Consider the following 65,738-nt stretch of genomic DNA (forward strand, 5'->3'; position numbering starts at 1 on the left):
CCTAAGAAACACCCTTTTTTCCAGACAGCAGCTGCAGATCTTGGGTTGCTTCTCACCAAACTGCGATCTGGTGATAATCAGCTGTGCTCTTTCAGCTGGTGGAAAAATGTTACCAAGAGGTTGACTGGTGTGCAGGTTGTTCAGGTTGCTCTGATCCTCTTTGAGGGAAAAGACAGACTAAGCAGGAATGCTACAACCTCTCAGTCTTTTGACTCTGTCACTAGGCTGTTGCCTGAGCTGCAAGCAGATTGTTAGGTTTTGTTGGGGTTTTTGTGTTTGGTTGGTTTGTGCTTTTTAATAAATGGTTTCCCTATCACTACCTCAGAAGCAGCATGGTTCTGAGGTGCAGTTGTCACCTACGTACATGTCCTCATCCAATATGACATGTAGACACAAGCCCAGACTAGCCCCAGTCTTGTACCATTCTGTTAAATCAGCTTCACCTCCTTCCCACAGCAGCTTCAACAAAGTAAACACTCAAGGTACTTTGGAACCCATTAAAAGCTAATCAGTACTGTTAGCACCATAATAACTATTAGTCATTAAGCACTACTCAGCACAGTGGGAAGTATTCTGTAATGCATATCCTTTGAAAATTTTACAACCCTGGATAAGTAGAAAAGACACCAAAACAACGAACAGCTCTTAAAAATAGCTTGCATTAGAGGCTGGGTTAAACCAAGGTAAATCTGCATTCTCCTTTCTCACTTTGATTTATAAATTCCATATTTTTTTTTAATTAGTGATCAGGGTTTCCCAATAAAGCATTTGATAATGTTGTACTTTTTGCCTTTCTTAACTGCTTCTGGGCTGATTTTGTTAAGGACCTCATCAAAAGATCCTCTGTGTACCTACATTGTAAAGCCTAATCAGGAAAGACTGAGGACCGAGCTGAGGAAAACACCTCCCTTCTCCCTTTAGGAACAACAACTGAAGGCCAGCCCAAATTTAGGGCTCCAAAAAAAGGGTTGATTGCCAGATGAAAATATTTAAGGTGTTCGTGGCACCAAAGAGCAGCACGTCAGAAAAACAGATTTTACTACATCTTCAGTACATGCCATGGTATTTTGAACACACCTTTCAGCAAATCTGTCTTGATCAGTCTTGCCCTTGCGTTCCTTTGGGGATCAGAGTTGCAACATCCAAGCGAATGCAGCTTGGGGCAGGGTTCTTGCTAGAAACATCCCAATAAAATAGCACAGGAGTGTTGTACACAGAATTTTAGTGCAAAGGTATCGTGGTGAAAAGCACAAATGTACAAACATGAATCGAAAACAGCCCATTTACTTCACCAGCACCTTCCAAACAGAGCAGCAGAGATGAGGAGGCACAAAAGTAATTAAGAACCAAAAGTAATTAAAATACCAACACTCTTGAACTCTTTGCAACATTAGGGGTGATGTCAAGACAAATATACTTTTGCCTTCCTGAAATTTTTAATATGATAAAATATTTGACTTGCCAAGTGTCCAAGTTTTTTGAGACTAGTATATGTTTTGTCTTATAACAACTCACACATAGCCAAGCTGAATTATGCCTGTATATCTTGATATTACTCTGATGCCATTGCTTTGTTCTTAACCCTTTCACAAGCCTTCCTAACATATCCTGTCTCTGCTCCAGTCCTCCTTACATTTTCAATCCAAACACATTCCTCCCAGAAAACAAGAACATAACCATGAATTCAAGAAAAGCTCAGGGATCTGAGCACTTCCCTAGACTCATAATAAAAATTAGCTCACCAGACTACTCAGGACACAAATGAAATACAACATGCAGAAAATCTCCTGCTTTTTGCCTCCCAAAGCTGTAAAACAACAACAGCAAATATGGATTTTCTGGCTGTAGAGAAGGCCAGCTTTAGGAGGCTATTCATAGAAGAGCAATTTCCAAAATTTGAGTCATCCATACTGCATGACAATCAGCCACCATTTATTGCCCAGAACAATGTTGCATAGTGTTATTCAGTACAGCCTTCTGCAGTCACATCCAGTTTCTCAGACTTACAGTTGTTATATTTGTTTCTGCCCTTCTCTATGGCACAAGCTATAGAAACATCCTTTTCTTTCTCCCCCTACCTCATCCTGTCCCTTCAGATGTTTTTCTTAATTTCATTTAGTCTTGTGGTCTTCATGTAATATTTCTGGGTTTTCAGAGCTCTTCTAGTCTATGTACATGGTTTACAGAATATCCCTTTAGCCTTTTTATGCAGAGCTGTGTTTGCAAATGGATGAATCACAAACCTCATGCTTCTTTTTTTTTCCTCTTTAGAAGTAATTTCTACTGGAAATCCAGAGTTGCAGTTTAGCCACAGAGTTTATGGATATCTTGTGTCTGGGGGTGTCCTGGGTTCAGCAGTAGCAGTCGTTTTTCCCCTTCTTGGTAGCTGGTGCAGTGCAATGTTTTGACTTTCAGCTCGGGAACGGAGCTGATAACAAGCGATGTTTTGGTTTGGCCAAGGACTTTGTGAGCCTCATGCTCTGCCAGGGAGGAGGGGAGGCCAGGAGGAAGCAGAGACAGGACACCTGACCCAAACTGACCAAAGAGGTATTCCATACCACAGCACGTCATGCCCAGGAGGTAACTGGGAGTGAGCCGGAAGGGCTGGGAGTCTGCAGGGTTGGAGGAGGTATCGGTCAGAGCTTGGTTGTGCCTGGGGGGCGAGTTATCGGTCGGCTGGTGGTGAGATGATGTATTCTCTTCCCTTGTTATTTCCTTTATCATTATTATCATTGGTGGTAGCAGTAGTGATTTGTGTTATACCTTAGTTACTAAACTGTTCTTATCTCAACCCGTGGGAGTTGCATTCTTTTCGATTTTCCTCTCCGTCCCTCCGAGAGCAGGGGGAGGGCAAGAAAAAGGGGGGGAAAGTGAGCGAACGAATTACCTGGCTGGGTTTAAACCACGACAGTTCTTTTTGGCGCCCAACGTGGGGCACGAAGGGTTGAGATAACGACAGATTTGACTGGATTAATAGTCACTCGTCACAATGCTGATTTATTTGCTCTCAGAGTTGTTTCGCTTGATCTCACAGTTTCAGAATGTTGTAACTTACGTAGAGCCGGTATTTGCTGTGATAGTGTTTATCAAGTATGGGGCCTGGGCTAAGGTTCTTGTCTCACTGTGCTTTATGGCAATGGCTTGTAATACGGGCGGGCTCCAGCAGCAGGGCGGGACGGACGTGGCCGTGGACTTGTACCTGGCCGTCCGGCTGCTCTTCACCGCCCTGGCCCTCGCCCTACTCTCCATCTTCGTGAGGCTGCGGGGAGCTGAGGGGGAGCGGCCCCGGGAGCCGGCGGCAGCCGAACCGGCCCGGGAGAGCGGCCCCGGGGACCGAGCGGCGGCGGGAGCGGGGCCGGAGGCCGCGAGGGGACGGCTGCCGGTGGAGGAGGTCGGGGCGGTCAAGGAGCAGAAGGAGGCGGCTGCCAAGCAGCGGGAGAAGGCGGCGGAGGAGCCGAGCCCCGCGGCCGAGCCCAGCCCCGCGACGGCCGAGAGCATTCCACGGAAGCCGCCCGCCGAGCCCCAGGAGGATGCAGGAGACCACGCAGCATTTCCCAGCAAGGCAGAGGAGGAAGAGCTGGACTCAGGAAAAGAGAAGCTGGCGGTGGGAGAGCCGGCAAGCACAGCAGCTACACCAGCCCCAGTGACAAGTACAGCAGCTACACCAGCCCCAGTGACAAGTACAGCAGCATCAACTGAGAGTTCTGAAGGTTTTGAATGGCCTTTGGGTGTCCTTGGGACCTGCCTGCTGATTGTGATGGGGATCAGCATGTTGGCACACACACAGACTGTGTTCTACCCACAACCATTTTGTCTGATCTCAAAAGTTAAGCAGAGTCAGGTTTGGGTCTTGTCTGGGGTTAGACAACAATATAGGGGGACCAAGAGGTTTTCTCCAAGGCTGGACAGTCATGAGTGGCAGGGTGTGTGGGACAGTATGGGCAACTATGTAGTCCACTGGGCCCCTCCAGTGCTTTGGAAGCGTCGGAGATGGAAGGCAGCTGTATGGAGTCCCCAGCAACAAGCTGCAGAAACTGCTTAAGGGGACAGTGAATTATTTTAAGCCTGGTGGGCCCATGGCACTTCAGGCCATCAGAGCAAAGATGCAACATAGATATGGACTCATGATCGAGGGGTGGACTTAGCAATGGACACTATTGCCCAGGTTATTCACGAGTGTGAACACTGCACACAGTCTCTCCTGCTCTGGAAGACTGTTACAAGAGATGGAGCCTGACATCATGGACCAGATGGACTCAGCAGCTTTATAGGGACTGGTCCATGCACTAAGATAAGAGTGCACTGAGATAAGAGTGATGGTATATTGAAAATGTGGGATCTGAGCATGACGTGAATGGTATGGAATAAGGGGTGGATAATGTCCTGGGTTCAGCAGTAGCAGTCGTTTTTCCCCTTCTTGGTAGCTGGTGCAGTGCAATGTTTTGACTTTCAGCTCGGGAACGGAGCTGATAACAAGCGATGTTTTGGTTTGGCCAAGGACTTTGTGAGCCTCATGCTCTGCCAGGGAGGAGGGGAGGCCAGGAGGAAGCAGAGACAGGACACCTGACCCAAACTGACCAAAGAGGTATTCCATACCACAGCACGTCATGCCCAGGAGGTAACTGGGAGTGAGCCGGAAGGGCTGGGAGTCTGCAGGGTTGGAGGAGGTATCGGTCAGAGCTTGGTCGGGCTGGGGGGGCGAGTTATCGGTCGGCTGGTGGTGAGATGATGTATTCTCTTCCCTTGTTATTTCCTTTATCATTATTATCATTGGTGGTAGCAGTAGTGATTTGTGTTATACCTTAGTTACTAAACTGTTCTTATCTCAACCCGTGGGAGTTGCATTCTTTTCGATTTTCCTCTCCGTCCCTCCGAGAGCAGGGGGAGGGCAAGAAAAAGGGGGGGAAAGTGAGCGAACGAATTACCTGGCTGGGTTTAAACCACGACAGGGGGAAATGAGAAACTTGAGGTCGAACTTCCACTGTCCTGGCAAATGCTTGGCTCACAGCGCACTTGCCTGTTTCCAGGTGCCATTCCATCGTAAAATTAGAATTGTAGGGATTCAAAATAAAAATAATCTCACTCCAGTGTCTGCCAGAAGAAAAAAACTGGATTTTCCACTTTACTGGGAAGAGCCACACTGAGATCAAGGCTACAACTGGTTGAGAAGTTCATGGAAGTTACTGAATTGATGATGTTAAATTGCTCCATCACAGAATGCCTTTGACACCAAGTGAATAAAATGTTTGTTCGCAGCCTAGAACTACTGACTTGCATAGCAATCATGTAGCCAACCTAAATGACCTTATTTGCAGAATGAAAGCCGACACAATGGGGTAGGCAGAACTTAAAGCAGAGCTGGTTCTGCCCGTACGGACTGCCAGTGAGGGCTGGAGCAGGGGAAAAGGTGCCAGTAGGAAAAGCAAGACCTGAATAAATTGTGCAAAGAGCTGCTTTGAAAAACCCTGCCTCCTGTCTGGGTGAGTTCATGTGGGGAGGCCAGGGAAGATGCTGAAGTGGGCAAACCCGAGTCCTAGAAAGGGACCTGGGTTTCTTTGCCACACCAAGGGTGGCAATGCCTGAGAGGTGGATTGTGGTGCTGGTTGCCTTCTCTGTGCTGGTTTGTGCACTTCCCACACCTGTGGATCAGATACGCACCCCCTTGCAAAAACAGTGTTTGCCTCTCCTGTTAACTTTCTGCAAAGAAAAACTGTAAGCAGTGCTTTCCAGACACGGCATCAAAGGGACAGGGATACTACGTGGTTAAGCAGAACCACCCAGCAGCAGCTGACAGGGACTCAGTCTTTACAGACAGTCTACTCCAAACAAAGCTTATGGAAATCCTGTTGAAAGAGCTGATCTTTCCAGGTATCTCTCATTTTAGTTTAGGATAACGAGCAACCATGAAAATATCTTACACATCCTACAGAATCAGAATAATATTTTTCCTGAATAAATCCCAAACAGCATATAATTCACTGCCCTTGGTTCATACAGTACTGAAAGCAAATCCATCTATTTCAAAATATATTTTGTATTACAAATATTTTTAACAAAATCCATACTCCCTAAAGCAGGTTAGGAGAAGGTGTTTTCTACCCTTCATTGAAACATCCAGATACCAAAACTGTAGAAGCTTCCACAAAAGGCATGCCAAAGAAATTCTTCACTCATCTCAAGGTATCAAAGAATTTAATGAGAGCCAGTGCAACACTCATCTGCAAAACAGCTATGAAGAGATACCCAAATGGCTCTCTCCAATAATCCAGCTGCATTTTCTCAATGTAGTTTCAGATTGTTCAGGTGTTCACACACTTGACTCTATTCCTACTTCCAACCAGATGAGCTTAAAACAGCTACCACATCCCACCCCAGCATGCGATGGCTGACCAGGCTGCCAAAGAGCCCTTTCCCTGACTCTAAAACACAGGCATCAAAGAGTGAGGCAAGCAACAGATTGTATTTAAGAGTATAATCTTTTAACGCTTCTGCTATAAGACTTGAAAGTTAATGATGTCCTGTGCTTCTGTCTGCTCAGGTGCAGGGACTGCAGTAGAAGGAGAGTGGCTCATTGCTGCAGACCTCTTCCCCTACAGATTCAAGGCTTCCAGTTCCCTGCTTGGGAATTTACAAACTAGTTTATAAAGTAACCGAAACAATGTAGATCAGGGACAAATTCTTCATGTTGCTTCCTTATTTGAAGTCCTCTTTTTTATTATATTAAATAATGATTAGCTGAAGACATCAAAACTAAGGCTGACAGCGGGTAAGAAAGCCTCAACTTGGTTTTGTCATCTTACAAAAACATACTTTTTCATAAGCATTTATAATCCTCCAAGATTCTTCAGCCTAATTTTCCTTGACAACACAGTGGCTAGTCTCCAAGATTATATTTGGTCTTTTGTCTGGTTGAAGAAGAGCTGTCAGGAATAGGATGTCAGACAATGCTGCTTCTCCTTATTTCAGTGATACTCTCTGGCAAGGAGGTACTTGAAGAGCATGAGATATGAAGGTCTAACTCCTCCCTTGTGCTGAGCTATGAGAACCCAATTTTGGGTTTTCAGTTCTCTCTACAGAGAGAGTGTCTGGGCATTATGTGAGGGAGTTGAGGGTGGGTGGGATGGAGGAAACATGGAAAAGATGGCAGGGAATATTTTTATCTACCCTCCCTGCAAGTTTCTGGTTGATGTTCTTCTTTAGAGCAGAAAAGACACTCTCCCTGTTCCCACTTTACCTCCTTTAGATGAAGGTCCATCCAGTGGGCAGGGCTCGGGAGCAGCTGAAGCTCAGTCGCTATGGAACTTGCTGTGGGTCTTCAGCATAGTTGAGCCCTCCCTCCGAAGCTGCGAGCTTGGCCATTACTGTCATAGGTTCAGCAGCTATTTCCCTTTTTGAGTAAAGGTGGGAAGGTTTTATTACCATTTATACTGGATTTGTCTGGATTATGCACTGTGCCTGCTCCTCCCACCCTTACTACCTCTCCAGACTTCACTATGCACTGCCAAAGACCAAATATTTTCTGCATAAACAGTAAATAAAGAAAAAAAACCCGGCCATAACTCAGTCCAGGATGAATCTTGAAGAACTTGGCAGGGGGTGGCGAGTCATGAACAACTGTGCTGGCAACTTCCAATTTTTTATTTTTACTTCCCCCCCCCCCCCTTTGCAGTTTTAAAAAGTTATAATAAAATAAATACAATCTGATTAAATTTATTGTGCTAACAAGCCTTTTAATCTAGGTCATTTTTTGTCTTGTACCAGAAAAATCTATTTTATCAGCTGTAGCAAAGAAATGCTGTGGTCATGGACAGAAATATGATTATTAAAGGGCAGATACTTATTGTGAATATTTCTTCTTTAGACTATTCCTGCAAATATAAAATTATAGAATAGTTTGGGTTGGAAGGGCCTCTAAAGGTCATCCAGTCCAACCTCCCTGTAATGAGCAGGGACATCTTCAACTAGACCAGAGCCCTGTCCAACCTGACCTTGAATGTTTCCAGGGGCATCTACCACCTCTCCAGGCAACCTATCCCAGTGTTTCACCACCCTCACTGTACAAAATTTCTTCCTTATATCTGGTATAAATCTATCCTCTTTTAGTTTAAAACTATTGCCCCTTGTTCTGCCACAACAGGCCCTGCTAAAAAACTTGTCCCCATCTTTCCCATAGGCCCCCTTTAGGTAAGAGAAGGCTGCTCTAAGGTCTCACTGGAGCCTTCTCTTCAACAACTCCAACTCTCTCAGCCTGTCCCATAGAAGAGGTGCTCCAGCCCTTTTTCTTTGTGGCCCTCCTCTGGATGTGCTCCATATCAAGAAGTGTGATACATTCCCTTACCCCAAGTACCTTTTTGATATTTGGAATAGTTTCCGATATTTGGAATAGGAGCAAACCAGATCACTGCAGCTGTGTTCAAGCCTAGACTTTCAAAATAACCAACGGGAAAAGGAAAAAATAAGTAGTATAAACAACAAATTATTACACGTTTGGTGCTTTCGTGATGTGCTACTTGAGGGAATATAGCATGCCTTTTGAAAATGAATATTTTGTTATTTTTTCTGGTTATTTCTGAGTTTGTAGAGTTCCTTACTGCTGTGCAAAACACTTGGCTTCCTTTATCATTGAGTATGTTCAGGACTTACAAAGAACTAAATAAATGCCTTGTTATCTGCATTCTTAAGCTATAGAAACATCTGCAGATCCAGGGGCGTCATTGAAGACATGTACAAGGACAAAGATGTCTGAAAGCTGATTGCTTTCAGATATTTATTCTCACAATTCTTGTTGCAACAGCATACAGGTTGCAAAAGCATAACAGCTCTGCAGGTGGGCACCTCATCAGCGAGTAATTACTCCTCACTCCACAACAGCTTTGGGTGAGAGATTTGGACTTAATTGCAAATTGAAAAGGAAAGCTGCATGGTATGTACTTGAGCACCACTTTGATCCGTAGGTATCATAAGAAACAGAAAGTCATCAGCTGTTGATATCCCGCAGCAAAGAGATCCGTGTTATTTCCTGCCTCACTAACCTTCTGCTCCTGAAAGCATCAAATGGGTTCAACCAAAACTAAACAAAAGCAGAGCAAGTAATCTCTTCCAAACGTGATACCCAGCAACACAGTCATTGAAACATCCCAAACCAGTCATCAACTATAGTGGCAACTTGATCTTTCAAACTTTGCTAACAGATTATGGCATTATCTCCCTCCCCTCAGCTTTTGACCCCTTACTTCCCAAGATTAGTATTTTTTCATGGTTTCAAAATTCTTTTAATGCCCCAAATCTAGCCCATACCTCTGACATCAAACGTATTTGCTGACTATACGTGCACAAACTGCGTGTGACTTCAGGCAGCTCTTGGGTATGAGGTTAGTTTGGGGATATTGTACACCCTGCTGATTATCAAGAGCAAGTTCCAAAGAGGGGAGATGCAAGGAGGGGGAGGACGAGGGGAGACTTTAAAAAGCTGTCTGCCCCTGTGATTTTCAGCTCTTTGAAAAAGCAGGAAAGAATAGAAAAGCATCCCTGATGTGTAGATAACTACAAAGGAACTATTCTTACCAGGTTCCTTCAGTAAAATGAAGGGTGCTTTGACTGCATTTTTTGGCCTTGCTAATCTGACAGATATTGATGGATAATTTGGAACAGCCAAAATCTTTGTTCCAAAACCACTGACTCATACATGCTACATCCAGATGTTTTACTTGGTTCTTAATAGGTATCAAAGCTTTCTTTAAATACTTCAAAATTGCATTTTATATGTTCAAGAATGTATGCATGCAGGGGAGGGAAAAGATGGAGAGAAACTCCATAAAAACAGCTTAAAAAGAATTATTTATGCCTTCCAACATGGACACTTTAAATACTCCACCCACACCCCTACCCCCAAAACAATTTGTTTCTGCCTAATCAAGTTAGAACATTAGTAGCACCATGATTCTTAATAAGCAATTAGGGCATTGAAGTCTACAGGTACAGGAGCTTGTGTGTGTCAACACTGCTATGCTGACTGCCCTCACCCCTGCCTCATGGATGGGACAGGAGCAGCCTAACCTGCTGGACCCAGCCAGTCCCCCACTGGTTGCCCAAGAAGGGATATCCCCAGGACTTTAAGAGCTGGCCCATCATCTCTTCCAGAGGAAAAGGTCTCCAAAAATCCTCCCCTGGGATTCAAGAAAGGAAGAAATCTTTCATCTGAGAGCACACAGGGGAGGCACCCCTATGCCATAAGCAGTAGATCAGAAAGAAAGCGAGTAACGCATGCACCACGGCTCTTGGCAGTGCTCGTCTCCCCAGCAGTGCCTAAGCCACAACCATCAGAGAGCAGCTGAACAGGCACATGACTCTGAAAATAAAGAGCCCACTCATGTGGGAAGTAAAGACAAGCAGAGAAATCAGACACAGAAGAACAGAGGCAGCAGGTTTCATCAGGATTTGGGAAATGCAGTGCTGTGCAATTTGCAGAATTTCTGAGTTATTCAAAATGGTTGCCTCAGCCTCATTCTCACCAGCCAGATCATGATGGAAGCATCTTTATGTACTGGCTATACTGCTTTGCAGTCACTGCAGGATAAACCCCTCAAGGAGGGTATTCATCCCTTTTTAAGGTAAATAAGCAATCAGTAAATACACCATTTCATCCCAAGATGAGCAATATTCTTCAAATCGGTAAGCCTTTTAGTAGGGAACCCTCCCAGTAGAAAACCAACCAACCAGACAAATTGCAATGCATACAAAAGGTGACAAGTATCAAGCCTAGCCAGAATTTCTGATCTGCCAGGAGTCAAAGCTGAAGACCTGCTGTTGAAGTGCTGCTTTTCCTTCCCCAGCAGGTCAGTGTAATCAGTCACTAACAGAAGCAGGTATGAGATACTGCAACAGTTAAAAGCATCACCTGAGCAAATAGGATCAGGCCATTCCCTTGTGCCTGTTTACAATATTGTGAAGTTTGTTAAACATTAAAGTTTGGGAAACATCCAGAGACAGTTTTAGACAGTTCACTGGTGAGAAAGCTACTCAGCCAAAACACTGACTGCTCTTCTAGATTAGACTAGCGTAGTCTGGAAACAAAAAAAGTCATTAGCATCAGTAGTGCTAGCCTTACTATGGCTAGCAGTGGCCCAAAGCGTATCTTATGGTTATTCATCAAGTAAGGGTATACAGAGTCCCAGCCTCACTCTCAGCACAAAGGCAGACACAGGAACAGTAGTCACTGGGATCTCAACACACAAGAGTCCATACAGCAACTTCAATTCCCCTTTTAATCTCAGAGACTTTTTCCACATTACATAGAACATGATCATGCAGCTTCACAGGACTTATTTTCCTCCGTTTCTTTTGGAATCCAAATACAGCAGAGGCCTCCTTCCTGCACCATGGATTCCAATCCCTCAAAAGTTTCACGCTATGCCAAAGAAGAGCTAGAAACAATCTATACTCAGCACCCATGCAGAGCAGAGCAGTCTTTCCTCCTGACACTGGGCTCAGGTGAGAATGCAAGAACCAGGAGCATTTTCATTAATCATGAGAAGTGCAGCAGAGGGACAGAGGTCCCTCTGGGCTGATCAGCCAGCAGAACTGAAGTTTTCTGGAGTTGTTTGGAGAAGTTTCAGTCATTTACATAAAGGCAAAGACAACAGCTGTGCTTGTAAAGACAGAGTCAGAAAAAAAAAAAAAGGAACAACTAGAAAACATACTCTTTAAAAGACCTTTATTTTGGCTTCATGGTTACAATTCTGAAGTCCATTTATGCTTACAGTTAGATTGTTCCCAAATAATATTTCATATCTCACCATGTAAACAGTGCATTCGCTATCAGTCTGGTGTATAAGAACTTTATAAAATACAGATTAAGTAACTTTTTCTTCTGTACACTTTTCAGATTAGTTCATCAAGATCACTTAAAAAGGCAAATAGGTTAATTGGCAAAAAAGTGTTGTTACATTTTTTAATATCTTAGTATGAAATGGCACAAAAGGAAAAAGGTCATTTTAAAGGCTATACCCATCAAATGTCTTAAACAGTTTGAATCAGTTCAATTGATTTCGACTTCATTTCAAATACCACTCTTGAACTTGGAATTGAACTCGTAATCTTCTTTTCTTCAGCTGTATGAAAGACCTCACATACTACTTTGGATCTGTTCACAGAAACCGAATCACAGCAGTTTCAGAACAGTGACATTCAAGTGCAGTTAGGAAGTTGGGAACTTCTATTCTTCCCAGTAAGCCTAAGAATTCACAGAGCTTATTTTCATGTAGCCAAGCCACACTTCAGATGCAAAGATACCAAGTGTGTCCACATAAAACACAGTATTTCTTAATGCAAGAACTGAAACAAAAAATCCACATAACTACATCATCCACCCTACCTACCTTTGCAGGAGGCTTCCAGGCATAAACATGCTCAATGCCAGGTACAGAGATAAATGAAGCATCTAAAAGATTTCAGCAAACTGAATGCTTAATTCAAAGGCTTCAGTTATAAAACAGATCTATCACACCGACTTCAGCAACCTACATCTTATTTTTGAATGACCCATATCAAATGGGCAGATGAGCGGGATGAAAAGTGAGCTAGAAAGACATTTCTAACTTAAAAATAAATTATGAGATGTGAATTCGTTGCCTCAAGCAACAGTTCTGGAGTTTGTTTTGGCAGCAACATTTAGCAATATCCCAAAAGATAATTGCCTGCCCCATCAAAGCAACGTATCAGGATTTTGATTAGCCCCCTAAACCTTAAGAGGTTTTTACATTTAAGTTAAAGAGAACAGTGTATGACTTTGACAGCACTCACATCCAAGAGGGCAGGCAGTTATACTGATGGTAGTACTGAGAACGTTACTTCTCAGGTTAAAACAAAAAGTCATAAAAAAAGTAAGCATGATGAAGTACAGGACTATTATTTTATTCAGCTTCATGATGAACAAACCATGACTAGGAATTTCCTTTCATAATTTAAATACCAATTACAACACTTTCTCCAGAGGCTTATCCTATAGCTAACCATAGGATGATTCCAAGAAGCAATACTCCAACAGCAAGTACAATGATGAGGATGCACATCTTCTTTCGGGATCTTTGCTGCCAATAGAGAAAAAAAAAAACAAACAACAAATCCAAGTTGATTGAAAACTGCACCACCACATCAGAAGACTATTCAAATGCTTTTAAGGTCCTACTGCTTGTGCAACTTAACTAAATTGTGTCCTTACTAACGAGTCATATAAAGTTGCTGAAGAAAAAAAGAGCAAAGTTATCCACAACTTACTTTTATGGCTGTATCATTCAGGAGAATGATTTCAGTGGTATTTTCTGGCATACATCATAAACTAATGAAAGAGAATGTAAGTAACATAATAAATGAATATAACTAGAACACTGATGGAAAGAAAACATGAGAGAGCAGGTGACCACATATAGAGGAAAACAGACAATCTGCAGAGTAGAGGAGGCAGAAATGGTCTGTTCAAAAAATAAAAAAAAAAGACTATTAATGTATATGCAGAAGGGGACAACAGACTGCAATTTTAGACTTGTGGAAGACTGGCTTTGCATCTACTGACAGGGTTATTTTAAAGTTGTTTTTGTCAAGTTTAAGTGCAACATGCTCTTAAAAAAAAACCAACACACACACAAAAAAAAAAAAAGAGAGAGAGAGAAACCTGACTAGAGACTCAGAATTTTCACATCTTCCATACAGGTCTGTAAGTTGAGATACCAGAGCATCCAAGATTTGCAGCAGTCTGTCATCATTTATCTAAAGGTTATGGAATCGAAAGGTTTCTTTCACAGCAGGAAAGGAAATTACAAGTGGGTTTCACAAGCTTGTGCTGATAGCCAAATGGTAACAACACTCAGATCTTGCGATTCCAGGCCACAGCCGCAGAAGCAAAGCCAGGCTTTGCTCTACTTGGCCGAGGTTCTTCTGCCTGGGTGTTTTTTCCTGAACTTTGTTAGTATCGTGATAGGAGCCAACCACCATACTTAATGTGCCAGTTACTGCCACTTAGAATACAGTTCAAGGATGCATTCACTCCTTTCCCTCTCTCACTTCTGCAATCAGCAGGCAATCCTTCAGACATTTTGTCATTGATTTACTGTGCTGGCTTTACTAATACATTAGAGGATTAAAAAAAAAAAAAAAAAAAATTCCCAGGACTAACTGACTTAAGAGGGAAGATTTATTACTAATAAGATTATTTCTAATGAGTTTCAAAAATGTTCAACAGAAATGGCATTTAAGGGTATTTAAAAGGCTTTTTAAAAAAAAATTGGAGATTTTGAAATAGGTTTTTGCACCAGGGTAGCAATTAACAGAAGCTGGATATATACAGCTTTGAGAAGATTTCAGACAGCAAAAATCAGTGCTAACTGGCAGCATCTTCAGAAGACTTCCCTGCCCATCTTCCCTAGTCCTCCAGTTATCTTTAGAGGCTTGCTCTCCATATACAGGAACTTTTTACTTCTTGAGCTGTAAAAGGAGAGGTTGGTTTGTTTGGGGGTTCTGTTTGTTTAGGTGGTTTTGATTTGTTTTTTAAACAAAGCTCCAGGTGCTCTGAAACAGCCTGGCTAATTTTACAGGAAACCCACAGCTTTCAGAGGTCACTGACTTTTGTTTTAGAGTGACCCAGAAGTACCACGGTAGTCTAACATAATACCATGGTAGTCTAACACAAACCTTTAAGGAAGTCTCCAAGCCTTGAGGAAAGCTAAACTACAGAAGAAAGTGGAAGTCAAGACTACTGAGAAAGGACACACAACTGTAAGTCGACACTGACATTACCTGGTAGTCTGCTGCTCTTGACAGCTGCTGGTTTGCCTGCTGCACATGTACATCTGCATTCTCCACATTGGCTTCTATGCTGTCTTTATTTTAAATGGGAAGAGTTAAAAATTTTGGTCAGTCATAACCTAGCCAAAGGTTTGGAATGTTGAAATACACTTGAGAGCATACGTAACAGTTGCCCCCCAACTGCTTTGTCTTCTCTTCATCAGTACACAAAGTTTTGTACCTTGATTTATGGAAGTTTGGTCAACACTATACTTATGAGGTAGAAACTTTCAGTACTCCTACTTTTTTCTTTTGATTTTAACACCCCCCCACCCCATTTTTACTTGTCCTCCAAGTTCCTACTGACAACCCTCTGCTCAGATTAAAAAAGTCCTAACGTGTACGAAATCAGAGGAAATGGACACACAGAACAGCCCAAGAGCCATGACTAATTTGGTATGCTATCATGGTGACACGGATATTTTATCTTTTATTTTTTCCTGGAAAAATATGAACAGGTTATGGGCTAAAGTGATAGAAAAAGATTTGAAAATGTATGCTGGACATAGACAACAGCATGGCTTAGCAGCAGACTCAGAAAATATATTTTCCAATCACATTTCTTTAAAAGAATAAACCTGCCTGCATCAGGGGCAAAGCAGGAACCTTTGCTGAATCTGCACACTTATATCGTTAGTTAATACAGTAAAACTGCCCACATGAACCCCTATTTTAGGTACAAACAGTTCAAAAATCTGCTCTTAAGGACATTATATACATATTAAAAAAGACATAATTATTTATACAACATTTTAAACACACCTTCTTAGCATATTCCCAGTCACCTCAGTCTACCCATTATTAGGTTGCACCTGGTTTGCTTTAGCATTGATATTTTCATTAGAGGAAATTTTCCAGCAAAAGGGAGTTCTACACTGCTGCTCTCCAGAGAAACATAATAAAAGATTTTCAGAGAATGTTTCAATTGGACTTACCTATCACATCACCTTGCTCATGGATCATCATTCCTAGATCTTTAAAAATTTCATTGATGTCCATAATATCTGCCTGCATGGAAACAATCATTGCATTAATTGGCATAACATATTCTAATATCTCTGTACATTTAGATACAAATACAGCTCCTCCTCCTCCTGAGTATATATCCATGACTTTCTACACTAAAGGATAAAAAAAAGTTTACTTGGACATCTTTTGGTATTATGAGATCAAGTTTACCATAATCAAACTACCTGAGGGTAAGTATGCACACAAAGTACACTTCACATCTAAAATGGGACCTCTCATGGCTGAGGGCTTGGCTACGCTTGTATTAGTTTAACTGAAGGGAAAGGCTCATGACAGCTTTGCTTAAAAGCTACCCACTTAAACTAATAAAGGCATGCAGAAAGTATTTTGTGTTAGTTTTAGTGCACCTATTGAACTAAACACAAACAAATTTCATAAGCACCACAATTCACAGAAATCATATGGCCAGGCTCTTGCACCTTTATTACACTATATCCTATTACCATCTGGTTATAATGAAGTGATAGATGCCAAGTTACCATCCATATGATCTCTTCTTAACTAATGACTGATAGACATTTAGTTCAATTTACTGTAAATTAACATATGGGTGGCAAGGAAGAGATTACTGAAAAATTTATAGATAGAATAGATTTTGCTACATGCATGAGCAAGACTTCCTGACAAACTCTAGTTCCAGCATCTTTCTTGTTGATGGCAGAGATGTGTTTTATCCAGAATGGCTGGAAAAATTCATTTTGCTTTCAGAGAAGCCTCTTGCTGTCAGTATTTCATCACATGACAAGTTTTATGTGTAGCTTACATCTCATTTTTAAATGTTTTTTAACTTTTTCACAAGCCCTAAACTACAGAAGTTTGAATGAAACAGAGTATCTCTTTATTTCCAGGAATGTTCCGAAAAGCTGCTTACAAAATTAAGACGTTGAACAATACATTGGGAATGCCTGAGAGGAAAGGTATAATTTTGCTACATTTATATTCACTGTTTAAAAAGGTTATGTGAAAGCACCACTATCCTGAAAAAAAAAATTATGTGGTTTTTTTTGGGTTTGTTTTTTTTTTTGCAATCACATAACTGAACCACTGAAGTTAGAGTATTGAAACACAGCTTTCATATAGAAGAGCTCTAATGCATATTTCACATCTAAAGGCAATTATTTGTAGTTTTGAAGGAAAAACACACATCCACAAACAAATACTAACTCCACAAGATTTATGTCTGTAATTAATGTTCACGCCACTTTAAAATGTTCTTTTGCTTTGAAAACATTAAAAGCATATTCTGCTGTAAAAGGACTTGTACTTACCTCAAGCTGCCTAATGGAAGATTCCCTCTCCTGAATAAGACGGAGATCATCTTCTGTAATTTCCTCATCTTGCACTTGTTGTGCCTGTGGTTGACTATCAAACAAAAAAATCCCCACCCAGAACAGAACAGGCATGGTGAAAAACCACTCGGAAGAATAAAACAACAGGCACATACTTTACATTATCGGTTGACAAAATGTACATTTTTACTCTTGCCTGTCTAGCTAACAAGGGAAAAAAAAGGGTCTAAGTCACCTCTTCGGTATAGGAAGCTGCCGCTGCAGCAACAGCGTACATAGCATTCAGCTAGCTATCTGGAAATTCCAAGTATAAATACAAAGGCAAAGTTTACATCCATCTGAGGCAAAAACGAAACTAGCCAACAAAAAAGAATCTAAGATTGAGAAGCAGTTCTCAGAGACTATGAAAGCAATGAGAGTTCCCAGATGACACTGAACCCTTATCACAACAGTTTTGCTCTGTTTGCAGGGTGGACTCTGCTTACCTAAGCTTGGGTCTCAGAAAGCCCAAATACAGGCTTAGGGCAGCTTAAGCATAAGCAGATGACTAAAGCTGAAACATGGGGAAAAAAGGGGAGATGTGAACCATTCCTTTTCTTCCCACCTATCCCACAAAAGTCTCTTCTCTACCCTTGCCCTATGGAAGAAAGCCCAACTGAACAACCTATCCCAACTCCCTCTAGAAAAAGGCAACTGATCAGAAGAATTAAAAAAATAAATTGGCAGCTGGCTTCTCTGCAAGCCATTTATTATTCTGAACTAGGTTAAGACTTATTAACAAATTCAGCCTACCTGTCCCAAGAGACAAGTGTTCGTTCCTTGTAGGTATCTTCAGGAGCACCACCCTACATGATCGGTGTTTAAAAGTATAAATAAAACATTATGGCCCTGAAAAAAGCACTGTCAGCATTTCTATAATGAGTCAAGGTTTATATTGAGTCAGCTTCTTACTGAAACATGATCTAACATGTTCTCATCCTGATTTTGTTATATAGCATATATAGCATTTGCATAAAGCTGAAATACAAGCAAAACTATTCAGCTCGGTAACTGCCTGCTAAAATTTACAAGCATAGCAATGTGTATTTGGCACAGAGTGAAAAGGCAAAATAGATACGCTAACAAGGAAAAGCTCAACATCTCAAGCTCTTCAGCATTTCTCCACTGTTACTGCATAGAAATCTGGCAAGTGATCCTTCCCTGCAGGAAAAAACTATTGATATTAAAAGGTCTAGCAAAAGCATTTTAAAATCTAATAAAACCTGCTTTTTCAAGATTACAGCATGAACCTGGGGGCAGTTCATGCCTTTGTGTAACAAAGGCAAGGAGAAAATAACAATTATTGGGGAAGCTGGGAGTATTATTACAACTTATTTCAGCCTTTACTGTAAAGTCACATATAGCACACATTTTGCTGTATTTGGAGTCAGAGATGAGCTTTTGTATGTAGCGTTGTAGATACAAGTTTAATGTAGAACACCAACACCATTGCAAACAGAGAACAATGGTGCATTTCTTGATACTTACAGATACCCTTGAGCTGGCTCTTACTCTGGCTACAAAGTCTTTTTCTTTCTCAGCAGCTTGCCTTTGGAGTCTTTGGAAATTTGTTAGTGCTGTGGTGAACTCCCCAACAAGACGGTCTTTCTGTATTTTTCTTTGACGCTATAGGAGAAAAAGTTTTAGCAAGTCAAATAAGCTCAGGGTTTTCAAGGCTCTGCATTTAAAGGCTGCTCAATGCTAAGCCATATATTCTTGTTTGGTTGGTTGGTTTTCTAAATAGGTGTAAGGGAAAGCTGTCTACAAAACCATTTGTACCTGCATGGACAAACCTTTCCTCTGGGATCACAATCTGATTTAAAGAGGAAATCAACGTTTTTATTTTAACAGCTGGAAATGACAAATAGGCAGGAACAAGAAAGCTTCTACCTTCCTTATTATCTGCTGATTATAAAACCTACTGTTTCAGTATGAAATGTTTTGAACCTGTGGATGCTAAAATATGCAAAGGTGGGAGAAGGAGTGCAGAAAAGAAAGAACACGGCACTTCACATGTATTTTACATAAATACTGGAAATACATATTGAGCTGCATCCAGAAGTTGGTTCATATGCCCCCAAAGTGCTTAAGAACCGGTACAAAAATACCTGTTCTAATCTTTCAGGCTTTTCTATTATTATTATTATTTTCTAAGAATGTAGGGAAGGAAAGAGAAATACTGGGCACTGAGGAAAGCCTCCGCCATATTTCCCTAAAGACAAACATTACATCAACCCTTCCTTCCACATTTCTCAGAGGCTATAATTTGCCATTCAGCAATCTGTTATTTATGCATTTCATCAGGGGGTAGCTTTGATGAAGATGCTCATGATAAAAGAAGTAAATTAAGCAGTAAACATCTCACCACCGGTTTTCCAGCTCCAAGATAGAAAACCCATAAAACAAACAAATAAACAAAATTAAAAATTAACCAACCCAAACATGCTTTGCCTGAACTAGAGGTTATACACCAAGACTAAGTTTTAACACCTCTGTCTGAAGGTTACAGTTTGACAGGATGGGCACACATGGATCACGGCCTGCTATTTGAATCCAGCATTTCAAGACAATTCATTTTCTTAAAGGCTCCTTGCTAACCAGCCACTGACCAGGCAAATTGTCTGAATTGACAATAACCTGAACACATTTTCAGGGATGCTGTTGCTCTTCCCTTATAGAGACAGATTTTGCAAGGATATGAAACTGTACAGTGGCATATAGGAGGATGACAATGACAACAGCCATGTTAACTCCTGACAAGATTTTACACAGACCTGGGCAAGAAGCCATTTAAAGACTTTACACATTGTTTCAGCAACAACTCCTGCCCACCCCTCTTAAAAAAAGGAAAAGCCTGTGCACAAGACATAGCACATATGCTGAACAGAGTGACATATCTACTGTGCATAATCCCGTTATTTGGACAGTGGGTGAACAGGACTGGCTGCCTGCCCTGATTCCTTGACCCTGGAAGCAGTCAGAGTGCTTGCAGAGCCAGCATCACTGCAAGAGATTACAAAGTGCCCAATTACCTGAAATCACAGGCACGGTGACAGGCACAGGCACAGGCCTTGATTCCTACCATTTCAAGCAGACTACCTCATTCCTGATACATAAAAAAAACTCTGGGACAAGTACAGGCTGCAACAGTGTCCCTGTTGTGCAAATATGTTGACTAACTAAGCAGTGCTTTGAAAGCCTGGTGAGAAGCACAAAAATAGACATGCAAAATTGTAGTCACTCAAATACTCTACATGAGCCAACATGACAGTCAAACAAGGCATGCTCTTTGGTTTTATACCTGTTCACTTGTTGCAGGCAAAGATCCAAATTCTTTAATGTGTTTATCAGTTTCTTTGGCAAGCTGGTTGGTGTATTGCTGCTTCTGTTGCCTAAAAAACAAAAGCAAAGTTTCATTAGAGACCATTAGGTTATTATGTTTGAATTTCACTGATTCTCAGAAACGCAGCAGTAACAAACTCTTCTCTTAAAGTGAAGGAAGCCATCTTTACTCTGTTCTTTACTGTAAAGGTGTGACATCAGGGATTCCAGTTGGGACAGATGCTGAAGGTGTGTTCCTCAACGTGACAGCATCATTACTCAGTTTTCAAAACAAGCTTTCATGGTCCTTTTGAGGCTATCAATAGTTGGAAATACCTGGTCATTTCCAAATTAGACAAACTACAGGAAACACCATGAAAGCACCAAGAAAGAGAGATCTATATTCTCCCATGATACAATAGCTGTGAACTTAGCTGAAAACTTCACTATTTACTAATAGGTTTAACAGTGGTTAAAAAGAAGCCCTTCTTCAACAGCACTGCCTTTTTGTTTTGTTTGTTTTTTTTTGCCTCTGCTTTTGATGTTCCTGGAGCAACTCAAATTCTTTATCTGCTTTTGCATTCTCCTCCCCAGTGTATATAAAAAGGTTTTATCTGAAAAGCTACTAGCAAACAATCAGTATAAATATTAAAATAACCAAATAACTCTTCAGAGAAGTGCCAACATGAAAGGAAAGGCCAAATATTCAGGCAAGTGAAAAACGGACAGATAAAAACCTCAAGGAAGCTTACTATAAATGTTACTTCCATAAAGAGACAGGAGTATGTCCTTCACAATAGTTTGTCTTGTTCAGTTGTGAATTTATGCCTAGATTCTATCTGGTTATTGCATAAACTGCATGTTGACCTTCACCTATACACTGTCTTCAGTAGGACATCCATGGTGGACTGTACCTGACTAACTTTATGGGCCCTGAACTTAGGCTATTACAAAGCAATATGGCTGTTCACATAAAAATGAATGGATGCCTTTGGTCCATTACACACCTCCTACTACTATTCAATGGCCACAGTTCAACATTAACTATGCTGAAAACTGCCGACTGTCTCACCCACAGGGTTAGCACAATACATCGCTTACGTGCATTTATGATCCTGAGATTAATGTGGCAAAGGAGTTTAATGGAAAAAATTGTACCAGTTCATTAGACCATGAAAGGAAGGGGAGAGCTGTCTCTGTTAGTGGCATACTAACGAAAGTCCACCTTCAGGTGACTGAACTACAGCACAGCATCTGCCTTGGAGCCTTATTTCACTTCTGCTATTTTAGTATTTCTGGTACGTTTATTTTATAGTATTATCCCTTACTGTAGCTTTCATCACTAAAAAGACATTCCCTTTTCTCCCCAGCTATCAGATCTCACAAAAGCCCCCCAATATGTTAATTACCTTGCGAAACTTAGACAGATTTGAAGAGCTGACTGGAGTGAAGTGTATGGATGTTTATTTTTTAAACAGCGATATTGTCCTGCCACTTTCCCTTGGCTGACATACAGAATAGGTTTTACACATGTATTGATACTTCAGGCAATCTACATGGGCAAAACAGCTGACTCTAGTTTACAGACTATTCAAGATTAATTTTAAAAGGCCCACCTCCACATTTAAGTTTCAAGTATTTCTCTACCCTTGCCTTTCTCGGCGAGATCGAGCACTCTGCTTAACAAAACGCCCACCTCAACACCTACCAGGAGACTATTTACAATGCAATGAAATTAAACCTTTTCATGTGAAGTACTCACAGCTGTTGCCTCAACTCAGGCGTGTCTTGTGGTGTTCCAAGCTGATGTAGTATTCTCTGTATTTCAGCAGCTGTTTGTGAAGAGGAAGAGAAATCTTAATGGGGCATGGACAATTCCCCACTTAATTTTATGCATTTTTGCTTGACAAGTCTAAAGACAAAAAAGTTTTCAGAAACTGATACTCGAGAGTTTTTCAACCTACTACAAAGACTCCACTCAAGAAGTTCCAGAACAACTAGTGAATGATTTTTGACCAATCAAAAGCCCAGAGCTTCTTAGAAAGGACAGGAAGGTATTCAAGTGTCTAGGCAGAAACAAATAATTTAAAAATTGGTTAAAAATGTAATTATAATAAGTATAAAACCAGCCTTTTAATATTAATTGTTAAAATAAGCACAACAATTCTGATGCTGGTTTAATCACGTTTTGCACATGTAATTTTGAAAAGCCACATTAAAGACTGCCATGAGATTATCATACGCAAATTTTTCAGATCCAGTGCACTGATGAAGAGACAACGACAAAGGATTTAGGGGCTTACAGGACACTAAAAACATATAAATAATTGGGTGCCAAGGTTTAAACTGTAATTTTGAAATCCTTAGTTTTAAATGTGAGATACAAATCACCAATGATTTTTCAGTGTATTTCATAAAATATATTACTTTTTAACTGCAATAAGTAGCACATCATCTGAGCCTTATTTCCAGCTTAATATATTTAACTGACAAATGAGAAAGCAAGGAAAAAACACCAAGATGCTTCAAGGATATGCAGTTTATCACACTGCAAAACTAGTATCCTCTATGCGGTTTTCCTTTAACACCTTCACATGTTCTAAAACAAAATAATACCCGCATGCAAAATAATTTAGACCTCAGCTAGAAGTAGACTTGTCTTCCCTGTAGTTCTGTGGCCCTCTCCAGGTAGACTGGTATACCACGGTCAGTAGAAAATATGATGGTATGTTATTATGTGGGATCCTCAGTTGATATATTTTTTTCCTAAATACAGTTAAATTTCAGTAAAAGGCATCTCTAAGCAATGAAGAAAACCTTAAAACAATCAAACAAAAAACCCAGACAAAATAACTAAGTATTTTTCCATTCACTGTGGAAGAGATCTGTAACAGACAATTTCAGTTATAAGGAAGTTACCTGTGACCTGTGTTAAGCATGTAGATAGAACTGGAATGCCTTAGCAAGTTTTTAGTAATACTATTAATTCTAATTTTTGTTTCATAACAAGTTTCCAGTGAAGTAGATAATATTGGCTTTTCTACACTGCTTTACACAACATCCCAATGTTGACAACTGTTATAGCAAATTCCTTCTGAACACACCCAGGTAACGAAGATATCAAAAAAAGGGAAAAGTTTGTACCCAAGTTTTCCATGAAGTAAAAATCAAATACTTCAAATTTATTTGGGGGAATTGAATGGACACAAGCTACTAAAAAAATTACTGAAGGGAACAGCACTGTCAGAGGGGTTTCACACAGAGTGTATTTTAATTAAGTTGAAAAGCAGCAAATCATCAGTGAAAACTTTGGAATTTTGCTTACAGTTGCCCCCTTCCGCAAGCACCAGCCTTTTCCTGAGTGGTGGAGGCCTCCTGCCTGCTGGGACCTGGGAACTGTCCAGGCCAGCACACTTGCTGGCACTTGGTGCTGGTTACAAGTACTGATAAACACAGACACTGGGCAATTCAGCCTTCTTTTCATGCTCAGTGTAATGCATCGTTTTAACAAAAAAAAAGATAAATGGCTGGCATTATTTTTGGCAGAGATAGCTGGGTTTATGCAGCCTAGAGAAGTCTCAGGCTTCTTATCATCATGTTCCAGTATTTAAAGGGTGGCTAAAAAGAAGATACTCTCTTTTTTTACAAGGAGTCACACAGAAAAAGATGAGGGGTTTTGGGCACAAGTTACTCCCAAGAAGATTCCAACTGGACACAAGAAGAAAGTTTTTCACAATGAGAACAATCCACCACTGCAATAATCTTCCCGGGGAAGTGCTGGATTCCCCAGCACTAGACACTTTCAAGATTCAGCTGGACAGGGTGCTGGGACATCTAGTCTAGGTCATGCTTTGCCTCGAAAGGTTGAGCCAGATGATCCTTGAAGTGCTTCCAACCTGGTGTTCTATGAATCTAATATCTGTAAAATTGAACATAAAATATCCTTTGTTTGTTCCAGAGCACTGTCCCCTCTATTTCAAGAGCCAAAGAGCTGTGATTCTGTATGTACTTTTACAGGGAGAATTCAAAACAACCAACCAACAAACACCCCAAAACCAGCAACAACAACCAACACCCCACCCCCCTCACCCCCCAAAAAAACCACAAAAAACCCAACGCAAAACAAACTGCGAGCAGTCTGTTAACAGCCGCTTTCCAGGCAGAAAAAGTATCGGTGTGTCCTATCGCCACCTAGAGATGTATTAGTTAAGTGCAAATAAAGAAAATAACAGCGTTTTGCTTTAAACAAAGGCTCTCTACTCGAATAATTCTCTGAAACAAAGCCTATACCTACAATATTTGCATTCCCAGTTAGATATACATGCCTCATCTAAAACTGAACACAACCAGATAATTGAGGTAAATTTAAAAGCTAGCAGCACATAGCTGTTCAGCAACATGATTCCAAGCAGAGGGAAGTTCATCCCAGCTCAGGTCAGGATTCAAGAATGCAGAGCAAAATTCAAATACATTTTACCAAGAAGTCTATTAAGTCTGCGTCAACATCACAAAATGTTAACAGGATTTCAAATCTCAAAGTAAAAAAAAAAAAAAAAATCAATTAAAGGGGGAAAAAAACCTAAACAAGGCACTGATTTTTCTGGGCTCCCTGTAAAGTTAGCATTTTCCACCTTAACCTTTCACAATAAGGATATTATTAAGAAAAAAATAGCATTTCTCATTTTTTTTGTTCATACAAAGTACACTGCATTGAAAAGTGAAATACTGCTTATTCAAGTAAGCAAATGAAAAAAAGGTGGAGCAGTATAAGTAAATTTGGGCCAATAAGCTTCAGCAGCACTCCTGAGGCTGTCTTCATAAAAAGACAAAAGCAAGCTGAAAGGACCAGTATGACACAGAAAAATTAGAGAAGCTGACCTTCCCAAAATCTTGATTTACAGTACACACCTGCAGATTGATGAGTTAAAGAAATCCATCCTTTGTACTCCTTCATATAAACATGATGGAGTGTATACAGGATAGAAAAAAGTATACCTTTATAGTCTTCCAGTTTTTTTGGTTTGGCTTGTTTTTTTTTTTTTTTAAACAGATTTCTTACTGTAGCTACTACTTTTTCAGACATTTGATACAACACTAAACATATGATCAGAAAACCACCTAAACCACAGATATTTGTCCAGACTCATGGACTCATATATCTTTACTGATAAAAACAAAACTAGAAAGAGTCAATAAGACACTATCACCTGGATCACAGATGTAAGGTGTTTTGTTCCCTCATATGTATGCACAGCCATCTTGCAGAATTTGATTCAAAGCTTTGAAACTTCTTTGGTAAAAGTGAATATCGATTCCTTTCCTCAAGGGAAAAGCAGAGTAACTTTAGTCTCTTCTCCTGAAGGTTAAACTGTAGAAGCACCTCTGCTGGCTCCCTCTACAGACCCATCTGGGAAACAAGCAGGGAGAGAATCTTGGCACTGAAGAGCAGAACTGCAGGAAACCTGGGATTTTTTTTCATTAAGCAAAGACTCCTTATTTCCCAGCTTTACTGCTGATGGTGGTATTTATAAGGGTACTGCCTCCCTCGTTTAACCAGAGCTTTTTGCCCCTGCACAAGGAATTCATATTGGCATGTCAAGGCACCTGGCAGCTGCTTTGGTGCCTCTCAATCCATCAGTAATGTTCAAGTTTCCCAGAGAGCCAAAGGCCTAGGCCCAACTCAAAGTCCTAGTTCTGTGCTGTAAACATACTGGTAACAATAAGGGACCTAAGATCAGAGCACAGTTTTGATGTTTTCCTAGGTTACCTGACTCTTTAGGTATTCACCCTTCCCAATTCTTCTAACTTCCCAAGGAGCTTTAAAAGATAGGAGTAATATGACTACCAAAGGTCCCTCCTGAGCATTACCAATCCTGTAACAGTGTCTGACTAGATCTTGTGCATGATTGTAATCCATTTCAGTGCAAAGTCTGACAGGTTCCTTGGGTATGTACAGCTAGCTAGCTGCTGGACTTTGCTCAGGAGCTGCGGAAGGGCACATACCATGTGCGTGTAGGCGTTCTGCATCAGTCACCAGGATATCGCAACAGCCTTCATCAGAGGCATGCATGCTCCTGAAGCCACTTCTACACTGAAGATCACAGTAGATGTTTGCATATAATGAAGATCCGCAGCTCTTTCAGGGCTCATACTGAAAGTGGCAGTAGCTGTACCTTGCCAGCTTAGCCTGGCTATAAGCCACCACAGAAGACAAGTCCCCACTAGGAACTAGGCAGTGCAGTGACCAGGGTACATGATACCATGCAAGCAAAGTACATTTTCTCCAAGCAGTTGCTATCTCACATTCAAAAAAAAATAATCTCACTTTTTCCACCTGAAACTTAAGTCTTACATTATAAAGAACCAATACTACATTAGTAAAAATACTTTTCACTTATCTTTGTGGCATTCCTGGTCAAGATATCATAATACATACCTATTAGCTGATGAAAGCTCTTCAGCTACATTCAGGTCTGTCACATGCTCAGGAACTGGTCAGGCACGGTTAATGATGAGCCAGAGAAACAATTAAAACCTAACCTGAATTTCTACAGAGAAAACTATTTAAGACTCAGCTCATATTTGCTTTTACTTAGCCAAACAGTTGTTCCATTTCTAATCAGTGTTCCCTCTAGTCAGAGAAAAAAAAAAAGGGGGGGGGCACAGGAAAAAAAACCCTCATATATAAGGCTGCTTTTCTCAAAATGACTTACAGGAGTAGCAAGATTCACAGTGGAAATATTCACATTTTTTAACAGGTAGGAGTATTTGAGAAACATGTTCGTCCAGATCTGCAATATATACTGCTTTTTCCTTAGATAAAAATGTATTTCATATACTGGATCACACACTGTCCTTGCTTAAAAGCTGGCTTTTAGCTGGGTAGGAAGAAGAAAGTTTCATCTCCTTTTTCCTCATCTTTTCTTGTTTTTCAGCTGGCTCTGCAAGGCTGTTCCATTACCAGAAGTAAACCCATGTTCATGTAACTGCTCCTTGGACATGAAAGTGTTTAAGATCACACAGGAAGTTTCAAACTTAAAATAAAGAAACAAGTTAATTAATACAAAGAAGATCAAAACATAAAAAACTTCTTGCCTCTAAAAACATAGGAGCAGTCTTATCCCCAACTGAGAATCAATAATCACTGTATAGGCTGTTACACTACAGTACTGTTGCAGAATTAAAGGTGCAAAAGCCCCTTCAGTAAAATCCTATGTTTGAATGTTTGAAAGGTAAAGAACTAAAAGGAAGGAAATGAAGAAGAGACTGTAAGTCACCCACCTTCTCTGGCAGGACTGAGAAGGTCCAAGCACCACATTCACCCCTAGCATGAGACAAGGGAAACTGAGGATGGTCTTTGAACGCTTACAGATAACTCCAGCTACAGGAAAGAAGCTTTCCCAGGTTACCTACAATCAGCTATCTTCCTATCTCAACCTCAATTCTATTTAACATTTGGAAAACCAAACTTTAAACCCCCCAGTGGCCATGACCAAGTTTGTTGCAGCTTCACAGCTGGAGAGTGACGTAACACATAATCCAATCTAAAAAGAAGGGCACAACATAAAAGCATGAAACTGGGCAGGAAAGTATGTTTAATAAATACTACTTGTTATTCTGAAGCCTGGAAACTCACTTCTTACTGGGATCATCAAGACTCTGTTACAGCCACCCAGCTACAGTTTCCTTGAGTGCTACAGTCCAAGCCAGACCCACCACCTTGCGCAGTTTTGGGAAGCTACAGTCTAATGCTTTCACAGAAAATGTGGCACCCATTAGGTGTGTATGGAAAAAAAACCAGCATCAACATGAGTAACTAACACCAAGGCATTGTACTGCAAAGGACAAGAACCAGACAAGCAGGCAGGGCAAGTACAATGAAACCTGCCCTTCAGAACAGCAAGATTTGGGACCTGTCACAGGAAGGAGTAGCAAAGCAGTGTTTGAACCAGCAGCTACAGTTGCTCCTGAATATTAATTGTAGCCTCCATGTCTTTTCTTAAATATGGACAGATAGTTTTAGTCACTGCCTAAGGTTCACAGAACTAAAACAAACAATGGGGATTTAAAGTCATTGACTTCTAGTCATATTCCTAGTTCCTGAACCCAAACAGAGTAAACAGAATCAGCAAAGCATTCCTTTGTGGCTCCAAATGCAAAGTCTGCTCCACATGAGGCTCAGGCTTGGCTATGGCTTCATGAGGCAAATAAGCAGCGAATACACTACCAGCACAGTCACTAGAAATGCTCCGTCAAAGACCTTACATGCGCTGCCACTGGTTGGGTAACTATGAAGAAACTTCCTAGTTGTTTCCAGCTGAACAAGTGAGTCAACTGCACATCTAGTTGCAGATTAAGTTGTGTGGAATGTAATAAACTTCAGAGTCACTTCAGAGCAGGTTACTGGAATAGAAGAATTATTTGTAAAAATTACACCACATCAAACTGCTCTTGCCTGGGGACAGCAGACTTCCTCAATTTATTCAAATTCAATTCAATCTGTTTTCCTTCCGCGTATCAATAGATGGTACTTGACTAAAGATGAACAGAGACTGCAGAAAACATTCCTGGATCAATCTTTTAATAAAAGGTGTTGCACATAGCAACCTAAGGTAGTTGCAATAGATTCAGCAGATTTACACTTAAATGTATAAGCAGAAGATCCTCTTCAAAGCTACTAGTGTAGTTCACAGTACAATTTTAAATAAATCACAATGCCGTGCTAACCCTACTTCAACCAAGAGTAACAGTTTACTAGAGGAATCAAATCTAGGACACCAGCTTATTAAAAAGCTCACCTAATTGGAATCAAGTATCTAAAAACATCAATATTTTGGTTTTAAGTTATTTGCTTTATTCTGTCTTAACTCAGTGTATAATACTAAATATTCTAGAACAGGACAACACATTGGCACAGAGAAAAAGCATAACTGAAGTATGTGTGGGAAGGAGAAAATAAAATGAAGATGGAGATGAAAAATGTAGTCAGAGTTCTAAGGACTTAAGACTCATTAAGCATGAAAAAGTGGGAAAACACAAAGTCTTTTACCCTCTCCTGCTGGATTTTATTAGAGCTTCTAGCATTTCTGAATAGAATCGTGCCCCCAAGTGACCAGGAAAACCACTGACAATGCCTGGAGTTCAGGATCTGCCTTCAGTTTTTCAGTGCTGTTGTCATTATTCCATAATAGTGTTCTACCACCTGCAATGGCCTTTCAAGGACACTGTGAAGTGGGACTGAAGTAGTGCCTGTTCTTCTAATGTGGGTGTAGAGCACACTAAATACACATTGCATAAGTGTACAACAACTAATCATTTGATCAACTGCTACTGCTCAGCCAAGGGGAAGTCATTAAATCAAGTTACAATCACTTTTTATTTAATATCTTAAATTTTTTATGGTAACTTCGTGAAGCACTGAAGTCTGAACTTTTCTCTAAAGAATACCAGTAGCTTATTAAATTATGAAAATGACATATGATTCTGCAGTAAACAGTAACTTCACAAATATCATAAACCCAACCCACCTACATGAAGAAAGCCATATTTTTTAAGAGGTCAGATCACTAATACAGGAAGCTAACTCAGGAGCTCTTTAGTACCCACCTTGCCCAGACTAGTTAACTAAGGCATTGCAAAACTGTAGGATAAGGAAAAAAATCTTTACTGACGTAGACAGCATGCTGAGGTGTCCATGGAAGACCCACTTTTCACTCTATTCTGCTGCTAGCATCAATAAACCCCTGTCCCTCTTGTGCAGTGTCACCCACAGAAGACATTGTTTCATATGTCAATTTCCATAGAAACAAAATATTTTTAACAAACAAGACAAAACACCAAAAAATATTAACAGCATTCTCTAAATTCATTAAAAGAAAAAAAAATAAAAAATCTGTGAGGCATACTACCTTAAGAATATATGCTACTTAATGCAGTACAAAGCCCTTAGGAACAGCATGCAAATAATTTTCAGAAATAGTTTATTTCTGAAAGAACTGTGGGCTTCATGTCCTCACCTCATTTAGAAAGACGTGAAATACCTGGATTTCTCCTCCTATTATACTCCATACATAAATTATGACTTGCACATGTAGCACATTCAAGTTCAATTCCTCAGCCTTAAAAACCTAGAAAATGGAATATGAAGGACCATAAGCGGGTGCTTAGAACACCTAATTAACCAGCCTTTTCCAGGTCTTACTGAAATTTTATCCTAAATCCAAGAAACCCTCCTGACAACAGCTACAATAATAACAAAAGATTTGTTCCAACCAGTGTGTTCCCACAGTTAAATTCTAGTTAACTGCAGCTGGCAATATTATTGTTAAAAGTCTCAAACTCTACTTCAAGCCTATTTGCTTTAAAACCACACTTGTGCAAAACCGCGCTTTAAATATAGACAAAACAGAATTTTGCTTTCATATGGGTTCAGATTTCAACACCTCAGTGATTCAATTTACTTTTCACTTTCCCTTTTGTATCCTTCTCTAGTTAAAGAATTATCATGTGAATCTGTTGGTGTTACAAACACAGTGGCAGACATAGTTTTTCATCAATGTTTCAGCCTGTTGTAGCTGAATGTTTTAGCTACCTGTCAGGCTTAAACCACAATAAAAAGGCACATGTCAGAACTCTAATCTTCTTCAGAGCTTACTCTATGCTTCCAATTTTCGACAGTTACATAAAATGAAAGGGAAAGTTGTATGATTAATGTAATTCAACTCCCATTTTAACAACGTCCAGTGAAAATACTGGCTTACAGAAAACTTGGGATGCAACAGAAATTGGACTAACTCACTGTTACATGGCACAGTGATCTCTGCTGGCTGAAGCTGACCTTCAGGGAATGTGCTCTATATGAATTGATGTTTGTGATACCTCAATGAACAGAAAGTCAGCAGAAAGCATGAGTCCTTAGGAGAAAGAATCTTTCAAAGCCAGGCAGATTCCCCATAGTCATATGTGGATTGTGGCTACTGAGTTATATGTATTTATTTATTTAATCTTGCAGTATGCAAAGCATATGTTTCTCCTGCTGGGCTGATTTTCAGTGAGCTTGAACAAGACAAAATCTATCACTGACCTTGCCAATAGTGAGCAAGGGTAGATTATGCCATCCTTACTGACTTCACTACTATCACTGCACAAAATCCGGCCACAACCTTTATAAACTCGAGGAGCTGGGAAGGAAGAGGTTGGAAGGGAATATGGATGCCTCACTTCAGTTAGCATAGTTTCTATAACTTTGAGTACAATTAGAAAAGCAGAAATCTCTAAAACTTAAAGACTGGGTGTACTTTATCCAAGCCAGACTTTGTTCTGCGTTTCCAAGCAAAAAACGGCATTCTAAACCGTTTCTAAAGCAAAGCTCCCAAAGCTTGGCTTAAGACATCAGTGGAGGTATGATAGTTACCTTAGTTACCTATCTAGGTTGTAGTGTTCTTACTTTCTTCAGGGACTGTGCTGAATGACATATGCAGTAGCTACAAATATTACGAGCAAAGCAAAACAAAGGTATATAAGTCTGCTTCCTCAATGACCCATGCATGGGAGAAAGACTAGAGAAGTAATATGTGGGGGGAGGAAAAACCATGGCTGGTTACTTTTTCTTGCACTTTCTGTCAGAGGCACAAGTTAAATCTTTCCAGCTAGGCAGGAAGCCCCTACTCCTCTAACCATATCCTACAACTGCGGAGTTGTCCCTACAGATGAATGCAATTCCCATTTTGCTGCCTCTTCAGAACATCTTTTCAAACAAAATGCTTTCCTTTGTTTTGCTTAACACAGAGAATCTATTCTACAAAATGCAGAAAACTGTCAGATTTCGAAGAACTGCTCCCCTTCATCTTCACAGTTGTAAGAAGTCTGAAATTAGCATTTTAAAGCTTTTCAATTGGGCTTTTTCTTTGCTTTACTTATTCTACTTTCATCTTTTCCATTTGTTGAAAGATAGATATCCTATTGTACAATTTGTTACATGTGCTTGAAGAAGAGGAGGAAAACACCATAGGAAAAAAAAATATGGATTCATACTCTTATCCTACTAGACATATCGCTAGTATGACAAATTAACATGCCTGACAGAAATACAGATTTGTAAGCTTGCAGGACTTGTTTTGCTAAATTAAAAATATTAAAAATTATATATATTTATTGCTAGCTAGTCTTGTTTCTGTGCATCACGCTCATTCCCTCTCTATTCAGTTCCTGTAAACAAGTGACCAACAGGCAATATTTCAAGGAAATACTGAAGCAAGGCTTTGAGACTTCTCTCAAGTTAATTGCAACTGCCATTAAGCTGCCACATAAGTGAAAGCGCAACATATGAAACCCAGTTCTGGAACTACTCCTCCTTCAGTAAATTCTGATTAAAACACCTTGATAATAAGTTCTCCATCTGAAATCCCAGGCAGGTTGAAGTGCTCCATCCTGCGTCAGTCTCTGTATTTCTGTCCTTCATATTCAGAAAGTTAGGGACCAACCTCAGCCATCTTTAAATTCATATTTCAAAAGTGCAACAGGATGTGTGTGATCTTGTTTTATAATCAGATAAAAGATAAGCCTGGAATGAGAATTACACTTACTTTAGATCAGATTTCATACAGACTTTCAAACCTTAATCTTTTGTCCTAGTAAGACAGAAATTTAGCAGCTGCCTAAGTCTAAGAGGTGCCAAAGCTCATTATACACTTTTTTGGTTTTATTATTTAAATCTGAAGTTTCCCTAGCTGTTTGCAGATCTGCTTCTCATCACTATTAACCCAGACCCGAAACCAGACCAGTGAGACATAGCTTGCAGGCATCACTGACCTCACCAAGCTTCAGCATACAACACTGCAACTCATTCAAGCACATGTGATTCCAGCTCCCCAGGTTTTACAAAACTGCTCAAAGACAAGTCACATGGATTCTCTAAAAATGCTAGCAGTGAGTCTGAGAGTCTAACTGTCCTTCTCCTGCCTGAGGCCTGATGCTCTACACTGGATGTTAAGAATTGCCTTAAGTTTTGCAATTCCAGCTGCTCACTGGAACACTTTCAACAAAAGTCATGGAAAAATGCCCCACAGGCTAGTTCCCTAAATCTCAGCTCAGAGGTGTTGCTGATAAAACATGAGTTTCAGGCTGAGGAAAGTAGACTCCATTCCCTAGATGTTGCTAAGTGATGTTATGAGCACTTGTGCAGAAATGCTGGAAACCCAAGGGAAACCACTGATGCCTGTTTAAAGAACAGCTGAAAGAACCTTCTTTTCATAGAATGCTCTGGGGTTTGGGATGCCAAACATACATAGGTGCCCTCCTGGCTTAAATTTCCAAGAGAACTCAGAGTGCAGACAATAGTGTATGCTGCTTAGTTAGCTAGTATTTATATTGTCAAAGTCCTAAGAATGCCCGCCAACAGCTTCTCCTCCAAAGAAATTCTTAACAGCCCACTACAGCTAGCACTGTAGTAGTCCACCAGCACTTGAGGCAAGGCAGAAGCAATTTACAACTCTTAACACATCTTCAACATAACAATCAACTGCATGATTGGATCAACAAACATATCAATAAAATCTGCTCTTCAAAGTTAAAAGGGTGCTAAGCCACCCCAGCTGCTACAAGATACACATATATAGGTCCACTCCACTAACACAGAACAACCCAAAATAAAAACACTATCTTGCCACTGATTTAATTCTGGAAATGGTGTGCTAAACCAGCATAGAGACGAGCTTTGCTTGTCAATCAGTTACAGTGGGTACATAAACTAGGAAATAAAAGTATTAATACAACAGCAGTGTCACAGTATTAAATGTGAGATATTTAATCTTGTATGTGTATGGTGTATTCAAAACAGAATCAGAAAAAAAACCCAGATCAAATGTATTACTTGGAGGGTGTATGTGTATTAATTCAACCTTGAAGAAATGCTATGGTTGTTCCGACCAGTGCTACTTCCTATAAAACTGGTATATTATGAAACCTCAGCAGCACAGTGTTGTCTAATATAGGAAGTTGCTCTTTATTTCTCCCAAAAGTTAAAGGGCCAGCTTCTAGCTGGAAAAGCCAGCTTTCAACTAATCTGTATTTCATCTATATCTCTGTAGTGGTATTCACAGTTTGCTTGCATTTTAGAAGTGTGAATTAGATTTGAGGATCCCCCTGAAACGGTTTGGTCATTTGAAATGGAACTTTCTCACTCAATTAATCTCACTCTGAAAACAAGTGTATCTACACAATGCCAGATTGACCAAGAAAATTTCAAACGTGTTGAGGCATCTCACAGATCCTAAGCATTTCTGGACAGAAGTGCAAAATCAAATCAAATGCTTAAAAAGAAAAACATGGATTTTGGGTCAAGACACCTGTTTCTTTCCCTATTTCTTCCTAACCAAGATCATAAATTGCAGTCTAAGAGACACCTGCTCAGCAGCTGACAAGAACTATAGGTCCCCTAAGCTTGTAGGTTTGTCCTCATTTGACCTGGAAGCTCTCACAGCTCACACCTTCCACCAAGACGGTGGACAGGTACTACATATGGGAACAAAATAGCTAGAAAAGTGTACATGAGCCCTTAGAGAGCTCAGTCTAAGAAACATGTCCAACATATTGATAGGATTCAGATCCTCATAAAATCTACCAGAGGTGAATGGACTACAAGAATAGCTGAGTGGTTACAGTTCAGTAAGGTCTACAGAAAGGCAAGGGACGGAATCCAGCTGTGTACACCTAACTGTCCTAGAAAAGTGCTTGGCTGGAGCTTCTGAAGGCAAAGCTCCTGTTTCCAAAGCTATGCAGCAGTGAAGCCAACAGAGATTCAGACTTGGGTCTTGGAATAGTAGAAGCACCTGTCTATTGTTCAGACTTCTCAACTTTAAAAAGGAAAGGAGAACAGGACTGCAGGTAACTCCTGTGGCACATCTCCTGTCTAGGCCTGGGCAGCTTGCTGTCACAAGGGGATGGAGACAGAGAAGTGGGAGGTGAGATGGAAGAGGCAGGATGAGACTAAGGACTACCTGGTTAATTATGTTCAGCAACTCTCTTCACAGTGCTCCAGTTTTAACCTCTGATTTCATTTTATGTTTTCACCTGACAACTTAGATTTCTTTTTCACACTTTGGAGCCTCAATGTCTGTTATAGGTTGGCAGGTGCCTGGAACACAGAGTGAATTAACTCGTCAGATTCTATAAAATAAAGTGAAAGGGCTTTTATGGAGCCAGTTTGTCAATTTTTAGGTTGAAGAAATACAATCCTCATGTACAGAAGTGTTTCAATAAAGCAAAATTGCAATTTTGATTCCCATCTGTTGAGATCTAAATTCCTTCTGGAAGAAAATATGAAATGTAGCTGGAAAAACAGGCAAAACCCAACTATGCCATTTGTCTGTGCTACAAATACTAACTCCTAGAACTTGTCTGCAAAACAAAGACCTAAGTTTTTATTAATACTGACTTAACTGATCAGAAGTTTTAATAATAAAATACCCATTTCTGCATGCACACCACATCCTGCACAACATTAAAAATATGCATGTCAAAACCTAGCCATACGCTGTTCATGGCTAGCACCCTTCTGATGAAAAATATACTCTGTGTGATTTGAGACAAAATTGTATTTTCTTTACACACACATGAAAAACATAATGGAAAATGGAAGGAAAAGAAAAAGGACTGAAAACCCTAGCAGCCTAATTTAACTCTAACTTGAGCACCCCTATAAAGTATTGAAATTTACACAATCTGATTTACATATCTAATATGTACTTCCAAGGGTAAGCTGCAAGGTCACAGTTTCTATTCCTGCTAAACAGTTCAACCTACAGCAAATACTTGATGCAATCATTGCTCAGCAAACATCTCAACCTACCATCTTAAGGTGCCACATAACTGGCCAGAACAAGACTGGCTTATTACCAGCAGCCATCTTACTAATTATTTATTCATTTAGTAAATACAGAGTGATCTTATACTTCACCAGGATAGATCACGCTTAACCATACAGACAAAAGACTGGATCTGCTGCATGGGGTGACACAGAAATATCAAATGAGCAAGTGAGGTCAAAGAGTGAATTTCCATGAATGAATCTTAGAAACTAACCTTGAACAGGGCACACCACCATTATTAACTTTCATATAAAACATGCATAAATGCAACTTACAGCATTGTGTGATCTTCTGGATGTTAGAAGTTATGCGTTGGGCTAGTTGATTAGGATCCCCAAAACTCACACCGTATGACATGGCTGAGTAGATTTGCTCTCAAGATCATTCACGACAGGAACAAGTCAGACAGTCTCCACCTATTAAGGACACCTAACCCCCCCAGAAAACAGAATTATGTGTTGGTCATTGGTTAACAAATGTCTCCATCATCATAAGGAAGAATGCATAGGAAAAGATTACAGAAAATTCCAGATACTAAGGTTTACCCTCTCAAAAAAAACAGTACTTCAAAGGCAGAATTTAAGGGGGAAACTTCCTTAAAGTATTAAATATGATGTCCTTTTTGAACTTCATCTGCTGCCATTCCTGAAAAAGATGAATGTTTAATCTCTCAATGCCAAACCCTCTGATTAATTACGTCCCAAACCAATTATATGGTTATTTCCATACCACGTATCACTTATCCCATCAATATAACCTAGCATATATAAACTGCTGGGGGGAGGGGGGGGTGTGGTGTGTGGAACAAATAACAAAACCCAGGAAACCAGCAGGTATCACACAAGGTGTCAGAATGAAGGAGACACCCAGTTCCCTCTAAACGCCAATCATTTGTACCAACTTTGGTTTTAGCTGTAACCTGGTTTCATCTGAATTCTAGGAACTGCCACTTTATCCTGTTTCAGCTGCCATGTTTCTCAATATTAATTAATTTTTCAACAACCTGAATATATAAATGCATTTTTAGGGCTGTTTTTTGCACCCAGAACTATCACATCTTATCCAAAAAGATCAAAATCTGACCACACAAATACTCACAAATACACTTGCCCTAAAAGCACATGTATAAAATCAAGCAGCACATAACTACTAAAGATGTCCTAGCCTGGTTTTCATTCATGCAGATCAAATTTCAGCACAAACTAGATATTGTAAAGATACTGTAAATCCAAATTAACAAAACAGCTTAGGATGCACTTGCAAGTCAAAACTAGCAATTTACCTGTTCTGCAGTAAGAATGCAGACTAATTAAGCACACGTGTATGCAACAGAATCCCAAAATTTCATCCAGGCTGCGCTTAGTCTTAAATTTATCTTTTCCACCCCACTGCACATCACCTTAATGGGTTTAACGTTTTAACTTCACCGGCTCTCCACACTTGTACTGTTCAACCCAAACCACCTGCCTTTCAAGCAGTGTCCTCTTCTCCTGGCCTGTCAGCTTCTGGTTAACAGACACTGCTACAACTCCAGTTACAGGGAGAGAGAGAAAGTGCATCTAAATGTTTAAACAGAAAAGAAGGAAATGAAAAAAGGCCAACTGATTTGTCAAGTGTGATACCAGCTGTGCTACAGTTTGCAAACTCAAGCCCTTATGATTTAAAAAAAAAAAAAGAAAACCCAAAACACACCACAATTAACAGTCATTGTTGCCAAATAGTATTTTCTTTCACCTTCAGAAATGCCTGTATTAATACAGTACAGAAACATCTTGGTTGTTTAAAACATGACTGTTTTCATCTCTCCATGATATGAAATGATCTCCAGTGGAGGTGCCAAGACATTGCACTAGCTGGATACATCCCACCAGAGCTTCACGAGGGATGTCACTGCAGAGGTCAGGCTCATCCCTGCTGCCCTGCAGGTTCTGTGGTGGATGAACAAGCTGCTGCTACTATAAAGACAAACCCCAAAAGACTTTGACATGGCTGCTCCCAAACCCTGCCTAGAGTCTTCAGGTGCTGAAGTGTGTTCCCTAAAAATGAAAAACCTGACTGCAGATGATTGTTTAAATATATATATAAAAATACAGGGAGTGTATTTGCACTCTTACACATACTTGCTGCACAACTGCCTGTGAGTCATGCTATCTTTCTGCAGTATCGCTTCCTGTCTTTGTACCACATGCACATTCAAGTTATTTTGCATTACAGACTAAAGTCTGAAGTCAGCCAGCCAGCCTAAATCCCACTTATCTGGCCCAAGGCTGGCATAACAATCTTTATGAAGACTATAGGTAATACTGAGTTGAGTTTGTATTGTAAGATCAAACCCATGCAAACTTTAACAGCAAATAAAATCGCTCTATGCCTTAGTGTATTGGCTGAGTATGGAAATTCTATCGACTTAGTAGAAAACACATTCAGAGGCATAAAATAAAAATAAGAACAAACCTAAAAGAAGTTAGTTTGAAAAAGATTTCTCAGAACTGTTGACATTGTTTCTTTTAAAAGGTATGACTATCTCTTAACACCTTGGTATCAAGCTATCTACAAAGTCAGCACTGGCTAAAAATACTTCTTAGCTTAATATAATATTTAATGTTAAAAGTTAAACATTAAAATGCACCTGCTGGGAGAAAAGACAGCAAAAGACCAAATTACTTTGTGTGGAATGGCTACAGAACTAACTGAAATGTTCCTTCACAATTGTCTTTACTCCCTTCATGTTTGCATTCACTGTTCTCAGCAACAGCATTACAATCAAGAGAATTACAATCAACAGAATATTTCATCCAAGTCTTGACAAAAACAGTGACTTTTTGTTTTTAAAATTTCTACAGCTAACCACAAGAACCTTTAAGCAAGTTATACTGCACTATACTGACAAACGCACAGTTTGTACAATACCTGAGACTAAGCTTTTCAACTTTCTAGCTACACAGCTGGGCAGCCAAACACAACACATAAGGAGAGGATGTTCACATAATAGATTGCAAAGTCCATGGGGTTATAGTTTAGCTTTTTGTCTGCACATGTAGATCCCTCTAATTGCTGACACAATTCTTTGTATCAACACACATATTTCAGTTGAGGTTTATAGTAAATTTGTAGGATAGCAGTGTAAATTCAGGGCTGTTCTACTCTATACAAATTCTTCCACCAGTAATGCCATTTCCAAGTATGTTAATAATGCAGGCTGGTGACAGACCAAGCTACTGGTCTGGAGAACAGACAGAAAGAGAGGTAAGGGGTCAACCATCACCTCTCATCACTTCCCCGTCTTTACCACAAACTCCCCAAGTCAAGAAAAACCAAACTGAACAGTCCAAAGAGAGGGAAAATTTTGCATCTTTTAAAAAAATTTATTTTATTTTTTAAACAGGAAGTGTGAACTTCTTCATTCTAGTTCTGAGAGCAACATGTGCATCTGAAACAAACACCCTATGTCCACTCACACACCCTTTGCTAGTTCATGCTGAATTACTCAAACACCAACATGTTTTCTAGAGAGTGTCTGTCAGACTTGGAAAAAAAAAATCCAGTTTTCCTTTGGCTACGTCCAGTCAGATCATTGCTGAATGCAGAGACAAGAAAGTGGGGACTCCACAACTGATGAGCTCCCCTGTACATTTCTTGAAAACTCCATCAGGACATAAGGATGCAACATGGCAAGCGCAGCACATCAGACCTCAGCTGCAGTCACCTAAGTGTCTTGCAGGCTCTGGTCAGATACCATTAGTAACCATCCTATCTATTTTGTATTTTCTTATTTAGATATTCTAAGAGTTTTCCTTCTACAAGTCTAGCCTATATACATTAGGGTAAGAACGCTTACACTTACCGCTTAAGCAGTGTTTTAGCATCAGGACTTAGAAACGTTTACATGGATCCTTAACTTCACAGAAAGCAAAAAGTACAAGCTGCATTCCACAGAAATGCCTGAAAATTTAAATCTGATCTGAATTAGGATCTTATGCCTTTAAATATCCATAGACAAGTCATGGGGCTTTCTTGTACGTCATTAATTTTTTTTTTTTTTTCTAAATAAAGGTCACAGAAACAAAGCTTCTCCCAAACAACTCCTGAATGCGACTTCCTTTGTAAACTACTGCCAAAAAAAAACCAAAAAAGAGTGCAAGATGTTTCAGGCAGGGTGAAACACAGACAAAAATGATAAACTGCTGAAAAGTCCTGAGGAAAAAAAAAATTGCAGCCAGTCACAATGTTAGCTACACAAAATTTGTATCATGGTAACAGCCATGATTAGTAAGATTTCTGCAATGCAACACTGCTCAAACTATTTCATCTCAGTGGGTTTTACCACCCAAATACTGAGATGAGACAAGGTGCAACTACAGAGTGACCTATGGCACCTACCTAAGGCAACCCAAACACATTATCATCTTCAGACAGCAGCATCTGCTCTTGATTTTAGCAGTAACTTTGTAGCAGGTAAAATTAATCTTAAAAAGAAAATTAAAACAAACAAACAAAAAAGTCTTGTAATAAAGGGTAGACTGTATGCAGGAAGTACTCTCTGCTCCAGCACTTGAGGCATACTCAGAACCAACTCATAGAAACTGACTTAGTAACACAGAGGTGAGTATTAAAACTGTCATTATTTTCTCTAATGGGGATGAAGGAGGTTAAGTTTCATTTCTGAATTTGTCTACTTTTCCCCCCTTTTATTAGGCTAAAATATTTAAAGACAGAGATTGTACTTTCCACTTGGTGCTTTTACAGCTTCTAATGTGCTAGAATCCTGGTCCACCGCCCCAGAGCAGGCTGGGGCTTCCATAATACAAAACCAATTGTGGAGCAGAATAGACATGCAAACAAAATAGCAATAAAACTAAATCCTTCCTGTCTTCTTAAAAAAAGGCTCCAGATTTTCTTTTATCATCTAGTTTCAGGTAGAAGACAAACTTAAATCCATATAGGGTAGGGAAAAGCAAGCGAAGTTGATTTAAAACTTTGTTTGCTCTACTGCACCAACACTAACGTAAAAGACACCAAAAGGTATTTTTCTATTACACTCTGCCCAATTCCCTCAGCCTTGCCACATTAGTAATGCTGAAAAAACCAAGCTATGCTACATAATGGCTAGAAGTACTTTTTTCTTAGAAGGTAAACAAGCAAAAAAAATTTGACTGTGCCACTGGTGAGTGTTTTAGTAATTTTCCCCAGAAACAATTCTGTTTAAAGCAGTGGCATTCAAGACTGACCAGTGTGGCAAACTAAAATACAGAAGCCTGAAATATATTAGGCCTAAGACATCACCACTGCATATCATACCTGGCTAAAATAAGAATACGCTTATCATTCTCTGATTTGCCCACACTGATACTTATAATGAACTAGGTGAAGGAAGCACATAGCTTTCACAAGCCTAACAGAACATACTAGGTCTTGGGGAAGTACCTTAGGTAAGGGAATTATACTTCCTAGGAGTGCACAAAGCATTTAGAGGCCTAACAGCGAAGCAGGAATAGGAAAATGAACACTGGAACTACTGGGGAGAGGAGAAACTGAAGGGCTAAAAATTGGACCCAAAATGAGTGTTTTGAAATGCCAAGTTTCTTTTATAGAATCATAGAAAGGTCTGGGTTGGAAGGGACTTCAAAGATCATCTAGCTCTAACCCCCCTGCTATCGGCAGAGACACCCTCCACTAGATCAGGTTGCTCCACACAAGCTTTTGCAGCTGGTAGACAAACAGCATCTCCCTGTTGGATTAGAACTCCAGGGCATCTAGCATGCTATGTGTTCACACCGAAATCTCCCTAACAGCAGCTTGTTCACTTTGACCCAAATGTTCAGATCAAGTACACAGAGAGAGAAGTTATTTGCACAAAATCTGACTGCGCTGGATGCTTAGTCTCTCTGAGGCCTGCCAGGATACTAATGACTACATATAGTTCACAGTCACTTCCCCGCCCTGCCTTCCTCCTCCGACGAGTTTCACTTCAATATAAGCCACCAAGAAGAGTGCTACTTAATATTCTGACACAAGACTACAAGAGATGCCTTCATGAATGGAACACAATTACAGTTTATAACAATGCCACCATTTAGCATCACTTTCTTCTAACTTTAACATATTTTAACTTTTTTCCCTCCTGTTTCTTTCTTATTAACAGCACTCACACAAACTCCCAGAAAGGCTGCACTGCTAGCAAAGTGCACACCTTGATGATGATGGGTAAGGAGGGCTCTGTTCACCCTGTCAGCATGGCTCTCTGCCTTTGCACGGCTTGCTCATCAGTGGAGGGGGTCACAACGCAGAAGCATATCGTTTCCAGCAAAGTATCCTGGGGCTCTATCACTGAGTTGCAATTAAGGTGCAAAGCAGAGCAAAACCTTTCACTTCCTTCTACAGTCTGAAGAAGCGGCCGTTCCTGATGCAGCAGAGAGTTTCACCAGCAAAGCAGTGACAAGGCTGGGCCAGTGGCCTGACACACCAGACCCAGGCTCGCTATTTACACTAGTGATTTTGACAATCTCCCTTCCTCCTGCTGACATGCTTTCCTCACCTCGGATCTGGAATAGCAGGGAGGGAGTTTCAACATGGCGAAGGTGACCATCCTACCCTACAATTCCATATAAAACGCTGGCCGCAGGCCCCGAGTCTCTCCTCGGAGCATCACGGGCAGCGGCAAGCCTAAACCCATGCTACCAGGGGCATGTCACCGGACGGGTGTGGAGGAACCCGGCGGTGTTGACACAAGCGGCCGCACTCCAAAGCCACGCCCGCCCCGCAGTCCCGGCCCTGGCCGCCCCGCTCGCCCGCAGCCGCCCCGCTCTACCCAGGCCGGACGGCAGCACCAGGCCGGGACTGAGGAGGGTGGCGGCCCCGACCCTAGCGAGGTCCTGCGGGGCGCTTCGACTCCGTCCACCGCCCTCCCAGAGGCTCCCCTCTGCTGGCAGCCCCTCCCGGCCGGGCGGGCGGACAGACGGACACCGCCCCGACCCCCCCTCCCTCCCTCCGGGAGGGCAGCAAGCACGCCCCATAGCCGCAACACAGTTCTCGCTGCTCTTACCCAGCCCTGGCGAACCTGGACCCAGAGATCACTGCTGGAGGCGACAGGGCGGGAATAAGCCCCCCCCACCCCGCCAGCCGCGACGGCGGAGGCTTGGGGAGGCAGGGCCACGGCACTGCCCGCCCACCGGCTTGAACGGGCGGGCGGGGTTTGGCCACGGCAGCCCGCCCTGAGCTGCGGGTGCGGCCCCTCGCAGCCGGCTCCTCCCCGGCCTGCGGGCGGTGGCTCGCCGGTGACAGGTGGAGCAGGAGGAGCGGGGCAGCCCTGAGCTGCCAGCAGCCCTGTGGGGGTGGAAAAACTGGGGAGTGGGGGGGAAGTGTAGTTTAAAGAAAAGGTGCTGTCGCCTCAGAAATTAAGGGGAAAACATGACTACGGAAACAATATTACAGGGAAAAATCCAATGTTACTACATTAACAGCCTGCGCTGAAACACTGCCTTCAGTTTTGATCATTTCTAAATGGGAGCAGACACTTAGAATAAAGTGAGTAGGAAATTACCGATATATTTAAAGGTGTCTTTAAATGTAGAGGCTTAGAATATTTAGCTGGGCGAAGGGGCAAGCCATTCCAGGAACAAGGAAAAGTGTAGGGTGTATTCCCATGGCTGCCAGTCCTGGGCTGGGTGTACAGGGGGTGCAGGCCACGCGTGGATGTGAGGGCACTAGGAAGCTATAGGAAGCAGAGACATACAAATCCCAGTCTCCTTCTGACCCAGATACCTGAGAAGAAGGGGCAGGGGTGAGCCTCGAGGCCATCTGCATAGCAGCCGGGGTGCTTCTGCATCCTCTCTGGCTCTCCAAAAGGAAAATTACAGACCCTGGTGTTCCACAGTGCCCTGGGTTGGGCTGGGTCATCTGCAGGATGCCCCATGTGCATTAAATCACACAGAGTAAACAGCCCACAGGACCTAATTGCTGGGAGCACTGTCTCCTCCACAAAGACCAGCTGCTCTAGGGAAGGGCTGCAAAACTTGGGAAGTGCATGTTTATTTCGCCACAGCATAGACCTTGGTCATCACTAATATTTAAAAATAAATAGAGCAGTGGAAACCTTAATAACAACCTAACCAAATCACACTAATAGTAAAGCGCATTAAGCTGTCAACACAACAGAGTGAAGCTAAAGGCCTGCAGTAGATAAGACTACCCTTTACATAGGTGGCTCCTCCTGTGTCTCAAAGCTTGCTGAAAGGAGAGGCAAAATAACCTCAGAGACTTATATGCCTATGTATAGTTCTTATGTTAATTGATGCTTGGAAATCTCACTTTCATAAATTAAAGTTACTGAGGAAAAAATACATTCTTGATATGCATATTTGCTTCAGAAATGTTGTATACATTAGCAATGATTTTACTTTCTACATGCGCAGGAGTTTCATCCATGCTGTTGGCATACTGAAGCTGATCCAAGATGATCCCACTACATGGTGTGCTAATGAGAGTATAATGCATGTCCCTTCTGAATTAAGGCCTCACCTTGATTTTTGTCTCCAAACATTTGTCATATAAATTTTATTGATTGAGCCCAGTCACTCCTGATTTACAAAGCTTTAGCTGAGCTCGCTGTCAGATTTTCCCCAGAAAATAATACATCTTTTGCTATCTGATTTAAAATATGTACTTTCCATTAATCAATAATTCCCTTCATCAGTGAGAATACTTTATCTGCAGATAACTGCTCTTGGTACTTTTTTTTGGAGGTAATGCACAGACATTGCTAATCAATGTTCATTCGAAAGAGGTATCCAAATGCTTTCCTAGTGATACTGGGTGTTTTATGAACAAAATGCTGGTGCTCACCTGCTGTCAACTCACTTATCTTTAGCATTCACCTTTTATTGTTAAATAACTAAAGATCTTTGTGATGCAATTCTTAAAAGTAACTGGTGGCAGCAAACATATTACAGCCTGGAAGGAAAAGCTGGATTATAAAACAAAATTTTCTTTAAAATCTTGTCTATACCAGGAAAATATAATAATATTTTCATATTCTTCAATATAATAATATAAAATAATTATGAAGATACAGTTAATAGACCAGCCATAATGTCATACTTATTGATCAGATACTGCTAAGAGTACAGTACGTCCTTAGAAAATTTTTAACTCCTATAGAAAAGCCATTGACTGTGAGAATGTGCTCTGTTTTACCCTTTAAATGAAGCAGGAGGATTCCTTCTATTTTCTGCATGCTTTCCTCTGTTAGCAGTGGTGTATGGACAGGAGCTGTAAAGAAGCGGCCTTTAATTGTTATTGTCAGAGATGCTGAAATGGAGTGCTGCCAAACAATTCTGTCTCTAAACTCATTGGCTTCTTTCTAGAGAGTTACCTGCGGACTGGGGACAAACTTACATATTTGCTTACCTTTCCTGTTGCTTTTGGAGCATGATTAGATTTCAATTGATTAAATGAAATGGGGAAAGCTCTGGGGAAAGAAAGGGGAAAATGTTGAAACCTGCTATGCTGTTCATAGGCTCAGCGTACCACAGAGGATGCTCTGAACATTCACTGACTAAAGATCAGAGTATTTGCCAATTATATTCTGATACTGTGTTTAAAACTTAAGGAGATGTCGTTTCAAACACATACTGTTTGAAGATCCATACTCAGTATGGTACCTGATGTTTGAAAGAATTGGAAGTTAAACAACACCAACATAGTGTGATTTTGAAAGAGCACACCTTCCTCCTAGCCCAGAATCTGAATCCACTCCACCTTTCTGAATGTATTTCTGTCTACCATCTCCTGCTCTTGCCCTGGCGCTGAACTGACAGGCACATCAGCCCAGCAGCATGGGTGTCACAAGCACCAGGGGCTACCGGTAACAGAAACGAGGCACTCATTTCCATCCAGCTCCCTGTGCCTGCACAATGCATGATGAAATGAAGGGGAATCAGCCCAACCCTGCCCTTGTATTCCTGCTGAGTGTCCTCTTTTCAAGGTGTGAGCGATGCCTATGTGTTTTTGTAATTTACCTTGTGGATGAGTTTCACTGTCTGCTATCACATTTTACTTGCATTGCCTTTAACTTTTGATAGGAAAAGCAATGCTGCCAGTATTTGGTACCAATGGCAAACTGTCTGGCAGAGCTTCCTAGGTGGTTGTTACTGATGCATTCCACCATCAGGAACAATTCCCGTTACTGTTGTTATCATCTCCGTTTGCTAATTTAATTAAAATATCTGCTTCAGAACCTGAAAGGAGATTAGGTTTCTATTACACCCCATGCTGTACAAAATTATGATGGATGGTGGTTTCCAGCCTGGACAAGCTAATGGATTAATTATATTGCAGAATGGCCTGTAAAACATATTTGTTTGTGGTTTTGTCTGTTGGGTTTTTTTTAAATGCATTGGCTATTTGCATGTTATTTAGTCTGGTACTTTCTCTCTAGCAGCAGTAATTAACATGTTAGAATGTTTTAAATAAACAGAAAATATTTGTTCTCAATATTGATAATGTTTCAAAAAAAATAAAAATAAAAAATAAAAACAATAAAAACCAACCAACCCAGGAAACTTCCTTTAAGTTTCAAAGACTGTATTATACTTTCATAATGAAATGAGATGACATTATTGTTTCAAAGCCCAGTCTTTAATTAAGTAGTGCCTACAAATACATAATCTAACTTCAGCCAGACCATTTTGAAATTACAAAGAGTTATAAATGACATACAGTTAAATGGTGAAATATTGTTCAGATGAAGAAATACAGATCCACAGAAGGAAATATATTAAAAATAAGAGTATTTATGGACTTTGAGGTCAGCAACTAGCTCTGATACAATCTGATCGGTTTTCATTTGGAAAATGAGGTCATTGTTGAACAATTAATCTTCATCATCTTACAGCACCTCCTTGTTTTCATTTTATAATTCATAATTACCTTCATTGCTTTTTGAAACCATGGAGAAGAAAAAAACAAACAATCATTCAAAGGGATCCTAACAGAATTTGGATAGATAAACCAAATAGACATCAAAAGCAAGGGCAGATTGGGGGTTATAAGGATGCTGAATATATTGTTTAGTGATAGTTGTGAAATGTGGTGTCAGAAAATGGGGAAAGCAATCCTGGCTACTTCCAGAGTTTTAGCAGCTTTTCCTTCTCACTTGTTTGCTCTGCCACTGTCACTGTACAAATCAGTCCTCTGGGCTCTGTTTTTCCCTCTCTCCGTAATTCCTGCCTGCTGTTTAGCCAAAAAGGAGATGTAGCAACAATCACACGGTGTTATGGCATAGTCCTTGTACAGTGGCATAGGTGGTGGTAACCCATCAGGAGAATAAGGCTCATCCACTTCAACAGAAGAAAACTATAAAGACATATTATATGGTGAGGCTCAAAAAGAAGTGGCCAGTTAAGTGTGTTCATGGCAAATACCCTCTGTGATCTGTTGAAGACCCATAGAAAATATATCAAAAAACAACTAGAAACTCAGTGGAAGTTCACTTTCTCTATTGCTTTGGCTGCAGTGAGTTCAGAGCAAAAGGCATTATTGAAAGATGTTGTTAAGGTGCCCCTACAACCTGACTGAATTTGAGACTTGCAGATTTCTATATAGCTAAATGTCTAAACTTCTATTACATGCCTTGTTTAAGCTCAGTGCCCCACAGCTGAATATCTAGTGCAATTTTAGATGCCCAGATGTGTCCTGTCTAAATGCTGCTTCATTGGTGCTGGATGCTATCCCATGTAGATGTAGCAGGTTGCCTAAGGCATCTTAGGTGTCACTAGACAAATGATTCATATCCTGTTAGTATTCACTAACTACAGCCTGAGCTTGGAAAGACATTCTGGCTATGCTATCATCAGTGCATAGGCTTTTACCATAATTATAAACACCTACCCATCACATTTAAGAGTCTTAATCTAAAAACTCATCCCACAGTCCAGGTCTTTCAAGATGTACCACAGCTTCCCTATATGTTCCTATAGTAATTTAGGACCTGAATTTTTCTAAGAATCCGATCCTGCCTTTCACTCTTTAGCCTGGTTGCTTGGGTTTGGTACCTTTATTGTCAAAAATCTACAGCTATATGAAGTAAGGGTCAGATTTTTGCCTTCTGCTACAGCATGAGCAAACAGAGGAACAGCAGAAGTAGCTGTGGCTTCTGTCCTAAGAAGCAGTGAAGATTAATACAGCAAACTGGACACTGAGAGAGTGAAGTGGGACTGCGTGACACTCCAACTCCAGACATAAGGCTTCATAAAGGTCCCAGTTTAAAAACACCAACATTTTACAGTCACTTTCTATTCAGGACACCCCTGAAAATAACACAGGCCCTCTTTCTCATCTCCTTCCTCCATACATATGCTTTAGTGTTAAATATTTTGAATACCGGTATTTTTTCTGACTGGGGTCTTAAGATTATGGTTAAAACCAAAGAGTTTGAGATAAACAGATATCAGAACAGATTACAACATCCCAAAGCTATAGCTCATTTGTACTAGTAGAGGAAACTTTCTTGCCATGCAAAAAGCATAATGATAAGATAAAAAAGAGGGGAAAAAAGTTTTACCATTTAGTTTATTGCATACATTAAAACAGGCAGCTGCTACAAGAATCACAGTATTGCGATGATTTCCCACAGAATATCTGCTGCACAATTCCTCTCTTTTGTTCTTACACACGTGGGGCCTGATTCAACTGCCTGCAGCACCCAGTGAAAAACTGTCCACTTTTTTCAGTAGGCCATGGGGCATCTGCTGGTTTCTTACTGTTAGTTGCATGCTTTCTGTTGTCTGTTCTCTTTGTGTTTGTCACTCAGAAAATATGCAGCTGACTACGAGATGGAATGAGCTGTTTTAGAAGGCACTAAATATTTTAACAACTTTCAAACCTAGAACAGTTTTACATACCATTAACAGAAAAAGAAGACAAAATTATTAGAGCTGCTATTTGGCTGCTTATTAATTTTGTATAGAAGAGTCACTACTGCTTAGCACTTTTTTTTTCTGATAAAATGTTAATAATAATGAGGTAGAAAATAACTTTCTTATGAATAGTACAGAACTTCACCATGCAGCTTGCTGTTAAACAGAGGTCTCAATTTACCAGCATCTACAGATTTAAAATTGGCCTTGTGAAAGCATATAAAGATAGCTGATGTAAACTGAGAACCTATGCTGGCATTTTTTGCACAACCCAAGTGTGTAGGCATATGTTGTGTCTGTAAGCAGACATACTCATTTCTTTGGAAGCAAGCAAACAAAAGAGCATGTGGAGTCTCAGGATTGTCAGGGAAAAGAAGACAAAAGAATAAACCATAAAACATCATGACACCTACTGGTATCTGGAGTTGGGGTATGCTGTGCATTCTATGTCCTCTTCCCGTTTCTTCTCCCGGCCTTTATGCAGTAGGAGTAGAAAAGATACAGAGCAAGGCGAAAAGGGTGTTCATACTTAAGGAGTGTCCTCCTTGCACACACAGATCAAGCAGGCACACATTCTATGGGTTTCAGTAAACACTAATTCAGAATAGTATCTCCCATATGTAGCCTTTGGCACAGGGGCGCATCCCTTGGGCTAGAAAAATAGTGTAAAAAATAGTGGTGTAACTGAAGAATAGTATGGACAAGGTCTTCTTTGGAGTTGGCTACAGCTAATTTTCAAACGCTTGTTGGAATCACATAGTGCAAGACCTTAATAAGGTGTGTCTGCTGTGTGTTGTGGAAGGTGAGTCACAGAATGGCATGTGTATTTAAATTGCGGATGTGCCCGAGCCAACTGTTAAAAAATGTTACAAAATAAGAAAAGAAATACTAGCTAAATGGATGTTGAAGAATATTCATGAGAATCTATATGTATGAAATAGCCTACAATATTTTCTACAGTGCACATGAAAGCTTTGGTCATTGCTGGTACATGTCTACTTAGATGTTCTGGAGAAAAAGATCCCATGAGTTAAAAGACTAGTTTTACAGCTTTCCTGAACCAGCAGTGGGAAAATACATAGATCAAGGGATTGCAGGCAGAATTGAAGTAAGCAAACCAAATAAGGATGTCAAACAGAGCTGGGGGGTAATGAAATCCAGAAGACTGTCTACCATAGTGTCAATAGTAAAGGGAAACCAACACAGGAGGTAGACTCCTACAGCTACCCCAAGAGCCTTTGCTGCCTTTCTTTCACTCTTAGATGCTCCCACGTGTAGCTGAGACAAAGTACTTTTACTCATGTTGTTTGTCAGCCTGGCTTGTTTGTTAGCCACAGTAAATATTTTTACATACAAAACTATCATTACTATGCAAGGGAAGAAAAATACTGGGAAGTTCAACCACCCCCAGAGCTTGTTGAACAGCAGCTGACAACTACCAATACAGGGCATGTCTTTCAAGAAATGGTCCAGTCCTTCTACGATCGCTTTAGTATAGAGGAGGATAGAGCTATAAGTCATAGGCACTGCCCACCCCACCCCAATGTAAATGGAGACCACTTTGATGGTGAACTTGGTGGGGTAGAGCAAAGGTTCACAGATAGCACAGTGCCGATCAATGGAAATGAAACATAGATGAAATATGGAGGTCAAGCAAAAGACTGTGTCCAGAAATGTGTGCAGCCTACAGAAGTCATCTCCAAAATACCAGCAGCTCTCTACAGACCGAATGGTGCTGAAGGGAAGCACAGTCAGCCCCAGGAGGAGCTGGGGAAGCACAGTCAGCAAGGGTGCTGAAGGGAAGCACAGTCAGCAAGGGCAAGGGAGAGAATCAGGAGGTTGGTGGGCGTGTGCAGGACTTTGAAATGGAAAACGATGATGACAACAAGGAGGTTCCCCAGCACCATGATCAGCGTGCCCAAGGCACAGGCCACATAAATGGCCAGCTGGACTCCAAAGGGGTATAAGGTCCTGTAGCAGGAGCCATTCACCTCGTAGCAGAAGGTGACGAGCATCTCCTCCTTAGCACTGGGACTCTGGGGTGAACTCATGCCAGCCTGCCCACGTCCCATTTCTTCCCCCAGCTCTGCCACAAACCTGGAAGAGGATTCACCTCCCAGCAGAGGTGCCAAATGACTAACCTGAAAAAAGGTGATAAAAAAGCAGATTAGAAGGAGAAATGTCTTTTAATCAAATACTTTTATTAAAGCCATCAGGCGGTTTCTGTATTTCAAGTGAAAAAATGAGCCTGATTTATCTGCTTTATATCTCTACTGAAATAAAGCAGCTCCAGATCAATGTATTCAATTCTTGTGGCAACATTTTTATATTACATTTTGGTTTTCTTTCAGCCAATACCATGAGCAGTGCAGGAAATCCAGCAAATACAGAGGTTTGTGAACAAGCAGTCAATAAAGGTCTGCCTTAGAAAGAAAACTAGTGCTGAGTAACAGGCATTGCAAACCAAAGCTCCTTAAGGGATTTGAAAGCTTATTCTAGTATAATGGTACACTAGTTCTTTTGAATTTCCATGAAAAAGAAGTTGCAATTTAATTATGGATCTGTGAAGTGATGAAACTGTGAAGTGATTATTCTAAACAAAGTAATATCTGATTGCAAAGGCAAACTCCTCAGGCCAAGTGGCTCATTTTATAGTGTTCTGGCTATGGGGATATATGTCTATATCCACTGTGCTGATGACATGAACAGGCAAGGCAAACAGAAATATTGTTATATGCCCTAAAGATTGCTCCTGCTTTTTACTTATGAAACTGCTATTTAAGTTTTAAGGTATACAATTTTTTTATTTGAACTGCAAGAAACATACAATATTAATGTATTATAATGGATTATTCCAGTAGTCTTTTAAACAAATCAGATAACTGAATTATATGATTTTTGACAGTAAGACAACTACAGTTAAACACATACTCATCTATAGGTACTATATGTATTTTTGTTCTTGAAATGATTGATATAATAGATGGAAATTATTCCTACTTTCCCTATCCTTCCCAGCAGCAGCAAAACATAATAGCAAACTTCTCAACTGTATTTCCATAAACTTTAAAATCAGGAATACTTGCAGTAAAATTTCTCTTTTCATAGAATGAAAGCTGTATTACAGTGGACAGAAATCCTTTTCTCTCTACATGTCTACTGCCTGAGTGGAAAGTATGAGATGTTATATAAACCAGATAGAGTCCCTATAGGTCACTAATGTGCCTTAGGGGCACAGCGAGACTGTTGTGTATTTGGCAAAAAAATTGCCATTTTCTAAGAAGAAGTTTAAATGCACATGTGCTCAGCTGCTATTGAAACTCTAAAGATTTACATCAGTGTTTGCTGTGAATTTCCTTTCTTTGTGTGTTCCTGCAAGAAAACACAGTTAATGCCAGCTCATCCTGGGGGTCATCAGTGACTCTCACCCTGTGGAGGATTTCCTTGCTTGTTCCTGAGCCTCAGTCTCCCTAAAACCATGCCTTTCACACCAGAAGGAGGTACATCAGGTACCTCTGGATTTTCCTTGCTTCCCCATAGCAGTCCCCATTTCTAGTCTGCAATATAAGCTGGCAGAAGAGGTGGATTCAGCAGCTTTCACTACTGGATGATTTTATGACATTCCTTTGACACAATGGTCAGTTTTACCACTGACATTACAGAGACAAATATCAATTAGGAAAGTCCTAAATTTTTCATCTTAGGCAAGATATGGGGTTTCAAAACAAACTTCCCATTTCTCAGTGAATGTTTTCCTGGTGCTCAGATCCTCCACTCTCTTCTCCTGCTCAGTCAGGGCAATCTCATACAAGCTCCTTAAGGGACTCTGATGGTACATCTCTCAGAACTTGTCCTCTTCTTCCCTGCTTTGCAATTAGTTATTTTACAAGGTCTCCAATATGACCGCCATCCTTCATCTTCCCTGCTTTGAGTTTCTTAGGTTAAGAGGTTGCCTGCTGCCCAGCTACCCTCGTATCTCTCTTGATGCTTTTCAGATACTCTGTGCCAAAGGCTGCTGATGCCCAGCAGAGAGACTGTTAGAATAACACTGAGGCAATTGTTTAGACTCAATTTTTAATATGAGAAAGATCAAAAGTCAGCATCGATTTCTCTATCATTCTGTTTTATATCAGGACATGTACAGCAGCTATTAGAATAGGAACTGAAAAACTCCTACAAGAGCAAGAGCAAGATTTTTTTTTTTTTTTTCAGTTTTGCTTCAACAACAAATTAAGGCAGCATTTCCACAGTATTAAATACTCCAGTGCAAAAAGGTATTGCTTGGGCATAGTTCTGTGAAACACTGTGCTTAGCTGGAGACTTGCTCTAAAACTTCAGAGTTTGGTTGGGTTTTTTTTGCCTTTTCCTGTTTCCACATTTTAATAAGTGATCATTTATATTAAGATTGTCAGAGGCTTTTAAATAGCTCTTGATATTAACAATAGAGTTTTTGTTCTTGATGCTCTGACATTTTCATTAGTTTTCATTCTTCCTGTATTTTGTATGCAATAAAGTATAATTCTTATACAAGTACTTTGTCATTGAAATTCCAGGTACAATCATGTCTTGTTGAAATACTTAACCTGTCTAGCTAGATAGCTGTCATGATGCTTCTGAAGTGATTATCACCACCCCTGAAAGGAACAACATGAAACTAAACGATCTCAGCTTGCCCTTTCTGTTCACATTACTTGTTGGAATTGCTTTGCATTTTTTCCCCTGCCTTCTCATCTGGTCATGGGAAAAAAGATCAGTTCATGATTAAGAGAAGGCTCAAATAGTGACAATGTAGGTCTTTATTCTTTGGAACAAGAAGAGCATTTAAAATGTACCAGTTCCAAATGTAAGGATGCTATCATAAAATAAAAAATGCAATGACACTCAGGATGTTTGTTGTATTTACCCTTCATTCTTCAGACAAAGCTGCTGGATATTCTCAAACTCAACTTCTGTTGAATGTACTATGCAGCCTAGTATGCCACAGGAAAACACACACACACACAAAAAAAAAAATAGAAGGATAAATGTGCTATCTGATATAGTTTGATCTGCAGTGAAGACATGCATAGCCACCATCTTCTTATATTGAAGCTCCTGGAAATAATCTCTAAGATCTAAATTCATCTAAGTAACCTTTGAGTCTGACTTCTTTATAGAACAAGACAATTTCAAAGGATTATGGACTTTCTAAGAGGGCCATCATTAGTGCCCCTTTGCTGTGAAATTTTTCCTCACAGCTTCTAAAACAGTTAGTCTGGGATCCCTAAATAGAATATAGTAGCATGAGAAGGCTATGGGCTTACTAAATTGACCTACATTGAGCTAGCAAACATAAATCTTCAATCTTGCATCACGTCTATTACAGCCATATATCGCTTATAGTGCAGCTTTTTGTTCTCCCTTCTAGTAGTGAACAGTCATCATCTCTGGAGAAATCACATACTGTATGAGTGTTTTATCATTACTGCAGAGTGGCAGAAATGTTTGTAGAGTAAATACTCACTCTGCCCTCATTCTGTTAGGTGTAGTGCACCCAACCTCTGTGCAGACAGAGTGTCTCCAAAGGGTGCAGTATATGTATTTTCTTCATATTTCTTACACGAATAGCAACATTTGCCCCAGTTTTGAAACTATTGAAAATTCTTGTCCGCAGTACTCATAAGAAATTGTTCCACTTGCTGCATCCCATTTTTATGTGCTTTTATGTTTTCCTGCTCTTTGTTACACTGGTCTGTGTTCTGTCCATAGAAGTGCTTTATAGGACACGCCTATTTGAGAAGTTTTAAAAGCAGTATCTCTGTAAGTTAACTGTGGCAGCTTGAAAGTGTTAAAAGTGGAAGTGAAGACAGAAAGAGAACTCCTCACTGGTGTTGTCCATATTGGTCCAAATTAGTCAACTCAAGGATTACAATCAAGGAGATTGTGGATTAAAAAAGAGTTTTAAAAACAGATATTTTAGTTCAGGAAGTTAATAAAAAGAATTACTAAATTCAAATATTTTATCTGTTATCTGAAATTAATGACTCACATATTTGTTTCAGTCTAAGATTTTTTCAACCAAACTTAAAATGTTTTTCTTTCGGTTTATTGATGTTATTGTCAATTTATTGTCTCCTTTTTTTTTTATCATTTATCTGAAATTTGAAATTAGTAATATCATCATAAAGTGAAAAATGCCAATAATTTACCACCTTCAAAACATAATCTTTTTCTGTTTAAACTTTTTTTTCTGAATGTGGACACAAAGTGCATTTTATAGTGAAGTTGGTGTTTAGCGATGCAGCAGAGAAACTGTGAAAGATATGACAAAAGTCAAAATACACACAGAAAAAAGTTGAATATGACATGATCTGATTCAAGAGTTCTCTGAAGATGAATTCATTAATAATAAGTGTTGAAGGTAATCCCACGGCTGCAAAAGAGGCCTGCATGTACAACCTATTTACCCCTTCCCCAGAGATCCCAATTCTTTTTGCTGTTGTTTGCAGTGAGCAAAACGCATCTCAACTGGGACTAACCTAATCAAAACAAGCCATATGTCAACAGTGTCTGTTAATTATAGAATCATAGAATAGTTAGGGTTGGAAAGGACCTTAAGATCATCAAGTTCCAACCCCCCTGCTATGGGCAGGGACACCTCACACTAAACCATATCTCCTTATATCCAATCTAAACTTCCCCTGTTTAAGTTCACATTTCAAAAGAAAAATTAGAAGCTTAAGATATTTTTAGCTGGTAAAAAAGAAAAGGAGAAGGAGAAGTGTTGCACTGCACAGCACTGGCAGAACAAAATGAATGAAAAGTTAACTCTGAAATACAAGCCAGCAAGTAGCCCAGCCTGTGAAAAGCATCAAACAGCCTTCAACCATCTGAATGTGGTCCATGCAAAGCTGCCTTTTTACACTGGACAACTTTTTAGTGTCACAAAGTGAACAGCAGTGGCTGAACTCTCCAGGTCAAGGAGCAGGAGAGAACATGGCAGGTATTAGTTTAAATATCCTTTTGCATGTTAAAATCCAAAGCTGCTTTGAGCACTGTTTTTCTCCATCCTACATTTTGGTGTAAATGTGTAATTAGAATACAAGTGAAAGTACTTCTCCTTTCTTACCAGGAAAAAAAATAAATAATTCTTAGGGTTTATATAGCTAAAAAGTCATGGGTATCTCTTGAGGAGCTGCACATCCTTTTCTATATCAGTTTTCTCTGCAGTGCTTCATTGATGCTTTGTTGCTGCTGCAGCCATGTAGAGTGACACACAATTGATCCAGTAGAAACATGATTTGAATAGGTTACCTACATGGAAGAATAAGTAAATTATTTTAATATAATAGTTACAGCTGTATATGCCTTCTCGTCAGGAGTTTCTTGGAACAGTTACTTTTATTACTTAATTATAACTAAAACTGATTAAAATTACAAAAAAAACCAAACTATACCTGAAAATTTGATGCTGACCAGTGAGCATTAATTTATCTGAACTTATCAGACTTCTTTAGCACATTTTAATTTTGAATGGAAAAATAATGTCTATAAATTAAAAACTAAAGATCTAAACTAAAGTTTAGATCTTGAAAAATTTATTTTGGAAATGCTACTGTAGTGTCTCTAGAGAATTACATTTGGATGTTTTATGTTATTGCTTACTTAACCCCCAGATCATGCCTGCCTTCAGAACCATAGTTATATCAAGTGACTTCATGATAAATATTTGTTATGTGCTCTGCAGTATTAAGGTATAAACTAGAAATCAACACAGAGCTTGAAAAAATAAGTGAACCTGTTTCTCAAAAAGTTTTCAGCTGGTGTTTTTGCAACCCAAGGATTTGACTTTCTTTTTTTTCCTTTTTTTTTTTAACTCCCGCCTTAATAAAATATGTCAACCTTCTCCAGAAAGCCAACTGTATCCTGGGCTGCATCAAAAGAATTGTGATCAGCAGGTCAAACAAGGTGATCCTGTCCCTCTACTCTGCTCTCATGAGACCTCACCTGGAGTATTGTGTACAGTTCTGATGTCGTCAACATAAAAAGGACATGGAACTGTTGGAACAAGTCCAGAGGAGGGCCACGAGGATGGTCAGGGGACTGGAGCACCTTCCGTATGAAGACAGGCTGAGAAAGTTGGGGCTGTTCAGCCTGGAGAAGAGAAGGCTGCATGGAAACCTCGTAACAGCCTTCCAGTATCTGACGGAGGGCTACAAAGATGCTGGGGAGAGACTCTTTTTTTTAGGAACTGTAGTGGTAGGACAAGGAGTAATGGGTTAAAACTTAAACAGGGGAAGTTTAAGTTAGATATAAAGAAGAAGTTCTTTACTGTAAGGATGGTGAGGCACTGGAATAGGTCGCCCAAGGAAGTTGTGAATGCTCCATCCCTGGCAGTGTTCAAGGCCAGGTTGGACAGAGCCTGAGGCAACATGATCTAGGGTGGAGTATCCCTGCCCATGGCAGGGGGTTGGAACTAGATGATCTTAAGGTCCTTTCCAGCCCTAATCATTCTATGGTTCTATGATTCTATGGTTCTCCTTAAAGCTGCTTTTACCTGTAGACTCCACAAGGGGGTAGGAAATCCTTTCTCACAGTTCATGCTGTGACAGAAAAGATCGGGGAAATAAAAAAAAAAAAAATAAAAAAGTGAGTTTAACTATTCTGACTGCAAGCAGGCACTACAGATAATACCTGCGAGTTGCTGAGCTGCAAACCATTTAAAAATAAAAATATAGCACTTGTTTGAATAAAGTTCACTGGCTTTGAAGACAGCTCTGAGTATTACACTTAGAGGCATTGCAAAAGGGAGGCTGCGGGTGGATTACCTGCTGGGATGCTTTTAAGCAGGTCTTGCTGTCCTGCATGACGAAACTGGGCTGTACCAGGGAGAAAAAGGATCATGGGGGTCTTCTCAGACTGAAGAGCCCACCTGGATGTGGGAACTTGAACTTCCACCTGAATCCAGGATTGGAAATATATTCTTCAAGGAAAACATTAGCTCTTGCTTGAATCATTCATGGTAAAAAATGTACAAGTCCTAACACTTCTGACTGCTTTCCTGAGAAGAAGAACATGGTCTAGGTTTAATATAGACCAGAATTCATGCTAAAACAGTCCATCATGCAGGGTGTAAAATAGATTAAATGGTGAGCATGTGTTTCAGGAAAATGAAATAAAACAAAACAACTTGCCATATTAATATTTAAGGAGAGGAATAAATAAAAATATCTGCAGTGCTTGCATCTGAACATAAATGGTACACCCCATTGAACTGAATGTAACAAATGTTATAGTAAGAACCACAGACACTCAACTCAGGTTCTCCTGTGCACCAGCAGAAAAAAAAATCCCTGTTACTGTGCCCCAGGTTTTGTGCAAAGCAGTGCTTTGTTTAGCACCAAATTTAGCACCAGCATCAATTTTAACAACAGGTGAAAAAGCATGGCATGCCAGAAAGTCGTTCAGGGACCGAATGCCACCATCTGACAGATCTGACAATCCCCTTGGCCAGAAGAACTACCAAAGAAGATCTAGCTGCAAGCTGCAAGTTGGGTACCAAGACTGACTAAGTAGATACTCCTTTAACATCCAAGGGCATACATTGGACACACACAAGGACATAACACACTGTAGCCTCACAGATAGCTCGGAAGTGTTCCTTGGAGATTTCTGGGAGAAGTGTTGTCTTTGTAAGAGATGTAATGTATTGGGCTGAATCTGAATGATTTATGCTGTATGTTAAAGAAGTAATTAAATTCTTACTTAAAATGTCTCTGACTGCATCATATGTCACCAGCTAGACATGTAATATGTAGGATTTTCAGAAATTCCTAAATGTGGACTTAGAGCCTTAATTAGACACCTAACATTAACTTAACAGAATCATAGAATCATAGAATCAATTAGGTTGAAAAAGACCTTTAATATCATCAAGCCAACTGTTACCCCAGGACTGCCAAGCCCACCATTAAACCGTATCGCTAAGGGCAAACAGATATCCCATCAAGATCTCTCCTCATGGCTGCCCCTCATGATCGCCAGTTGCCACCACCCCTCATCTGTCTCGTAGCAGCCCACACTGTAAAGCTGCTGTCCCTAACCCCCATGCCAACCCTCACACCCAATGGCTGATGCAGCTATCCTCTCATGACTGCCCTTCACGACCATCCCTCACATCCTATGGCTGCCCTTCCTTCCACTCACAATCATCCCTCGTGGCCGCCCCTCCTTTCCCCTCATGATCTCCCCTTGGCGCTGCCCCTTCATTCTCCTCATGATCTCCGCTCAAGACTGTCCCTCCTTTCCCCTCACGATCTCCCCTCATGGCTGCCCCTTCACAGAATCATAGAATCATAGAATCATAGAACAGTTAGGGTTGGAAAGGACCTTAAGATCATCTAGTTCCAACCCCCTTGCCATGGGCAGGGACAACTTGCGCTAAATCATATCACCCAAGGCTCTGTCCAACCTGGCCTTGAACACTGCCAGGGATGGAGCATTCACAATTTCCTTGGGCAACCCATTTGAGTGCCTCACCACCCTAACAATAAAGAACTTCTTCCTTATATCCAATCTAAACTTCCCCTGTTTAAGTTTTAACCCATTACCTGTCCTGTCACTACAGTCCCTAATAAAGAGTCCCTCCCCAGCATCCTTGTAGGCCCCCTTCAGATAATCTCCCCTCATTGGCTGCCCTTCCTCTCCCCTCATGATTTCCCCTCATGGCTGCCCCTCCTCTCCTGTCATGATCTACCCTCAAACCGTCCCTGTTCTCCCCTCATGATCTCCCCTCATGGCTAACCCTGCTCTCCCCTCACAATCTCCCCTCATGACGGCCCCACACCCCTCATGGCTGCCCCTTCTCTCTCCTCATGATTACCCCTCATAGCTGCCCCTCATTCCCCTCAGGATCTCCCCTCGTGGCAGTCCCTCCCCTCCCCTCATGGCCACCCCTTCTTTTCCCTCATGGTCTTCCCTCATGGCCACCCCTTCTCTCCCTTCATGATTTCTCCTCATGGCTGGTCCTTCTTTCATCTCACGATCTCCCCTCATGGCCAGTCTTTCTTTCACCTCATGATCTCCCCTCATGGCTGGCCCTCCTCTCCCCTCATGATCTTCAAACATATTATTTTAACATGTTATTATGTGACTAACTGAAAGGATTAAAACTCACTCTGCAGAATCCTTGAGTACAGTGGCAAATACTGCTGGCAGCAAACTTTGTGAAGACAATTAGAAAGGATCTGTAATTGCCTCCAGTCTAGTGTTATATCTACTTTTTCATGGCCCATCATCTGACTCACGGTTTCACAGACATTTAGTATTTGTTAGCTTTCAATGAAAACTCCTCATGGGCCAGTTTTTAACACAAAGACAGATCTGATGGCCTGCAGCTTTCTCTGAAGAAGCCACATTAAGCTGCATGGGGACATGACCTGGCACAGCTGGCTGCATCCCCACAACCTGTCATGGACCTTCCCACTCTCTGCCAGCAGCAGCATATTGCTGGCTCTGTATATTGCCCCCAAACATGGTGTATCTAATGTGGTTCAGTGTTTATTGTATCCAGCCCTGCTCTGTTCCCTGCCCTGGCTGTTCTGCTAGTGGCAACTGTGCACAGAGAGAGTATTTGCATCAAGTTAAAGACCTTGGGTTTATGTTTCTTATTAAAAAAGGTGATAGCCTTACACACCACCCCAAACAAGTCTGTGACCTGCCAACTCCTTGCTGTGTTTCAGGGTTGGAGTTGAAACTGGGATTCTCCAGATCCAAAGTAGAATGAATGTCTTCATGTTATCACATATCCAGTAAAAAGTTTTCAGCAAAAGAAATGACCAGCTGTCACTGGCATGCCATACTAATACAGATTTAATAAGCCAAGAAGAGAATAAACATGTGAGTGGCTTTTTGGTAGTCACACTTCAGTAAGGGTATACACTGTATGCACACTGTGAAAGGTAGGTCAGAGGTAAAACTCCGAATCAAAAAACTGCAGCAGCTGTGTTCTGTAATGACAACTCAGGCAACCTGATTTAAAGTATGTAACTGGTCTGAACTCTGACAGTGGCTCTTACTGTCTTCAGAGGGAGATCAGCATGGCAAGGACCTCAATTAGAGGCTCCAATTCAGTATGAAAGTATGGTGGGCTAAATAGGGTGGGCTGTCAGCAAGCAAATTTTATAACATCTTGAGGCTGACATCTAAACAAAGAAAGGACAAGCACATACCTGAGTGTAAGCAGTACTCTCATTCCCAAGTATTCATCCCAGGTACAAAGCACACAGAGGATAGGTGCTGAAAACCCAGTTCTACTGTTTTCAGGGGAAAAGATCAACTTCAAGCCAAAATTACATCCAAATTCTATCTGCTTGGGAATAACAGCAGACTCTATACATCTGCTAATGTCCCAGTCACAAAAGGGTAACAAAGAGTCTCACCATATGAGCCTAGGGTGTACTCAGTTTAGGAGATTATTGATGGTGACCCTCAAGGAAAATTAGATGCATATATACAAGGTGAGGTGAAATACTGAGTTTATGGACTGCATGTAGGTACTTTCTGAAGTTAGAAAACCAGATGTACTAAATATTCTAGAAAGACTTAAACTTCTGAAATGCTATCAGGACGTTAAAAAGGAAACACAACTGGTAAACAAATATATCAAGTGAGTCTGATTTTATTAAAGAAACATTAAGATGATTTTACAGGACTGAATTAAAATTCATATTGTGCATTTCAGGCTTCTACTAATATGGATAATTCATATTATTGAATATTGAATATTCAGCAATTTTATATATATATAATGATATTCAGTAACCCACAGTTCTTCATTTCTAGAGCTGCTGTCTATAGTAGAATCTATTACTGTGACTGATATTCAGCTAGAAGTTTTACTGTATGAAAATATGGGTTAAATATCTTGCCTTTTAAGAGAAATGTCTTCTGAAACCATGGATAGAAAAAGCCATATATTAAAGGATTACAGAAATAATTTAAATACCCAGAGCAGTTTAGAGCATCAAACAAAGGTAAAGGAGTAAAGAAATTTAAAAATGTATCAATTAAGATAGTGAAAAAACAAGGAAACCAGCATATTAAGAAACCCAGCATAACTATGCTCAAAGTCTTTGCAGCTTTCCTATCTTTATTCCCAGAAAGATCATTTGTCTTATTTTTTGTTTGTCTTTGTGCCTGGCTCAACTCACATGTGTGCCTTTGGGATACTGTTAGAATTTTAACATAAATCCCTATCATTATACAAGAAGGGGCAAGTAAACCAATTGTGAATAAAATAGTCCCCCACTGTTTGTTGAACATAATAGGACATGAGCTCGAGCATTTAACCAGCATTTCATAGCCCTCAATTCCAGAAGCATAAGCTTCTGAGAAAACCACACCAAAAGCAAAAGCCGCAGGCACTGACCAGCACACTACTAGGACTTGTTTTATGGTGATGACAGTCATGGTGCTGGTGTAATGCAGAGGATGGCAGATTGCATAAAACCGATCCACAGCAATGGAACAAAGACGGAAAATGGAAACTAAGCAGAGCATGAGGTTGAAACTGTAATGAACTTTGCAGAACATCATCCCAAAATACCACAGACCTCACCATGCTATAAGGCGTAATGGCAAAGCCCAGCAGGAAATCAGTGACAGCCATGGATAGGATGAGGAAATTGGCGGAGAATGGAGCTGCTAGAAATACGAGATAGAGACAACTATGGCCAGATTCCCTGAGATGGTGAGAATGAAGGCTGCTGTTATGTATAGATACATTACCCCTCATACTCCAGGTGACCTAAAGGTCTCAGAACAGGACCTATTTCCAAAGTCAGAGCAATGAGTTAAATTGCTTGAGTTATTTGAAGAAAGCATAATCAATCCTTTATTAAACTTTTCTATTGGAGATGATGTTCCATAGGCAAATTTATTTTCACAAGTTTCTGTAAGATTCCAAATCCTAACATGAGAATACAATATAAAGTAAGTCAAGAGCATGAATTCAATTACTAAGCAAAATGCAGTAATTCAAATGCAATTTTTTTCTTGTCTTAATGAATAAATTAATGAGTATTTTCAAGGGGCAATATATTTCCTTCATTTATCTGAGGAGAGCCATACCCATTTCTTCTACCTCTTTTCCTGATAGCTTGTTTTAGACTAAGAGCAAATTTAGAAACAGAATCAGAAAAAGATACTCTTCTCCACAGCAATTTAGCCTACTTAAAAGGAACTTGGGAAGCAGCTTGGTCCATGGAATTTTTCCAATAGGTATCACCCTGGAATTAAGAAAATACAGAAACAGAGCATCGAAAGATCGAAAAGAGTGCTTGGCATTCAGTTTTATAGGATAATCCTACCTGCATCTCTTTTAACAATACCATCAATAAATTCTTTAAGTAGATGTTTTCCTGTTTTGTTATTTTCCTGCAAAACTGCAATGTCAGTAAAAGGCAGACCATCTCTGTAATTTGGCTCAGATCAATGAAAGGTGGGAATTTATTTTTCTTTCATGACATTACATTTAATTCCCAGGAGATTTTGAGTTAAAAATATGTACAGAATTTAGGGCTTTACATCAACAGGAGATAAACAAAGACAAGCGTCTGATTCCAAAGACCACTATTTTTGTCTGCTTTACTAACTCATTTACTCAATGTATAGAGGAGTTATATTGATGAATTAAGGTAGATACAAGTTATACTGAAATGAATGTTTGAAAGGAGAGGCTAAGGATGAAGGTGAAGGAAAGATATTCTGGCTTCTATTTATCTTAGTAGCCATTACATTCTTTCACATTTTTTGGTAATTACAATTTCTAGTGAAACTTAGAAATGAAATATTTACTAACCTTGAAGGTTACCATCTTGTAATTTAACAGGCTGCAATGGAACTTTCCCTCATGCTGACTGCATCTGTAGCTTTCACATGATGTACAGAAAGTCTTCCCCATCTGTTAGCGGCGAGGAGAAGCAAGACACGCCAACCCAATATGGGTGATAAGCAAGCTTCTACTTTATTCGTGGCGCACATTGCTTATATCTGTGTGGTGTTAGCCATGTCTACTAGTCACAACAGTATTGGTTAGTTTTACACGGCTTCCTTTACATTCTCCTCCCACATCCGGTTTCCGGTTACCTGTGAGGCCTACACTTTGCTTTGCTCGCACAAGGCCTCTAAGGATCCATGGTCTTGCTCTTGGAGCCATTCTGCAACACCCATCCATTGCAGAAACAGATAAAATGAAGTGTTAATTCAGGTCAGTCTATCATCTGTTATTGGACAATCCATTATTTATAAAGAAATAAAAAATAGTACAGGTAGTATTTATTTGCTACAAGAAAAGACAAAATTAATTCATAGTTAATGTGAGTAAGTGGAGTCCTCTGAGGTTAGAGGTGGATGTTCAGATTTAATGCTGAGGCTTTTGCAGGTGGATTGAAGATGTATTACAAATTCAAAGGTAAATGACTGCTGTTCAGCACAGGCAGGATTTTTATCTGTGATATATAGTGTGTAATGAGAACAGGGCAGAAAATAAACATGTCTTTTAAAATTAATTAAGGGAAAATTAAGAACGCCTAAAGGAGTCTACCTTTATGGTAGCTGCTTTGAAGACAAAAAAGGAAAATTTCTCTTGGAAATAAAACACAGATCTCTGGGATTATCTACAAGAGAATCATTTGCAGACTCCTAAAATAGTAAAATTTTGTCACTGTGTACAGCAGAACTACTTTATCTTTGAGATCTGACAGTATTTTTGAGACAGGCATGTGTAGTAACTTTATTTTTAAGTAATCAAGTGGAAGATATGCAAGTTTTACACAAATGATCCTTTACTGAAAGAAGTAACTAAAACATTAATTGTTGCAGAAAAATAAGAATAAAAAAATAATCTGTGGAAAGAGGCTATAGTTGGAAAAATATTACCTTCAGAAAGCAGTGTTCCATGTGCCTCACCATTGATCCTCTTTTCAGGATGGACAGAAGACCGTGATGGGAGAACAATTTGACACTTCACCTTTCCGAAATGAAATGCCTAAAACCTGCTAAGAAATGTACAGGAACTGAAACCTTTTCAAAAGAAACTGTTTAACTGGGTTAAAGCAAGACTACAGAAAGGTTCTTAGAAATTGTCCTTGAGAACTGGTCATGTGAAGCACTGCTGTACTGCAAAGGCAGCATGGAGGGAAAATTTTTGTAGCTATCACTTTCTCTGGTAAAGCAGTTGAGTTTTGTTACAAATGAGTTAAGCCTATGAGTTTCCTACATGTTGTACCTCATAATTTCCATGCTGTTCTTAATTATTGATTGGTGAGAAATATTTGGTTAATTACTAACTGCTCTTATTCCTCTGGGAAGTCTTCAGCAAAGCAGAAATCACAGCAATAGAGAACAAAATGCAAGCTCAAATTTTCTCAATAAATGTTTTCTCCTGATGGTAACTGAGAAAG

At 40.2% G+C, this 65,738-nt stretch overlaps 3 protein-coding genes across 4 annotated transcripts in view; all 3 read right to left on the reverse strand.

Annotated features, from left to right (window-relative positions):
* Positions 1 to 12,896: 12,896 nt before the first annotated feature.
* STX7 (syntaxin 7) lies at positions 12,897 to 43,533 on the reverse strand. 2 transcript variants are annotated; one of them, XM_062639545.1, is made up of 10 exons: positions 43,425 to 43,533; positions 36,658 to 36,811; positions 22,279 to 22,348; positions 20,497 to 20,587; positions 18,684 to 18,821; positions 17,949 to 18,001; positions 17,136 to 17,229; positions 15,774 to 15,846; positions 14,791 to 14,873; positions 12,897 to 13,083 (listed from the first exon to the last, which is right to left on the reverse strand). In XM_062639545.1, the coding sequence occupies exons 2-10, from the start codon at positions 36,737 to 36,739 to the stop codon at positions 12,922 to 12,924; spliced, it is 846 nt and encodes a 281-aa protein (XP_062495529.1). In that variant the 5' UTR covers positions 36,740 to 36,811; positions 43,425 to 43,533; the 3' UTR covers positions 12,897 to 12,921. The 2 variants fall into 2 exon arrangements, with proteins under 2 accessions (XP_062495529.1, XP_062495530.1); XM_062639546.1 differs by lacking the exon at positions 43,425 to 43,533 and having other exon boundaries at positions 12,897 to 13,088.
* A 5,567-nt stretch (positions 43,534 to 49,100) lies between these two features.
* LOC134174539 (trace amine-associated receptor 5-like) lies at positions 49,101 to 52,846 on the reverse strand. The gene is given in 3 exon segments (XM_062639608.1): positions 49,101 to 50,445; positions 50,448 to 51,089; positions 52,810 to 52,846. Coding segments are annotated over 3 exon segments (798 nt in total). The 3' UTR covers positions 49,101 to 50,326.
* A 9,142-nt stretch (positions 52,847 to 61,988) lies between these two features.
* LOC134174561 (trace amine-associated receptor 2-like) overlaps positions 61,989 to 65,738 on the reverse strand; it is a 3,992-nt gene continuing 242 nt past the window's right edge. Inside the window, 5 exon segments of the mRNA XM_062639677.1 lie at positions 61,989 to 62,884; positions 62,886 to 62,964; positions 62,967 to 63,244; positions 64,136 to 64,228; positions 65,215 to 65,738. The exon segment at positions 65,215 to 65,738 is cut by the window's right edge and continues 242 nt beyond it. Of these exon segments, the coding sequence (XP_062495661.1) occupies positions 62,143 to 62,884; positions 62,886 to 62,964; positions 62,967 to 63,159 (1,014 nt within the window). The 5' untranslated portion in view covers positions 63,160 to 63,244; positions 64,136 to 64,228; positions 65,215 to 65,738 and the 3' untranslated portion in view covers positions 61,989 to 62,142.

The sequence above is a fragment of the Pezoporus occidentalis genome, unplaced genomic scaffold, assembly GCF_034315485.1.
Source record: "Pezoporus occidentalis ecotype Australia unplaced genomic scaffold, CSIRO_AGI_Poc_V1 ctg61, whole genome shotgun sequence".
Classification (NCBI taxonomy): Eukaryota; Metazoa; Chordata; class Aves; order Psittaciformes; family Psittacidae; genus Pezoporus; species Pezoporus occidentalis.

What these genes read in the sequence shown, in the direction of transcription:
- STX7 (XM_062639545.1), bottom strand. Translation starts at nt 36,739, where the DNA reads ATGTCATACGGTGTGAGTTTTGGGGATCCTAATCAACTAGCCCAACGC. An exon ending in CCTGAGTTGAGGCAACAGCT is followed by an intron (nt 20,588 to 22,278) that starts GTGAGTACTTCA and finishes TTTGTTTTTTAG; the next exon opens with GCAACAGAAGCAGCAATACA. An exon ending in CAAGAGCAGCAGACTACCAG is followed by an intron (nt 13,084 to 14,790) that starts GTAATGTCAGTG and finishes TTGGCAGCAAAG; the next exon opens with ATCCCGAAAGAAGATGTGCA.